We start from the raw sequence: 72,089 nt of genomic DNA on the forward strand, positions 1-72,089 counted from the left end.
TCGAGATGGTAATGGTAATTTTTCAGTTGGCAAGCAGAATTGGAACATGAAATTAAAGGATGCTACCTCAGCTGCTCAAGCAGCGGCTGAGTTTACAGAACATGCAGGCCTAGCTGCCAGAGCTATTGTAGAACTTTCAAGGCAATATTGTGTTGATGATGGTGGTTCATGCCACTTAGGTTTCAATGATGAAAGGTTGGAACATGGGCAATCATTTCCTGGAGATGGTAATGGTAATTTTTTTGTTGGCAGGCAGAATTGGAACATGAAATTGATGATGCTACCTCTAAAGCTCAAGCAACGACTGAGTTTGCAGAACATGCAAGCCTAGCTTCCAGAGCTGTTGTAGAACTTTCAATGCAATATTGTGTTGATGATGGTGGTTAATGCCACTTAGGTTTCAAGGATGAAAGGTTGGAACGTGGGCAATCATTTCCTGGACATGGTAAATTTTCTATTGGCAGGCAGAATTAGAACATGAAATTTAAGGATGCTACCTCTGCTGCTCAAGCAGCGCCTGAGTTTGCAGAACATGGTGGCCTAGCTGCCAGATTTGTTGTAGAACTTTAAAGGCAATATTGTGTTGATGATGGTAGTTCATGCCACTTAAGTTTCAAGGATGAAAGGATGGAACATGGCAATCATTTCCTGGAGATAGTAATAGTAATTTTTCTGTTGGCATGTAGAATTGGAACATGAAATTTAAGGATGCTACCTCTGCTTCTCAAGCAGCGGCTGATTTTGCAGAACATGCAGGCCTAGCTGCCAGAACTGTTGTAGAACTTTCAAGGCAATATTGTGTTGATGATGGTGGTTCATGCCACTTAGGTTTCAAGGATGAAAGGTTGGAACATGGGCAATCATTTCCTGGAGATGGTAATGGTAATTGTTTCTTTTGGCAGGCATAATTGGAACATGAAATTTAAGGATGCTACCTCTGCTGCTCAAGTAGAGGCTGACTTTGCATAACATTCAAGCTTAGCTGCCAGATCTGTTGTAGAACTTTAAAGGCAATAATGTGTTGATGATGGTGGTTCATGCCACTTTTTGAAGAATGAAAAGTTGGGCAATCATTTCCTCCAGATGGTAATGGTAATTTTTCAGTTGGCAAGCAGAATTGGAACATGAAATTAAAGGATGCTACCTCAGCTGCTCAAGCAGCGGCTGAGTTTACAGAACATGCAGGCCTAGCTGCCAGAGCTATTGTAGATCTTTCAAGGCAATATTGTGTTGATGATGGTGGTTCATGCTACTTAGGTTTCAAAGATGAAAGGCTAGAACATGGGCAATCATTTCCTGGAGATGGTAATGGTAATTTTTCTGTTGCCAGGCAGAATTGAAACATGAAATTTAAGGATGCTACCTCTGCTGCTCAAGCAACGACTGAGTTTGCAGAACATGCAAGCCTAGCTGCCAGAGCTGTTGTAGAACTTTCAATGCAATATTGTGTTGATGATGGTGGTTAATGCCACTTAGGTTTCAAGGATGAAAGGTTGGAACGTGGGCAATCATTTCCTGGACATGGTAAATTTTCTATTGGCAGGCAGAATTAGAACATGAAATTTAAGGATGCTACCTCTGCTGCTCAAGCAGCGCCTGAGTTTGCAGAACATGGTGGCCTAGCTGCCAGATTTGTTGTAGAACTTTAAAGGCAATATTGTGTTGATGATGGTAGTTCATGCCACTTAAGTTTCAAGGATGAAAGGATGGAACATGGCAATCATTTCCTGGAGATAGTAATAGTAATTTTTCTGTTGGCATGTAGAATTGGAACATGAAATTTAAGGATGCTACCTCTGCTGCTCAAGCAGCGGCTGATTTTGCAGAACATGCAGGCCTAGCTGCCAGAACTGTTGTAGAACTTTCAAGGCAATATTGTGTTGATGATGGTGGTTCATGCCACTTAGGTTTCAAGGATGAAAGGTTGGAACATGGGCAATCATTTCCTGGAGATGGTAATGGTAATTGTTTCTTTTGGCAGGCATAATTGGAACATGAAATTTAAGGATGCTACCTCTGCTGCTCAAGTAGAGGCTGACTTTGCATAACATTCAAGCTTAGCTGCCAGATCTGTTGTAGAACTTTAAAGGCAATAATGTGTTGATGATGGTGGTTCATGCCACTTTTTGAAGAATGAAAAGTTGGGCAATCATTTCCTCGAGATGGTAATGGTAATTTTTCAGTTGGCAAGCAGAATTGGAACATGAAATTAAAGGATGCTACCTCAGCTGCTCAAGCAGCGGCTGAGTTTACAGAACATGCAGGCCTAGCTGCCAGAGCTATTGTAGAACTTTCAAGGCAATATTGTGTTGATGATGGTGGTTCATGCCACTTAGGTTTCAATGATGAAAGGTTGGAACATGGGCAATCATTTCCTGGAGATGGTAATGGTAATTTTTTTGTTGGCAGGCAGAATTGGAACATGAAATTGATGATGCTACCTCTAAAGCTCAAGCAACGACTGAGTTTGCAGAACATGCAAGCCTAGCTTCCAGAGCTGTTGTAGAACTTTCAATGCAATATTGTGTTGATGATGGTGGTTAATGCCACTTAGGTTTCAAGGATGAAAGGTTGGAACGTGGGCAATCATTTCCTGGACATGGTAAATTTTCTATTGGCAGGCAGAATTAGAACATGAAATTTAAGGATGCTACCTCTGCTGCTCAAGCAGCGGCTGATTTTGCAGAACATGCAGGCCTAGCTGCCAGAACTGTTGTAGAACTTTCAAGGCAATATTGTGTTGATGATGGTGGTTCATGCCACTTAGGTTTCAAGGATGAAAGGTTGGAACATGGGCAATCATTTCCTGAAGATGGTAATGGTAATTGTTTCTTTTGGCAGGCATAATTGGAAAATGAAATTTAAGGATGCTACCTCTGCTGCTCAAGTAGAGGCTGACTTTGCATAACATTCAAGCTTAGCTGCCAGATCTGTTGTAGAACTTTAAAGGCAATATTGTGTTGATGATGGTGGTTCATGCCACTTAAGTTTGAAGGATGAAAGGTTGGGCAATCATTTCCTGGAGATGGTAATTTCTCTGTTGGCAAGAAGAATTGGAACATGAAATTTAAGGATGGTACCTCTGCTGCTAAAGCATCGGCTGAGTTTGCAGAACATGCAACCCTAGCTGCCAGAGCTGTTGTAGATCTTTCAAGGCAATATTATGTTGATGATGGTGGTTCATGCCACTTAGGTTTCAAAGTTGAAAGACTAGAACATGGGCAATACTTTCTAGAGATGGTAATGGTAATTTTTCTGTTGCAAGGTAGAATTGAAACATGAAATTTAAGGATGCTACCTCTGCTGCTCAAGCAGCGGCTGAGTTTACAGAACATGCAGGCCTAACTGCCAGAACTGTTGTAGAACTTTCAAGGCAATATTGTGTTGATGATGGTGGTTCATGCCACTTAGGTTTCAAGGATGAAAGGTTTGAACATGGGCAATCATTTCCTGGAGATGGTAATGGTAATTGTTTCTTTTGGCAGGCATAATTGGAATATGAAATTTAAGGATGCAACCTCTGCTGCTGAAGTAGAGGCTGACTCTGCATAACATTCAAGCTTAGCTGCTGCTCAAGTAGAGGATGACTTTGCATAAGTAGAGGATGACTTTGCATAACATTCAAACTTAGCATCCATATCTGTTGTAGAACTTTAAAGGCAATATTGTGTTGATGATGGTGGTTCATGCCACTTAAGTTTGAAGGATGAAAGGTTGGGCAATCATTTCCTGGAGATGGTAGTTTTTCTTTTGGCAAGAAGAATTGGAACATGAAATTTAAGGATGGTACCTCTGCTGCTCAAGCAGCGGCTGAGTTTGCAGAACATGCAAGCCTAGCTGCCAGAGTTGTTGTAGATATTTCAAGGCAATTTTGTGTTGATAATGGTGGTTCATGCCACTTAGGTTTCAAAGATGAAAGGCTAGAACATGGGCAATCATTTCTTGGAGATGGTAATGGTAATTTTTCTGTTGCCAGGCAGAATTGAAACATGAAATTTAAGGATGCTACCTCTGCTGCTCAAGCAGCGGCTGAGTTTACAGAACATGCAGGCCTAGCGGCCAGAACAGTTGTAGAACTTTCAAGGCAATATTGTGTTGATGATGGTGGTTCATGCCTCTTAGGTTTCAAGGATGAAAGGTTTGAACATGGGCTATCATTTCCTGGAGATGGTAATGGTAATTGTTTCTTTTGGCAGGCATAATTGGTATATGAAATTTAAGGATGCTACCTCTGCTGCTGAAGTAGAGGCTGACTTTGCATTACATTCAAGCTTAGCTGCTAGATCTGTTGTAGAACTTTAGAGGAAATATTGTGTTGATGATGGTGGTTCATGCCACTTAAGTTTGAAGGATGAAAGGTTGGGCAATCATTTCCTGGATATGGTAATTTTTCTGTTGGCAAGAAGAATTGGAACATGAAATTTAAGGATGGTACCTCTGCTGCTCAAGCAGCGGCTGAGTTTGCAGAAAGTGCAAGCCTAGCTGCCAGAGCTGTTGTAGATCTTTCAAGGCAATATTGTCTTGATGATGGTGGTTCATGCCACTTAGGTTTCAGAGATGAAAGGCTAGAACATGGGCAATCATTTCCTGGAGATGGTAATGGTAATTTTTCTGTTGCCAGGCAGAATTGATACATGAAATTTAAGTATGCTACCTCTGCTGCTCAAGCAGCGGCTGAGTTTACAGAACATGCAGGCCTAGCTGCCAGAACTGTTGTAGAACTTTCAAGGCAATATTGTGTTGAAGATGGTGGTTCATGCCACTTAGGTTTCAAGGATGAAAGGTTTGAACATGGGCAATCATTTCCTGGAGATGGTAATGGTAATTGTTTCTTTTGGTAGGCATAATTGGAATATGAAATTTAAGGATGCTACCTCTGCTGCTGAAGTAGAGGCTGACTTTGCATAACATTCAAGCTTAGCTGCTAGATCTGTTGTAGAACTTTAAAGCCAATATTGTGTTGATGATGGTGGTTCATGCCACTTAAGTTTGAAGGATGGAAGGTTGGGCAATCATTTCCCTAAGATGGTAATTTTTCTGTTGGCAAGAAGAATTGGAACATAAAATTTAAGGATGGTACCTCTGCTGCTCAAGTAGCGGCTGAGCTTGCAGAACATGCAAGCCTAGCTGCCAGAGCTGTTGTAGATCTTTCAAGGCAATATTGTGTTGATGATGGTGGTTCATGCGACTTAGGTTTCAAAGATCAAAGGCTAGAACATGGGCAATCATTTCCTGGAGATGGTAATGGTAATTTTTCTGTTGCCAGGCAGAATTGAAACATGAAATTTAAGGATGCTACCTCTGCTGCTCAAGCAACGACTGAGTTTGCAGAACATGCAAGCCTAGCTGCCAGAGCTGTTGTAGAACTTTCAAGGAAATATTGTGTTGATGATGGTGGTTCATGCCACTTAGGTTTCAAGGATGAAAGATTGGAACATGGGCAATCATTTCCTGGAGATGGTAATGGTAATTTTTTTGTTGGCAGGCAGAATTGATACATGAAATTTAAGTATGCTACCTCTGCTGCTCAAGCAGGGGCTGAGTTTACAGAACATGCAGGCCTAGCTGCCAGAACTGTTGTAGAACTTTCAAGGCAATATTGTGTTGATGATGGTGGTTCATGCCACTTAGGTTTCAAGGATGAAAGATTGGAACATGGGCAATCATTTCCTAGAGATGGTAATGGTAATTTTTTTGTTGGCAGGTAGAATTGGAACATGAAATTTAAGGACGCTACCTCTGCTGCTCAAGCAGCAGCTGAGTTTGCAGAACATGCAAGCCTAGCTTCCAGAGCTGTTGTAGAACTTTCAAGGCAATATTATGTTGATGATGGTAGTTCATGCCACTTAGGTTTTAAGGATGAAAGGTTGGAACATGGGCAATCATTTCCTGGAGATGGTAATAGTAATTTTTCTGTTGGTAGGTAGAATTGGAACATGAAATTTAAGGATGGTACCTCTGCTGCTCAAGCAGCGGCTGAGTTTGCAGAACATGCAAGCCTAGCTGCCAGAGCTGTTGTAGATCTTTCAAGGCAATATTGTGTTGATGATGGTGGTTCATGCTACTTAGGTTTCAAAGATGAAAGGCTAGAACATGGGCAATCATTTCCTGGAGATGGTAATGGTAATTTTTCTGTTGCCAGGCAGAATTGAAACATGAAATTTAAGGATGCTACCTCTGCTGCTCAAGCAACGACTGAGTTTGCAGAACATGCAAGCCTAGCTGCCAGAGCTGTTGTAGAACTTTCAAGGAAATATTGTGTTGATGATGGTGGTTCATGCCACTTAGGTTTCAAGGATGAAAGATTGGAACATGGGCAATCATTTCCTGGAGATGGTAATGGTAATTTTTTTGTTGGCAGGTAGAATTGGAACATGAAATTTAAGGACGCTACCTCTGCTGCTCAAGCAGCAGCTGAGTTTGCAGAACATGCAAGCCTAGCTTCCAGAGCTGTTGTAGAACTTTCAAGGCAATATTATGTTGATGATGGTAGTTCATGCCACTTAGGTTTTAAGGATGAAAGGTTGGAACATGGGAAATCATTTCCTGGAGATGGTAATAGTAATTTTTCTGTTGATAGGTAGAATTGGAACATGAAATTTAAGGATGCTACCTCTGCTGCTCAAGCAGCGGCTGATTTTGTAGAACATGCAGGCCTAGCTGCCAGAACTGTTGCAGAACTTTCAAGGCAATATTGTGTTGATGATGGTGGTTCATGCCACTTTGGTTTCAAGGATGAAAGGTTGGAACATGAGCAATCATTTCCTGGAGATGGTAATGGTAATTGTTTCTTTTGGCAGGCATAATTGGAACATGAAATTTAAGGATGCTACCTCTACTGCTCAAGTAGAGGCTGACTTTGCATAACATTCAAGCTTAGCTGCCAGATCTATTGTAGATCTTTAAAGGCAATATTGTGTTGATGATGGTGGTTCATGCCACTTAATTTTCAAGGATGAAAGGTTGGGCAATCATTTCCTGTAGATGGTAATTTTTCTGATGGCAAGAAGAATTGGAACATGAAATTTAAGGATGGTACCTCTGCTGCTCAAGCAACGGCTGAGTTTGCAGAACATGCAAGCCTAGCTTCTAGAGCTATTGTAGATCTTTCAAGGCAATATTGTGTTGATGATAGTGGTTCATGCCAGTTAGGTTTCAAAGATGAAAGGCTAGAACATGGGCAATCATTTCCTGGGGATGGTAATGGTAATTTTTCTGTTGCCAGGCAGAATTGAAACATCAAATTTAAGGATGCTACCTCTGCTGCTCAAGAAGCGGATGAGTTTGCAGAACATGCAAGCCTAGCTGCCAGAGCTGTTGTAGAACTTTCAAGGCAATATAGTGTTGATGATGGTGGTTCATGCCTCTTAGGTTTCAATGATGAAAAATTTGAACATGGGCAGTCATTTCCTCGAGATGGTAATGGTAATTTTTCAGTTGGCATGGAGAATTGGAACATGAAATTAAAAGATGCTACCTCAACTGCTCAAGCAGCGGCTGAGTTTACAGAACATGCAACTTTCAACGCAATATTGTGTTGATGATGGTGGTTCATGCCACTTAGGTTTCAAGGATGAAAGGTTGGAACACGGGCAATCATTTCTTGGAGATGGTAACAGTAATTTTTCGGTTGGCAGGTAGAATTGGAACATGAAATTTAAGGATGCTACCTCTGCTGCTCAAGCAGCGGATGATTTTGCAGAACATGCAGGCCTAGCTGCCAGAACTGTTGTAGAACTTTCAAGGCAATATTGTGTTGATGATGGTGGTTCATGCCACTTAGGTTTCAAGGATGAAAGGTAGGAACATGGGCAATCATTTCCTGGAGATGGTAATGGTAATTGTTTCTTTTGGCAGGCATAATTGGAATATGAAATTTAAGGATGCTACCTCTACTGCTCAAGTAGAGGCTGACTTTGCATAACATTCAAGCTTAGCTGCCAGATCTGTTGTATAACTTTAAAGGCAATATTGTGTTGATGATGGTGGTTCATGCCACTTAAGTTTCAAGGATGAAAGGTTGGGCAATAATTTCCCGGAGATGGTAATTTTTCTATTGGCAAGAAGAATTGGAACATAAAATTTAAGGATGGTACCTCTGTTGCTCAAGCAGCGGCTGAGTTTGCAGAACATGCAAGCCTAGCTGCCAGAGCTGTTGTAGATATTTCAAGGCAATATTGTGTTGATGATGGTGGTTCATGCCACTTAGGTTTCAAAGATGAAAGGCTAGAACATGAGCAATCATTTCCTGGAGATGGTAATGGTAATTTTTCTATTTCCAAGCAAAATTGAAACATGAAATTTAAGGATGCTACCTCTGCTGCTCAAGCAGCGGCTCAGTTTGCAAAACATGCAAGCCTAGCTGCCAGAGCTGTTGTAGAACTTTCAATGCAATATTGTGTTGATGATGGTGGTTCATGCCACTTAGGTTTCAAGGATGAAAGGCTGGAACATGGGCAATTATTTCCTCGAGATGGTAATGGTAATTTTTCAGTTGGCAGGAAGAATTGGAACATGAAATTAAAGGATGCTACCTCAGCTGCTCAAGCAGCGGCTGAGTTTACAGAACATGCAGGCCTAGTTGCCAGAGCTGTTGTAGAACTTTGAAGGCAATATTGTGTTGATGATGGTGGTTCATGCCACTTAGGTTTCAAGGATGAAAGGGTGGAACATGGGCAATCATTTCCAGGAGATGGTAATGGTAATTTTTCTGTTGGCAGGCAGAATTGGAACATGAAATCTATGATGCTACATCTGCTGCTCAAGCAACGACTGAGTTTGCAGAATATGCAAGCCTTGTCGCCAGAGCTGTTGTAGAACTTTCAATGCACTATTGTGTTGATGATGGTGGTTCATGCCACTTAGGTTTCAAGGATGAAAGGTTGAAACATGGGCAATCATTTCCTGGAGATGGTAATGGTAATTATTCTTTTGGCAGGCAGATTTGGAACAGGAAATTTAAGGATGCTACCTCTGCTACTCAAGCAGCGCCTGAGTTTGCAGAACATGCAAGCCTAGCTGCCAGAGCTATTATAGAACTTTCAAGGCAATATTGTGTTGATGATGGTGGTTCATGCCACTTAGGTTTCAAGGATGAAAGGTAGGAACATGGGCAATCATTTCCTGGAGATGGTAATGGTAATTTTTCACTTAGCAGGCAGAATTGGAACATGAAATAAAAGGATGCTACCTCTGCTTCTCAAGCAGCGGCTGAGTTTACAGAACATGCAGGCCTAGCTACCAGAACTGTTATAGAACTTTCAAGGCAATATTGTGTTGATGGTGGTGGTTCATGCCACTTAGGTTTCAAGGATGAAAGGTTGGAACATGGACAATCAGTTCCTGGATATGGTAATGGTAATTGTTTTTTTTGGCAGGCATAATTGGAACATGAAATTTAAGAATGGTACCTCTGCTGCTCAAGTAGAGGCTGACTTTGCATAATATTCAAGCTTAGCTGCCAGATCTGTTGTACAACTTTAAAGGCAATATTGTGTTGATGATGGTGGTTCATGCCACTTAAGTTTCAAGGATGAAAGGTTGGGCAATCATTTCCTGGAGATGGTAATTTTTCTGTTGGCAAGAAGAATTGGAACATGAAATTTAAGGATGGTACCTCTGCTGCTCAAGCAGCGGTTGAGTTTGCAGATCATGCAAGCCTAGATGCCAGAGCTATTGTAGATCTTTCAAGGAAATATTGTGTTGATGATGGTGGTTCATGCCACTTTGGTTTCAAAGATGAAAGGCTACAACATGGGCAATCATTTCCTGGAGATGGTAATGGGAATCGTTTCATTTGGCAGGCATAATTGGAACAGGAAATTTAAGGATGCTACCTCTGCTGCTCAAGTAGAGGCTGACTTTGAATAACATTTAAGCTTAGCTGCCAGATCTTTGTAGAACTTTAAAGGTAATATTGTGTTGATGATGGAGGTTCATGCCACTTAAGTTTCAAGGATGAAAGGTTGGGCAATCATTTCCTGGAGATGGTAATTTTTCTGTTGGCAAGAAGAATTGGAACATGAAATTTAAGGATGGTACCACTGCTGCTCAAGCAGCGGCTGAGTTTGTAGAACATGCAAGCCTAGCTACCAGAGCTGTTGTAGATCTTTCAAGGCAATATTATGTTGATGATGATGGTTCATGCCACTTAGGTTACAAAGATGAAAGGCTAGAACATGGGCAATCATTTCCTGGAGATGGTAATGGTAATTTTTCTGTTGCCAGGCATAATTAAAACATAAAATTTAAGGATACTACCTCTGCTGCTCGAGCAGCAGCTGAGTTTGCAAAACATTCAAGCTTAGCTACCAGATCTGTTGTAGAACTTTAAAGGCATTATTGTGTTGATGATGGTGGTTCATGCGACTTAGGTTTCAATGATGAAATGTTGGAACATGGGCAATCATTTCCTCGAGATGGTAATGGTAATTTTTCAGTTGGCAGGCAGAATTGGAACATGAATTTAAAGGATGTTACCTCTGCTGCTCAAGCAGCGGCTGAGTTTACAGAACATGCAGGCCTAGCTGCCAGAGCTGTTGTAGAACTTTCAACGCAATAATGTGTTGATGTTGGTGGTTCATGCCACTTAGGTTTCATGGATGAAAGGTTGGAACATGGGCAATCATTTCCTGGAGATGGTAATGGTAATTATTTCTTTTGGCAGGCATAATTGGAACATGAAACTTAAGGATGCTACCTCTACTGCTCAAGTAGAGGCTGACTTTGCATAATATTCAAGCGTAGCTGCCAGATCTGCTATAGAACTTTAAAGGCAATATTGTGTTGATGATGGTGGTTCATGCCACTTAAGTTTCAAGGATGAAAGGTTGGGTAATCATTTCCTGGAGATGGTAATTTTTCTGTTGGCAAGAAGAATTGGAACATGAAATTTAAGGATGGTACCTCTGCTGCTCAAGGAGCGGTTGTGTTTGCAGAACAAGCAAGACTAGCTGCCAGAGCTGTTGTAGATCTTTCAAGGCATAATTGTGTTGATGATGGTGGTTCATGCCACTTAGGTTTCAAAGATGAAAGACTAGAACATGGGCAATCAATTCCTGGATATGGTAATGGTAATTTTTCTGTTGCCAGGCAAAATTGGAACATAAAATTTAAGGATGCTACCTCTGTTGCTCAAGCAGCGGCTGAGATTGCAGAACATGCAAGCCTAACTGCCAGAGCTGTTGTAGAACTTTCAAGGTAATATTGTGTTGATGATGGTGGTTCATGCCTCTTAGATTTCAAGAATGAAAGGTTGGAACATGGGCAATCATTTCCTGGAGATGGTAATGGTAATTTTTTAGTTGGAAGGCAGAATTGGAACATGAAATTCAAGGATGCTACCTCTGCTGCTAAAGCAGCGGCTGAGTTTACAGAACATGCAGGCCTAGCTGCCAGAGCTGTTGTAGAACTTTCAAGACAATATTGTGTTGATGATGGTGGTTCATGCCACTTAGATTTCAAGGATGAAAGTTTGGAACATGGGCAATCATTTCATGGATATGGTAATTTTTCTGTTGACAGGCAGAATTGGAACATGAAATTTAAGGATGCTACCTCAGCTGCTCAAGAGGCGGCTGAGATTGCAGAACATGCAAGCCTAGCAGCCAGAGCTGTTGTAGAAATTTAAAGGCAATAGTGTGTTGATGATGGTGGTTCATGCCACTTAGGTTTCAAGGATGAAAGGTTGGAACATGGGCAATCATTTCCTGGAGATGGTAATTTTTCTGTTGACAAGCAGAATTGGAACATGAAATTTAAGGATGCTACCTCTGCTGCTCAAGAAGCGGTTGAGTTTGCAGAACATGCAAGCCTAGCTGCCAGAGCTGTTGTAGAAATTTAAAGGCAATAGTGTGTTGATGATGGTGGTTCATGCCACTTAGGTTTCAAGGATGAAAGGTTGGAACATAGGCAATCATTTCCTGGAGATGGTAATGGTAATTTTTCTGTTGGCAGGCACAATTGGAACATGAAATTTAAGGATGCTACCTCTGCTGCTCAAGCAGCGGCTGAGTTTACAGAACATGCAGGCCTAGCTCCCAGAGCTGTTGTAGAACTTTCAAGACAATATTGTGCTGATGATGGTGGTTCATGCCACTTAGATTTCAAGGATGAAAGGTTGGAACATGGGCAATCATTTCATAGATATGGTAATTTTTCTGTTGACAGGCAGAATTGGAACATGAAATTTAAGGATGCTACCTCTGCTGCTCCAGAAGCGGCTGAGATTGCAGAACATGCAAGCCTAGCTGCCAGAGCTGTTGTAGAAATTTAAAGGCAATAGTGTGTTGATGATGGTGGTTCATGCCACTTAGGTTTCAAGGATGAAAGGTTGGAACATGGGCAATCATTTCCTGGAGATGGTAATGGTAATGTTTCTGTTGGCAGGCAGAATTGGAACTTGAAATTTAAGGATGCTACCTCTGCTGCTCAAGCAGCGCCTGAGTTTGCAGAACATGCAATCCTAGATGCCAGAGCTATTATAGAACTTTCAAGGCAATATTGTGTTAATGATGGAGGTTCATGCCACTTAGGTTTCAAGGATGAAAGGTTGGAACATGGGCAATCATTTCCTGGAGATGGTAATGGTAATTTTTCACTTAGCAGGTAGAAATGGAACATTAAATTAAAGGATGCTACCTCTGCTGCTCAAGCAGCGACTGAGTTTCCAGAATATGCAGGCCTAGCTGCCAGAACTATTATAGAACTTTCAAAGCAATATTGTGTTGATGATGGTGGTTCATGCCACTTAGGTTTCAAGGATGAAAGGTTGGAACATGGTCAATCATTTTCTGGAGATGGTAATGGTAATTGTTTCTTTTGGCAGGCATAATTGGAACATGAAATTTAAGGATGGTACCTCTGCTGCTCAAGGAGCGGTTGAGTTTGCAGAACAAGCAAGACTAGCTGCCAGAGCTGTTGTAGATCTTTCAAGGCATAATTGTGTTGATGATGGTGGTTCATGCCACTTAGGTTTCAAAGATGAAAGACTAGAACATGGGCAATCATTTCCTGGATATGGTAATGGTAATTTTTCTGTTGCCAGGCAAAATTGGAACATAAAATTTAAGGATGCTACCGCTGTTGCTCAAGCAGCGGCTGAGATTGCAGAACATGCAAGCCTAACTGCCAGAGCTGTTGTAGAACTTTCAAGGTAATATTGTGTTGATGATGGTGGTTCATGCCACTTAGATTTCAAGAATGAAAGGTTGGAACATAGGCAATCATTTCCTGGAGATGGTAATGGTAATTTTTTAGTTGGAAGGCAGAATTGGAACATGAAATTCAAGGATGCTACCTCTGCTGCCAAAGCAGCGGCTGAGTTTACAGAACATGCAGGCCTAGCTGCCAGAGCTGTTGTAGAACTTTCAAGACAATATTGTGTTGATGATGGTGGGTCATGCCACTTAGATTTCAAGGATGAAAGTTTGGAACATGGGCAATCATTTCATGGATATGGTAATTTTTCTGTTGACAGGAAGAATTGGAACATGAAATTTAAGGATGCTACCTCAGCTGCTCAAGAAGCGGCTGAGATTGCAGAACATGCAAGCCTAGCAGCCAGAGCTGTTGTAGAAATTTAAAGGCAATAGTGTGTTGATGATGGTGGTTCATGCCACTTAGGTTTCAAGGATGAAAGGTTGGAACATGGGCAATCATTTCCTGGAGATGGTAATTTTTCTGTTGACAAGCAGAATTGGAACATGAAATTTAAGGATGCTACCTCTGCTGCTCAAGAAGCGGTTGAGTTTGCAGAACATGCAAGCCTAGCTGCCAGAGCTGTTGTAGAAATTTAAAGGCAATAGTGTGTTGATGATGGTGGTTCATGCCACTTAGGTTTCAAGGATGAAAGGTTGGAACATGGGCAATCATTTCCTGGAGATGGTAATGGTAATTTTTCTGTTGGCAGGCACAATTGGAACATGAAATTTAAGGATGCTACATCTGCTGCTCAAGCAGCGGCTGAGTTTACAGAACATGCAGGCCTAGCTGCCAGAGCTGTTGTAGAACTTTCAAGACAATATTGTGCTGATGATGGTGGTTCATGCCACTTAGATTTCAAGGATGAAAGGTTGGAACATGGGCAATCATTTCATAGATATGGTAATTTTTCTGTTGACAGGCAGAATTGGAACATGAAATTTAAGGATGCTACCTCTGCTGCTCAAGAAGCGGCTGAGATTGCAGAACATGCAAGCCTAGCTGCCAGAGCTGTTGTAGAAATTTAAAGGCAATAGTGTGTTGATGATGGTGGTTGATGCCACTTAGGTTTCAAGGATGAAAGGTTGGAACATGGGCAATCATTTCCTGGAGATGGTAATTTTTTTGTTGACAGGCAGAATTGGAATATGACATTTAAGGATGCTACCTCTGCTGCTCAAGAAGCGGCTGAGTTTGCAGAACATGCAAGCCTAGCTGCCAGAGCTGTTTTAGAAATTTAAAGGCAATAGTGTGTTGATGATGGTGGTTCATGCCACTTAGGTTTCAAGGATGAAAGGTTGGAACATGGGCAATCATTTCCTGGAGATGGTAATGGTAATTTTTCTGTTGGCAGGCAGAATTAGAACTTGAAATTTAAGGATGCTACCTCTGCTGCTCAAGCAGCGCCTGAGTTTGCAGAACATGCAATCCTAGATGCCAGAGCTATTATAGAACTTTCAAGGCAATATTGTGTTAATGATGGTGGTTCATGCCAGTTAGGTTTCAAGGATGAAAGGTTGGAACATGGGCAATCATTTCCTGGAGATGGTAATGGTAATGTTTCACTTAGCAGGTAGAAATGGAACATTAAATTAAAGGATGCTACCTCTGCTACTCAAGCAGCGACTGAGTTTACAGAATATGCAGGCCTAGCTGCCAGAACTATTATAGAACTTTCAAAGCAATATTGTGTTGATGATGGTGGTTCATGCCACTTAGGTTTCAAGGATGAAAGGTTGGAACATGGTCAATCATTTTCTGGAGATGGTAATGGTAATTGTTTCTTTTGGCAGGCATAATTGGAACATGAAATTTAAGGATGGTACCTCTGCTGCTCAAGTAGAGGCTGACTTTGCATAACATTCTAGCTTAGCTGCCAGATCTGTTGTAGAACTTTAAAGGCAATATTGTGTTGATGATGGTGGTTCATGCCACTTAGATTTCAAGGACGAAAGGTTGGAACATGGGCAATCATTTCATGGATATGGTAATTTTTCTATTGACAGGCAGAATTGGAAATGAAATTTAAGGATGCTACCTCTGCTGCTCAAGCAGCGGCTGAGATTGCAGAACATGCAAGCTTAACTGCCAGAGCTGTTGTAGAACTTTCAAGGTAATATTGTGTTGATGATGGTGGTTCATTCCACTTAGATTTCAATGATGAAAGGTTGGAACATGGGCAATCATTTCCTGGAGATGGTAATGGTAATTTTTCAATTGGAAGGCAGAATTGGAACATGAAATTAAAGGATGCTACCTCTGCTGCTCAAGCAGCGGCTGAGTTTACAGAACATGCAGGCCTAGCTACCAGAGCTGTTGTAGAACTTTCAAGACAATATTGTGTTGATGATGGTGGTTTATGCCACTTAGATTTCAAGGATAAAGGTTGGAACATGGGCAATCATTTCATGGATATGGTAATTTTTCTGTTCACAGGCAGAATTGGAACATGAAATTTAAGGATGCTACCTCTGCTGCTCAGGAAGGGGCTGAGTTTGCAGAACATGCAAGCCTAGCTGCCAGAGCTGTTGTAGAAATTTAAAGGCAATAGTGTGTTGATGATGGTGGTTCATGCCACTTAGGTTTCAAGGATGAAAGGTTGGAACATGGGCAATCATTTCCTGGAGATGGTAATGGTAATTTTTCTGTTGGCAGGCAGAATTGGTGCATGAAATATAAGGATGCTACCTCTGCTGCTCCAGCAGCGCCTGAGTTTGTAGAACATGCAAGCCTAGCTGCCAGAGCTATTATAGAACTTTCAAGGCAATATTGTGTTGATGATAGTGGTTCATGCCACTTAGGTTTCAAGGATGAAAGGTTGGAACATGGTCAATCATTTCCTGGAGATGGTAATGGTAATTTTTCACTTAGCAGGCAGAATTGGAACATGAAATTAAAGGATGCTACCTCTGCTTCTCAAGCAGCGGCTGAGTTTACAGAACATGCAGGCCTAGCTGCCAGAACTGTTGTAGAACTTTCAAAGCAATATTGTGTTGATGATGGTGGTTCATGCCACTTAGGTTTCAAGGATGAAAGGTTGGAACATGGGCAATCATTTTCTGAAGATGGTAATGGTTATTGTTTCTTTTGGCAGGCATAATTGGAACATGAAATTTAAGGATGGTACCTCTGCTGCTAAAGTAGAGGCTGACTTTGCATAACATTCTAGCTTAGCTGCCAGATCTGTTGTAGAACTTTAAAGGCAATATTGTGTTGATGATGGTGGTTCATGCCACTTAAGTTTCAAGGATGAAAGGTTGGGCAATCATTTCCTGGATATGGTAATTTTTCTGTTGGCAAGAAGAATTGGAACATGAAATTAAAGGATGCTACCTCTGCTGCTCAAGCAGCGGCTGAGTTTACAGAACATGCAGGCCTAGCTTCCACAACTGTCATAGAACTTTCAAGGCAATATTGTGTTGATGATGGTGGTTCATGCCACTTAGGTTTCAAGGATGAAAGGTTGGAACATGGGCAATCATTTCCTGGAGATAGTAATGGTAATTTTTCTATTGGCAGGCAGAATTGGAATATGAAATTTATGATGCTACCTCTGCTGCTCAAGCAGCGGTTGAGTTTACAGAACATGCAGGCCTAGATTCCAGAGCTGTTGTAGAACTTTCAAGACAATATTGTGTTGATGATGGTGGTTCATGCCATTTAGATTTCATGGATGAAAGGTTGGAACATGGGCAATCATTTCATGGATATGGTAATTTTTCTGTTGACAGGCAGAATTGGAACATGAAATTTAAGGATGCTACCTTTGCTGCTCAAGAAGCGGCTGAGTTTGCAGAACATACAAGCCTAGCTGCCAGAGCTGTTGTAGAAATTTAAAGGCAATAGTATGTTGATGATGGTGGTTCATGCCACTTAGGTTTCAAGGATAAAAGGTTGGAACATGGGCAATCATTTCCTGGAGATGGTAATTTTTTTGTTGACAGGCAGAATTGGAACATGAAATTTAAGGATGCTACCTTTGCTGCTCAAGAAGCGGCTGAGTTTGCAGAACATGCAAGCCTAGCTGCCACTTAGGTTTCAATGATGAAAGGTTGGAACATGGGCAATCATTTCCTGGAGATGGTAATGGTAATTTTTCTGTTGGCAGGCAGAATTGGAACATGAAATTTATGATGCTACATCTGCTGCTCAAGCAACGACTGAGTTTGCAGAACATGCAAGCCTTGTTGCCAGAGCTGTTGTAGAACTTTCAATGCAATATTGTGTTGATGATGGTGGTTCATGCCACTTAGGTTTCAAGGATGAAAGGTTGGAACATGGGCAATCATTTTCTGGAGGTGGTAATGGTAATTTTTAACTTAGCAGGCAGAAATGGAACATGAAATTAAAGAATGCTACCTCTACTGCTCAAGCAGCGGCTGAGTTTACAGAATATGCAGGCCTAGCTTCTACAACTGTCGTAGAACTTTCAAGGCAATATTGTGTTGATGATGGTGGTTCATGCCACTTAGGTTTCAAGGATGAAAGGTTGGAACATGGGCAATCATTTCCTGGAGATAGTAATGGTAATTTTGCTGTTGGCAGGCAGAATTGGAACATGAAATTTATAATGCTACCTCTGCTGCTCAAGCAGCGCCTGAGTTTGCAGAACATGAAAGCCTAGCTGCCAGAGCTATTATAGAACTTTCAAGGCAATATTGTGTTGATGATGGTGGTTCACGCCACTTAGATTTCAAGGATGAAAGGTTGGAACATGGGCAATCATTTCATGGATATGGTAATTTTTCTGTTGACAGGCAGAATTGGAACATGAAATTTAAGGATGCTACCTTTGCTGCTCAAGAAGCGGCTGAGTTTGCAGAACATGCAAGCCTAGCTGCCAGAGCTGTTGTAGAAATTTAAAGCCAATAGTGTGTTTATGATGGTGGTTCATGCCACTTAGGTTTCAAGGATGAAAGGTTGGAACATGGGCAATCATTTCCTGGAGATGGTAATGGTAATTTGTCTGTTGGCAGGCAGAATTGGAACATGAAATTTATGATTCTACATCTGCTGCTCAAGCAACGACTAAGTTTGCAGAACATGCAAGCCTTTTTGCCAGAGCTGTTGTAGAACTTTCAATGCAATATTGTGTTGATGATGGTGGTTCATGCCACTTAGGTTTCAAGGATGACAGGTTGGAACATGGGCAATCATTTCCTGGAGATGGTAATGGTAATTTTTAACTTAGCAGGCAGAAATGGAACATGAAATTAAAGGATGCTACCTCTGCTTCTCAAGCAGCGGCTGAGTTTACATAACATGCAAGCCTACCTGCCAGAACTATTGTAGAACTTTCAAAGCAATATTGTGTTGATGATGGTGGTTCATGCCACTTAGGTTTCAAGGATGAAAGGTTGGAACATGGACAATCATTTCCTGGAGATGGTAATGGTAATTTTTAACTTAGCAGGCAGAAATGGAACATGAAATTAAAGGATGCTACCTCTGCTTCACAAGCAGCGGCTGAGTTTACAGAACATGCAGGCCTAGCTGCCAGAACTGTTGTAGAACTTTCAAAGCAATATTTTGTTGATGATGGTGGTTCATGCCACTTAGGTTTCAAGGATGAAAGGTTGGAACATGGGCAATCATTTTCTGAAGATTGTAATGGTAATTGTTTCTTTTGGCAGGCATAATTGGAGCATGAAATTTAAGGATGCTACCTCTGCTGCTCAAGCAGCGCCTGAGTTTGCAGAACATGAAAGCCTAGCTGCCAGAGCTATTATAGAACTTTCAAGGCAATATTGTGTTGATGATGGTGGTTCATGCCACTTAGGTTTCAAGGATGAAAGGTTGGAACATGGTCAATCATTTCCTGGAGATGGTAATGGTAATTTTTCACTTAGCAGGCAGAATTGGAACATGAAATTAAAGGATGCTACCTCTGCTTCTCAAGCAGCGGCTGAGTTTACAGAACATGCAGGCCTAGCTGCCAGAACTATTGTAGAACTTTCAAAGCAATATTGTGTTAATGATGGTGGTTCATGCCACTTAGGTTTCAAGGATGAAAGGTTGGAACATGGGCAATCATTTTCTGAAGATGGTAATGGTAATTGTTTCTTTTGGAAGGCATAATTGGAACATGAAATTTAAGGATGGTACCTCTGCTGCTCAAGTAGAGGCTGACTTTGCATAACATTCTAGCTTAGCTGCCAGATCTGTTGTAGAACTTTAAAGGCAATATTGTGTTGATGATGGTGGTTCATGCCACTTAAGTTTCAAGGATGAAAGGTTGGGCAATCATTTCCTGGATATGGTAATTTTTCTGTTGGCAAGAAGAATTGGAACATGAAATTAAAGGATGCTACCTCTGCTGCTCAAGCAGCGGCTGAGTTTACAGAATATGCAGGCCTAGCTTCTACAACTGTCGTAGAACTTTCAAGGCAATATTGTGTTGATGATGGTGGTTCATGCCACTTAGGTTTCAAGGATGAAAGGTTGGAACATGGGCAATCATTTCCTGGAGATAGTAATGGTAATTTTACTGTTGGCAGGCAGAATTGGAACATGAAATTTATGATGCTACCTCTGCTGCTCAAGCAGCGCCTGAGTTTGCAGAACATGAAAGCCTAGCTGCCAGAGCTATTATAGAACTTTTAAGGCAATATTGTGTTGATGATGGTGGTTCATGCCACTTAGGTTTCAAGGATGAAAGGTTGGAACATGGGCAATCATTTTCTGGAGGTGGTAATGGTAATTTTTAACTTAGCAGGCAGAAATGGAACATGAAATTAAAGAATGCTACCTCTACTGCTCAAGCAGCGGCTGAGTTTACAGAATATGCAGGCCTAGCTTCTACAACTGTCGTAGAACTTTCAAGGCAATATTGTGTTGATGATGGTGGTTCATGCCACTTAGGTTTCAAGGATGAAAGGTTGGAACATGGGCAATCATTTCCTGGAGATAGTAATGGTAATTTTGCTGTTGGCAGGCAGAATTGGAACATGAAATTTATAATGCTACCTCTGCTGCTCAAGCAGCGCCTGAGTTTGCAGAACATGAAAGCCTAGCTGCCAGAGCTATTATAGAACTTTCAAGGCAATATTGTGTTGATGATGGTGGTTCACGCCACTTAGATTTCAAGGATGAAAGGTTGGAACATGGGCAATCATTTCATGGATATGGTAATTTTTCTGTTGACAGGCAGAATTGGAACATGAAATTTAAGGATGCTACCTTTGCTGCTCAAGAAGCGGCTGAGTTTGCAGAACATGCAAGCCTAGCTGCCAGAGCTGTTGTAGAAATTTAAAGCCAATAGTGTGTTTATGATGGTGGTTCATGCCACTTAGGTTTCAAGGATGAAAGGTTGGAACATGGGCAATCATTTCCTGGAGATGGTAATGGTAATTTGTCTGTTGGCAGGCAGAATTGGAACATGAAATTTATGATTCTACATCTGCTGCTCAAGCAACGACTAAGTTTGCAGAACATGCAAGCCTTTTTGCCAGAGCTGTTGTAGAACTTTCAATGCAATATTGTGTTGATGATGGTGGTTCATGCCACTTAGGTTTCAAGGATGACAGGTTGGAACATGGGCAATCATTTCCTGGAGATGGTAATGGTAATTTTTAACTTAGCAGGCAGAAATGGAACATGAAATTAAAGGATGCTACCTCTGCTTCTCAAGCAGCGGCTGAGTTTACATAACATGCAAGCCTAGCTGCCAGAACTATTGTAGAACTTTCAAAGCAATATTGTGTTGATGATGGTGGTTCATGCCACTTAGGTTTCAAGGATGAAAGGTTGGAACATGGACAATCATTTCCTGGAGATGGTAATGGTAATTTTTAACTTAGCAGGCAGAAATGGAACATGAAATTAAAGGATGCTACCTCTGCTTCACAAGCAGCGGCTGAGTTTACAGAACATGCAGGCCTAGCTGCCAGAACTGTTGTAGAACTTTCAAAGCAATATTTTGTTGATGATGGTGGTTCATGCCACTTAGGTTTCAAGGATGAAAGGTTGGAACATGGGCAATCATTTTCTGAAGATTGTAATGGTAATTGTTTCTTTTGGCAGGCATAATTGGAGCATGAAATTTAAGGATGCTACCTCTGCTGCTCAAGCAGCGCCTGAGTTTGCAGAACATGAAAGCCTAGCTGCCAGAGCTATTATAGAACTTTCAAGGCAATATTGTGTTGATGATGGTGGTTCATGCCACTTAGGTTTCAAGGATGAAAGGTTGGAACATGGTCAATCATTTCCTGGAGATGGTAATGGTAATTTTTCACTTAGCAGGCAGAATTGGAACATGAAATTAAAGGATGCTACCTCTGCTTCTCAAGCAGCGGCTGAGTTTACAGAACATGCAGGCCTAGCTGCCAGAACTATTGTAGAACTTTCAAAGCAATATTGTGTTAATGATGGTGGTTCATGCCACTTAGGTTTCAAGGATGAAAGGTTGGAACATGGGCAATCATTTTCTGAAGATGGTAATGGTAATTGTTTCTTTTGGAAGGCATAATTGGAACATGAAATTTAAGGATGGTACCTCTGCTGCTCAAGTAGAGGCTGACTTTGCATAACATTCTAGCTTAGCTGCCAGATCTGTTGTAGAACTTTAAAGGCAATATTGTGTTGATGATGGTGGTTCATGCCACTTAAGTTTCAAGGATGAAAGGTTGGGCAATCATTTCCTGGATATGGTAATTTTTCTGTTGGCAAGAAGAATTGGAACATGAAATTAAAGGATGCTACCTCTGCTGCTCAAGCAGCGGCTGAGTTTACAGAATATGCAGGCCTAGCTTCTACAACTGTCGTAGAACTTTCAAGGCAATATTGTGTTGATGATGGTGGTTCATGCCACTTAGGTTTCAAGGATGAAAGGTTGGAACATGGGCAATCATTTCCTGGAGATAGTAATGGTAATTTTACTGTTGGCAGGCAGAATTGGAACATGAAATTTATGATGCTACCTCTGCTGCTCAAGCAGCGCCTGAGTTTGCAGAACATGAAAGCCTAGCTGCCAGAGCTATTATAGAACTTTCAAGGCAATATTGTGTTGATGATGGTGGTTCATGCCACTTAGGTTTCAAGGATGAAAGGTTGGAACATGGTCAATCATTTCCTGGAGATGGTAATGGTAATTTTTCACTTAGCAGGCAGAATTGGAACATGAAATTTAAGGATGGTACCTCTGCTGCTCAAGCATCGGCTGAGTTTACAGAACATGCAGGCCTAGCTGCCAGAACTGTTGTAGAACTTTCAAAGCAATATTGTGTTAATGATGGTGGTTCATGCCACTTAGGTTTCAAGGATGAAAGGTTGGAACATGGGCAATCATTTTCTGAAGATGGTAATGGTAATTGTTTCTTTTGGAAGGCATAATTGGAACATGAAATTTAAGGATGGTACCTCTGCTGCTCAAGTAGAGGCTGACTTTGCATAACATTCTAGCTTAGCTGCCAGATCTGTTGTAGAACTTTAAAGGCAATATTGTGTTGATGATGGTGGTTCATGCCACTTAAGTTTCAAGGATGAAAGGTTGGGCAATCATTTCCTGGATATGGTAATTTTTCTGTTGGAAAGAAGAATTGGAACATGAAATTAAAGGATGCTACCTCTGCTGCTCAAGCAGCGGCTGAGTTTACAGAATATGCAGGCCTAGCTTCTACAACTGTCGTAGAACTTTCAAGGCAATATTGTGTTGATGATGGTGGTTCATGCCACTTAGGTTTCAAGGATGAAAGGTTGGAACATGGGCAATCATTTCCTGGAGATAGTAATGGTAATTTTTCTGTTGGCAGGCAGAATTGGAACATGAAATTTATGATGCTACCTCTGCTGCTCAAGCAGCGGTTGAGTTTACAGAACATGCAGGCCTAGCTTCAAGAGCTGTTGTAGAACTTTCAAGACAATATTGTGTTGATGATGGTGGTTCATGCCACTTAGATTTCAAGGATGAAAGGTTGGAACATGGGCAATCATTTCATGGATATGGTAATTTTTCTGTTGGCAGGCAGAATTGGAACATGAAATTTAAGGATGCTACCTTTGCTGCTCAAGAAGCGGCTGAGTTTGCAGAACATGCAAGCCTAGTTGCCAGAGCTGTTGTAGAAATTTAAAGTCAATAGTGTGTTGATGATGGTGGTTCATGCCACTTAGGTTTCAAGGATGAAAGGTTGGAACATGGGCAATCATTTCCTGGAGATGGTAATGGTAATTTGTCTGTTGGCAGGCAGAATTGGAACATGAAATTTATGATGCTACATCTGCTGCTCAAGCAACGACTGAGTTTGCAGAACATGCAAGCCTTGTTGCCAGAGCTGTTGTAGAACTTTCAATGCAATATTGTGTTGATGATGGTGGTTCATGCCACTTAGGTTTCAAGGATGAAAGGTTGGAACATGGGCAATCATTTCCTGGAGATGGTAATGGTAATTTTTAACTTAGCAGGCAGAAATGGAACATGAAATTAAAGGATGCTACCTCTGCTTCTCAAGCAGCGACTGAGTTTACAGAACATGCAGGCCTAGCTGCCAGAACTGTTGTAGAACTTTCAAAGCAATATTATGTTGATGGTGGTGGTTCATGCCACTTAGGTTTCAAGGATGAAAGGTTGGAACATGGACAATCATTTCCTGGAGATGGTAATGGTAATTTTTAACTTAGCAGGCAGAAATGGAACATGAAATTAAAGGATGCTACCTCTGCTTCTCAAGCAGCGGCTGAGTTTACAGAACATGCAGGCCTAGCTGCCAGAACTGCTGTAGAACTTTCAAAGCAATATTTTGTTGATGATGGTGGTTCATGCCACTTAGGTTTCAAGGATGAAAGGTTGGAACATGGGCAATCATTTTCTGAAGATGGTAATGGTAATTGTTTCTTTTGGCAGGCATAATTGGAACATGAAATTTAAGGATGGTACCTCTGCTGCTCAAGTAGAGGCTGACTTTGCATAACATTCTAGCTTAGCTGCCAAATCTGTTGTAGAACTTTAAAGGCAATATTGTGTTGATGATGGTGGTTCATGCCACTTAAGTTTCAAGGATGAAAGGTTGGGCAATCATTTTCTGAAGATGGTAATGGTAATTGTTTCTTTTGGCAGGCATAACTGGAGCATGAAATTTAAGGATGCTACCTCTGCTGCTCAAGCAGCGCCTGAGTTTGCAGAACATGAAAGCCTAGCTGCCAGAGCTATTATAGAACTTTCATGGCAATATTGTGTTGATGATGGTGGTTCATGCCACTTAGGTTTCAAGGATGAAAGGTTGGAACATGGTCAATCATTTCCTGGAAATGGTAATGGTAATTTTTCACTTAGCAGGCAGAATTGGAACATGAAATTAAAGGATGCTACCTCTGCTTCTCAAGCAGCGGCTGAGTTTACAGAACATGCAGGCCTAGCTGCCAGAACTGTTGTAGAACTTTCAAAGCAATATTGTGTTGATGATGGTGGTTCATGCCACTTAGGTTTCAAGGATGAAAGGTTGGAACATGGGCAATCATTTTCTGAAGATGGTAATGGTAATTGTTTCTTTTGGCAGGCATAATTGGAACATGAAATTTAAGGATGGTACCTCTGCTACTCAAGTAGAGGCTGACTTTACATTACATTCTAGCTTAGCTGCCAGATCTGTTGTAGAACTTTAAAGGCAATATTGTGTTGATGATGGTGGTTCATGCCACTTAAGTTTCAAGGATGAAAGGTTGGGCAATCATTTCCTGGATATGGTAATTTTCTGTTGGCAAGAAGAATTGGAACATGAAATTAAAGGATGCTACCTCTGCTGCTCAAGTAGCGGCTGAGTTTACAGAATATGCAGGCCTAGCTTCTACAACTGTCGTTGAACTTTCAAGGCAATACTGTGTTGATGATGGTGGTTCATGCCACTTAGGTTTCAAGGATGAAAGGTTGGAACATGGGCAATCATTTCCTGGAGATAGTAATGGTAATTTTTCTGTTGGCAGGCAGAATTGGAACATGAAATTTATGATGCTACCTCTGCTGCTCAAGCAGCGGTTGAGTTTACAGAACATGCAGGCCTAGCTTCCAGAGTTGTTGTAGAACTTTCAAGACAATATTGTGTTGATGATGGTGGTTCATGCCACTTAGATTTCAAGGATGAAAGGTTGGAACATGGGCAATCATTTCATGGATATGATAATTTTTCTGTTGACAGGCATAATTGGAACATGAAATTTAAGGATGCTACCTTTGCTGCTCAAGAAGCGGCTGAGTTTGCAGAACATGCAAGCCTAGCTACCAGAGCTGTTGTAGAAATTTAAAAGCAATAGTGTGTTGATGATGGTGGTTCATGCTACTTAGGTTTCAAGGATGAAAGGTTGGAACATGGGCAATCATTTCCTGGAGATGGTAATGGTAATTTTTCTGTTGGCAGGCAGAATTGGAACATGAAATTTATGATGCTACATCTGCTGCTCAAGCAACGACTGAGTTTGCAGAACATGCAAGCCTTGTTGCCAGAGCTGTTGTAGAACTTTCAATGCAATATTGTGTTGATGATGGTGGTTCATGCCACTTAGGTTTCAAGGATAAAAGGTTGGAACATGGGCAATCATTTCCTGGAGATGGTAATGGTAATTTTTAACTTAGCAGGCAGAAATGGAACATGAAATTTAAGGATGCTACCTCTGCTGCTCAAGCAGCGCCCGAGTTTGCAGAACATGCAAGCCTAGCTGCCAGAGCTATTATAGAACTTTCAAGGCAATATTCTGTTGATGATGGTGGTTCATGCCACTTAGGTTTCAAGGATGAATGGTTGGAACATGGTCAATCATTTCCTGGAGATGGTAATGGTAATTTTTCACTTAGCAGGCAGAATTGGAACATGAAATTAAAGGATTCTACCTCTGCTTCTCAAGCAGCGGCTGAGTTTACAGAACATGCAGGCCTAGCTACCAGAACTGTTGTAGAACTTTCAAAGCAATATTGTGTTGATGATGGTGGTTCATGCCACTTAGCTTTCAAGGATGAAAGGTTGGAACATGGGCAATCATTTTCTGAAGATGGTAATGGTAATTGTTTCTTTTGGCAGGCATAATTGGAACATGAAATTTAAGGATGGCACCTCTGCTGCTCAAGTAGAGGCTGACTTTGCATAACATTCTAGCTTAGCTGCCAGATCTGTTGTAGAACTTTAAAGGCAATATTGTGTTGATGATGGTGGTTCATGCCACTTAAGTTTCAAGGATGAAAGGTTGGGCAATCATTTCCTGGATATGGTAATTTTTCTCTTGGCAAGAAGAATTGGAACATGATATTAAAGGATGCTACCTCTGCTGCTCAAGCAGCGGCTGAGTTTACAGAACATGTAGGCCTAGCTTCCACAACTGTCGTAGAACTTTCAAGGCAATATTGTGTTGATGATGGTGGTTCATGCCACTTAGGTTTCAAGGATGAAAGGTAGGAACATGGGCAATCATTTCCTGGAGATAATAATGGTAATTTTTCTGTTGGCAGGCAGAATTGGAACATGAAATTTATGATGCTACCTCTGCTGCTCAAGCAGCGGTTGAGTTTATAGAACATGCAGGCCAAGCTTCCAGAGCTGTTGTAGAACTTTCAAGACAATATTGTGTTGATGATGGTGGTTCATGCCACTTAGATTTCAAGGATGAAAGGTTGGAACATGGGCAATCATTTCATGGATATGGTAATTTTTCTGTTGACAGGCAGAATTGGAACATGAAATTTAAGGATGCTACCTTTGCTGCTCAAGAAGCGGCTGAGTTTGCAGAACATGCAAGCCTAGCTGCCAGAGCTGTTGAAGAAATTTAAAGGCAATAGTGTGTTGATGATGGTGGTTCAAGCCACTTAGGTTTCAAGGATGAAAGGTTGGAACATGGGCAATCATTTCCTGGAGATGGTAATGGTAAGTTTTCTGTTGGCAGGCAGAATTGGAACATGAAATTTAAGGATGCTACCTCTGCTGCTCAAGCAACTCCTGAGTTTGCAGAACATGCAAGCCTAGCTGCCAGATCTATTATCGAACTTTCAAGGCAATATTGTGTTGATGATGGTGGTTCATGCCACTTAGGTTTCAAGTATGAAAGGTTGGAACATGGGCAATCATTTCCTGGAGATGGTAATGGTAATTTTTAACTTAGCAGGTAGAAATGGAACATGAAATTAAAATATGCTACCTCTGCTTCTCAAGCAGCGGCTGAGTTTCCATAACATGCAGGCCTAGCTACCAGAACTGTTGTAGAATTTTCAAAGAATTATTGTGTTGATGATGGTGGTTCATGACACTTAGGTTTCAAGGATGAAAGGTTGGAACATGGGCAATCATTTTCTGGAGATGGTAATGGTAATTGTTTCTTTTGGCAGGCATAATTGGAACATGAAATTTAAGGATGGTAACTCTCCTGCTCAAGTAGAGGCTGACTTTGCATAACATTCTAGCTTAGCTGCCAGATCTGTTGTAGAACTTTAAAGGCAATATTGTGTTGATGATGGTGGTTCATGCTAATTATGTTTCAAGGATGAAAGGTGGGGCAATCATTTCCTGGATATGGTAATTTTTCTGTTGGCAAGAAGAATTGGAACATGAAATTAAAGGATGCTACCTCTGCTGCTCAAGCAGCGGCTGAGTTTATAGAACATGCAGCCCTAGCTTCCACAACTGTTGTAGAACTTTCAAGGCAATATTGTGTTGATGATGGTGGTTCATGCCACTTAGGTTTCAAGGATGAAAGGTTGGAACATGGGCAATCATTTCCTGTAGATGGTAATGGTAATTTGTCTGTTGGCAGGCAGAATTGGAACATGAAATTTATGATGCTACATCTGCTGCTCAAGCAACGACTGAGTTTGCAGAACATGCAAGCCTTGTTGCCAGAGCTGTTGTAGAACTTTTAATGCAATATTGTGTTGATGATGGTGGTTCATGCCACTTAGGTTTCAAGGATGAAAGGTTGGAACATGGGCAATAATTTCCTAGAGATGGTAATGGTAATTTTTAACTTAGCAGGCAGAAATGGAACATGAAATTAAAGGATGCTACCTCTGCTGCTCAAGCAGCGCCCGAGTTTGCAGAACATGCAAGCCTAGCTGCCAGAGCTATTATAGAACTTTCAAGGCAATATTCTGTTGATGATGGTGGTTCATGCCACTTAGGTTTCAAGGATGAAAGGTTGGAACATGGTCAATCATTTTCTGGAGATGGTAATGGTAATTTTTCACTTAGCAGGCAGAATTGGAACATGAAATTAAAGGATTCTACCTCTGCTTCTCAAGCAGCGGCTGAGTTTACAGAACATGCAGGCCTAGCTGCCAGAACTGTTGTAGAACTTTCAAAGCAATATTGTGTTGATGATGGTGGTTCATGCCACTTAGCTTTCAAGGATGAAAGGTTGGAACATGGGCAATCATTTTCTGAAGATGGTAATGGTAATTGTTTCTTTTGGCAGGCATAATTGGAACATGAAATTTAAGGATGGCACCTCTGCTGCTCAAGTAGAGGCTGACTTTGCATAACATTCTAGCTTAGCTGCCAGATCTGTTGTAGAACTTTAAAGGCAATATTGTGTTGATGATGGTGGTTCATGCCACTTAAGTTTCAAGGATGAAAGGTTGGGCAATCATTTCCTGGATATGGTAATTTTTCTCTTGGCAAGAAGAATTGGAACATGAAATTAAAGGATGCTACCTCTGCTACTCAAGCAGCGGCTGAGTTTACAGAACATGTAGGCCTAGCTTCCACAACTGTCGTAGAACTTTCAAGGCAATATTGTGTTGATGATGGTGGTTCATGCCACTTAGGTTTCAAGGATGAAAGGTTGGAACATGGGCAATCATTTCCTGGAGATAGTAATGGTAATTTTTCTGTTGGCAGGCAGAATTGGAACATGAAATTTATGATGCTACCTCTGCTGCTCAAGCAGCGGTTGAGTTTACAGAACATGCAGGCCTAGCTTCCAGAGCTGTTGTAGAACTTTCAAGACAATATTGTGTTGATGATGGTGGTTCATGCCACTTAGATTTCAAGGATGAAAGGTTGGAACATGGGAAATCATTTCATGGATATGGTAATTTTTCTGTTGACAGGCAGAATTGGAACATGAAATTTAAGGATGCTACCTTTGCTGCTCAAGAAGCGGCTGAGTTTGCAGAACATGCAAGCCTTGCTGCCAGAGCTGTTGTAGAAATTTAAAGGCAATAGTGTGTTGATGATGGTGGTTCAAGCCACTTAGGTTTCAAGGATGAAAGGTTGGAACATGGGCAATCATTTCCTGGAGATGGTAATGGTAAGTTTTCTATTGGCAGGCAGAATTGGAACATGAAATTTAAGGATGCTACCTCTGCTGCTCAAGCAGCGCATGAGTTTGCAGAACATGCAAGCCTAGCTGCCAGAGCTATTATCGAACTTTCAAGGCAATATTGTGTTGATGATGGTAGTTCATGCCACTTAGGTTTCAAGGATGAAAGGTTGGAACATGGGCAATCATTTCCTGGAGATGGTAATGGTAATTTTTAACTTAGCAGGTAGAAATGGAACATGAAATTAAAATATGCTACCTCTGCTTCTCAAGCAGCGGCTGAGTTTCCATAACATGCAGGCCTAGCTGCCAGAACTGTTGTAGAATTTTCAAAGAATTATTGTGTTGATGATGGTGGTTCATGACACTTAGGTTTCAAGGATGAAAGGTTGGAACATGGGCAATCATTTTCTGGAGATAGTAATGGTAATTGTTTCTTTTGGCAGGCATAATTGGAACATGAAATTTAAGGATGGTAACTCTCCTGCTCAAGTAGAGGCTGACTTTGCATAACATTCTAGCTTAGCTGCCAGATCTGTTGTAGAACCTTAAAGGCAATATTGTGTTGATGATGGTGGTTCATGCTAATTATGTTTCAAGGATGAAAGGTGGGGCAATCATTTCCTGGATATGGTAATTTTTCTGTTGGCAAGAAGAATTGGAACATGAAATTAAAGGATGCTACCTCTGCTGCTTAAGCAGCGGCTGAGTTTACAGAACATGCAGGCCTAGCTTCCACAACTGTTGTAGAACTTTCAAGGCTATATTGTGTTGATGATGGTGGTTCATGCCACTTAGGTTTCAAGGATGAAAGGTTGGAACATGGGCAATCATTTCCTGGAGATAGTAATGGTAATTTTTCTGTTGGTAGGCAGAATTGGAACATGAAATTTATGATCCTACCTCTGCTGCTCAAGCAACGACTGAATTTACAAAACATGCAGGCCTAGCTGCCAGAGCTATTGTAGAACTTTGAAGGCAATATTGTGTTGATGATGGTTGTTCATGCCACTTAGGTTTCAAGGATAAAAGGTTGGAACACGGCCAATCATTTCATGGATATGGAAATTTTTCTATTGATAGGCAGAATTGGAACATTAAATTTAAGGATGCTACCTCTGCTACTCAAGAAGCGGCTGAGTTTGCAGAACATGCAAGCCTAGCTGCCAGAGCTGTTGTAGAAATTTAAATGCAATAGTGTGTTGATGATGGTGGTTCATGCCACTTAGGTTTCAAGGATGAAAGGTTGGAACATGGGCAATCATTTCCTGGAGATGGTAATGGTAAGTTTTCTGTTGGCAGGCAGAATTGGAACATGAAATTTAAGGATGCTACCTCTGTTGCTCAAGCAGCGCCTGAGTTTGCAGAACATGCAAGCCTAGCTGGCAGAGCTATTATAGAACTTTCAATGCAATATTGTGTTGATGATGGTGGTTCATGCCACTTAGGTTTCAAATATGAAAGGTTGGAACATGGGCAATCATTTCCTGGAGATGGTAATGGTAATTTTTAACTTAGCAGGGAGAAATGGAACATGAAATTAAAGGATACTACCTCTGCTTCTCAAGCAACGGCTGAGTTTCCAGAACATGCAGGCCTAGCTGCCAGAACTGTTGTAGAACTTTTAAAGCAATATTGTGTTGATGATGGTGGTTCATGCCACTTAGGTTTCAAGGATGAAAGGTTGGAATATGGGCAATCATTTTCTGGAGATGGTAATGGTAATTGTTTCTTTTGGCAGGCATAATTGGAACATGAAATTTAAGGATGGTAACTCTCCTGCTCAAGTAGAGGCTGACTTTGCATAACATTCTAGCTTAGTTTCCAGATCTGTTGTAGAACTTTAAAGGCAATATTGTGTTGATGATGGTGGTTCATGCCAATTATGTTTCAAGGATGAAAGGTTGGGCAATCATTTCCTGGATATGGTAATTTTTCTGTTGGCAAGAAGAATTGGAACATGAAATTAAAGGTTGCTACCTCTGCTGCTCAAGCAGCGGCTGAGTTTACAGAACATGCAGGCCTAGCTTCCACAACTGTTGTAGAACTTTCAAGGCAATATTGTGTTGATGATGGTGGTTCATGCCACTTAGGTTTCAAGGATGAAAGGTTGGAACATGGGCAATCATTTCCTGGAGATAGTAATGGTAATTTTTCTGTTGGCAGGCAGAATTGGAACATGAAATTTATGATGCTACCTCTGCTGCTCAAGCAACGACTGAGTTTACAAAACATGCAGGCCTAGCTGCCAGAGCTATTGTAGAACTTTGAAGGCAATATTGTGTTGATGATGGTTGTTCATGCCACTTAGGTTTCAAGGATGAAAGTTGGAACATGGCCAATCATTTCATGGATATGGAAATTTTTCTGTTGATAGGCAGAATTGAAACATGAAATTTAAGGATGCTACCTCTGCTGCTCAAGAAGCGGCTGAGTTTGCAGAACATGCAAGCCTAGCTGCCAGAGCTGTTGTAGAAATTTAAAGGCAATAGTGTGTTGATGATGGTGGTTCATGCCACTTAGGTTTCAAGGATGAAAGGTTGGAACATGGGCAATCATTTCCTGGAGATAGTAATGGTAATTTTTCTGTTGGCCGGCAGAATTGGAACGTGAAATTTATGATGCTACCTCTACTGCTCAAGCAATGACGGAGTTTACAAAACATGCAGGCCTAGCTGCCAGAGCTATTGTAGAACTTTGAAGGCAATATTGTGTTGATGATGGTTGTTCATGCCACTTAGGTTTCAAGGATGAAAGGTTGGAACATGGCCAATCATTTCATGGATATGGAAATTTTTCTGTTGATAGGCAGAATTGAAACATGAAATTTAAGGATGCTACCTCTGCTGCTCAAGAAGCGGCTGAGTTTGCAGAACATGCAAGCCTAACTGCCAGAGCTGTTGTAGAAATTTAAAGGCAATAGTGTGTTGATGATGGTGGTTCTTGCCACTTAGGTTTCAAGGATGAAAGGTTGGAACATGGGCAATCATTTCCTGGAGATGGTAATGGTAATTTTTCTGTTGGCAGGCAGAATTGGAACATGAAATTTAAGGATGCTACCTCTGTTGCTCAAGCAGCGCCTGAGTTTGCAGAACATGCAAGCCTAGCTGCCAGAGCTATTATAGAACTTTCAAGGCAATATTGTGTTGATGATGGTGGTTCATGCCACTTAGGTTTCAAGGATGAAAGGTTGGAACATGGGCAATCATTTCCTGGAGATGGTAATGGTAATTTTTCACTTACCAGGCAGAATTGGAACACGAAATTAAAGGATGCTACCTCTGCTTCTCAAGCAGCGGCTGAGTTTACAGAACATGCTGGCCTAGCTTCCAGAACTGTTGTAGAACTTTCAATGCAATATTGTGTTGATGATGGTAGTTCATGCCACTTAAGTTTCAAGGATGAAAGGTTGGAACAAGGGCAATCATTTCCTGGAGATGGTAACGGTAATTGTTTCTTTTGGCAGGCATAATTGGAACATGAAATTTAAGTATGGTACCTCTACTGCTCAGGTAGAGGCTGACTTTGCATAATTTTCAAGTTTAGCTGCCAGATCTGTTGTAGAACTTTAAAGGCAATATTGTGTTGATGATGGTGGTTCATGCCACTTAAGTTTCAAGGATGAAAGGTTGAGTAATCATTTCCTGGAGATGGTAATTTTTCTGTTGGAAAGAAGAATTGGAACAAGAAATTTAAGGATGGTACCTCTGCTGCTCAAGCAGCGGCTGAGGTTGCAGAATATGCAAGCCTAGCTGCCAGAGCTGTTGTAGATCTTTCAAGGCAATATTGTGTTGATGATGGTGGTTCATGCCACTTAGGTTACAAAGATGAAAGGCTAGAACATGGGCAATCATTTCCTGGAGATGGTAATGGTAATTGTTCTGTTACCAGGCAGAATTGAAACATGAAATTTAAGGATGCTACCTCTACTGCTCAAGCAGCGGCTAAGTTTGCATAACATGCAAGCCTAGCTGTAAGAGTTGTTGTCGAACTTTCAAGGCAATATTGTGTTGATGATGGTGGTTCATGACACTTAGGTTTCAATGATGAAAGGTTGGAACATGGGCAATCATTTCCTGGGGATGGTAATGGTAAATTTTCCGTTGGCAGGCAGAATTGGAACATGAAATTCAAGGATGCTACCTCAGCTGCTCAAGGAGTGGCTGAGTTTACAGAACATGCAGGCCTAGCTTCCACAGCTGTTGTAGAACTTTCAAGGCAATATTGTGTTGATGATGGTGGTTCATGCCACTTAGGTTTCAAGGATGAAAGGTTGGAACATGGGCAATCATTTCCTGGAGATGGTAATGGTAATTGTTTATTTTGGCAGGCATAATTGGAACATGAAATTTAAGGATGCTACCTCTGCTGCTCAAGTAGAGGCTGACTTTGCATAACTTTCAAGCCTAGCTACCAGATCTTTGTAGATCTTTAAAGGAAATATTGTGTTGATGATGGTGGTTCATGCCACTTAAGTTTCAAGGATGAAAGGTTGGGCAATCGTTTCCTGGAGATGGAAATTTTTCTGTTGGCAAGAAGAATTGGAACATGAAATTTAAGGATGGTACCTCTGCTGCTCAAGCAGCAGCTGAGTTTGCAGAACATGCAAGCCTAGTTGCCAGAGCTGTTGTAGATCTTTCAAGGCAATATTGTGTTGATGATGGTGGTTCATGCCACTTAGGTTTCAAAGATGAAAGGCTAGAACATGGGCAATCATTTCCTGGAGATGGTAATGATAAGTTTTCTTTTGCCAAGCAGAATTGAAACATGAAATTTAAGGATGCTACCTGCTGCTCAAGCAGCGGCTGAGTTTGCAGAACATGCAAGCCTAGCTGTCAGAGTTGTTGTAGAACTTTCAAGGAAATATTGTGTTAATGGTGGTGGTTCATGCCACTTAGGTTTCAATGATGAAAGGTTGGAATACGTGCAATCATTTCCTCGAGATGGTAATGGTAATTTTTCATTTGGCAGGCAGAATTGGAACATGAAATTAAAGGATGCTACCTCAGCTGCTCAAGCAGTGGCTGAGTTTACACAACATGGAGGCCTAGCTGCCAGAGCTATTATAGAACTTTCAAGGCAATATTGTGTTGATGATGGTGGTTCATGCCACTTAGGTTTCAAGGATGAATGGTTGGAAAATGGGCAATCATTTCCTGGAGATGGTAATTGTAATTTTTCTTTTGGCAGGCAGAATTGGAACATGAAATTTAAGGATGCTTCCTCTGCTGCTCAAGCAGCGCCTGAGTTTGCAGAACATGCAAGCCTAGCTTCCAAAGCTATTATAGAACTTTCAAGGCAATATTGTGTTGATGATGGTGGTTCATGCCACTTAGGTTTCAAGGATGAAAGGTTGGAACATGGGCAATCATTTCCTGGAGATGGTAATGGTAATTTTTCACTTAGCAGGCAGAATTGGAACATGAAATTAAAGGATGCTACCTCTGCCTCTCAAGTAGTGGCTGAGTTTACAGAACATGCAGGCCTAGCTGCCAGAACTGTTGTAGAACTTTCAATGCAATATTGTGTTGATGATGGTGGTTCATGCCACTTAGGTTTCAAGGATGAAAGGTTGGAACATGGACAATCATTTCCTGGAGATGGTAATGGTAATTGTTTCTTTTGGCAGGCATAATTGGAACATGAAATTTAAGGATGGTACCTCTACTGCTCAGGTAGAGGCTGACTTTGCATAATATTCAAGCTTAGCTGCTAGATCTGTTGTAGAACTTTAAAGGCAATATTGTGTTGATGATGGTGGTTCATGCCACTTAAGTTTCAAGGATGAAAGGTTGGGCAATCTTTTCCTAGAGATGGTAACTTTTTTGTTGGCAAGAAGAATTGGAACATGAAATTTAAGGATGGTACCTCTGCTGCTCAAGCAGCGGCTGAGGTTGCAGAACATGCAAGCCTAGCTGCCAGAGCTGTTGTAGATCTTTCAAGGCAATATTGTGTTGATGATGGTGGTTCATGCCACTTAGGTTACAAAGATGAAAGGCTAGAACATGGGCAATCATTTCCTGGAGATGGTAGTGGTAATTTTTCTGTTACCAGGCAGAATTGAAACATGAAATTTAAGGATGCTACCTCTACTGCTCAAGCAGCGGCTGAGTTTGCATAACATGCAAGCCTAGCTGTCAGAGCACTGGCTGAGTTTACAGAACATGCAGGCCTAGCTTCCACAGCTGTTGTAGAACTTTCAAGGAAATATTGTATTGATGATGGTGGTTCATGCCACTTAGGTTTGAAGGATGAAAGGTTGGAACCTGGGCAATCATTTCCTGGAGATGGTAATGGTAATTGTTTATTTTGGGAGGCATAATTGGAACATGAAATTTAAGGATGCTACCTCTACCGCTCAAGTAGAGGCTGACTTTGCATAACTTTCAAGCTTAGCTGCTAGATCTTTGTAGAACTTTAAAGGCAATATTGTGTTGATGATGGTGGTTCATGCTACTTAAGTTTCAAGGATGAAAGGTTGGGCAATCGTTTCCTGGAGATGGTAATTTTTCTGTTGGCAAGAAGAATTGGAACATGAAATTTAAGGATGGTACCTCTGCTGCTCAAGCAGCAGCTGAGTTTGCAGAACATGTAAGCCTAGCTGCCAGAGCTGTTGTAGATCTTTCAAGGAAATATTGTGTTGATGATGGTGGTTCATGCCACTTAGGTTTCAAAGATGAAAGGCTAGAACATGGGCAATCATTTCCTGGAGATGGTAATGGTAATTTTTCTGTTGCCAAGCAGAATTGAAACATGAAATTTAAGGATGCTACCTCTGCTGCTCAAGCAGTGGCTGAGTTTGCAGAACATGCAAGCCTAGCGGTCAGAGTTGTTGCAGAACTTTCAAGGCAATATTGTGTTAATGGTAGTGGTTCATGCCACTTAGGTTTCAATGATGAAAGGTTGGAACATGTGCAATCATTTCCTCGAGATGGTAATGGTAATTTTTCATTTGGCAGGCAGAATTGGAACATGAAATTCAAGGATGCTACCTCAGCTGCTCAAGCAGTGGCTGAGTTTACACAACATGGAGGCCTAGATGCCAGAGCTATTATAGAACTTTCAAGGCAATATTGTGTTGATGATGGTGGTTCATGCCACTTAGGTTTCAAGGATGAAAGGTTGGAACATGGGCAATCATTTCCTGGAGATGGCAATGGTAATTTTTCAATTGGCAGGCATAATTGGAACATGAAATTAAAGGATGCTACCTCTGCTGCTCAAGCAGCAGCGGCTGAGTTTACAGAACATGCAGGCCTAGCTGCCAGAGCTATTGTAGAACTTTCAAGGCAATATTGTGTTGATGATGGTGGTTCATGCCACTTAGCTTTCAAGGATGAAAGGTTGGAAGTTGGGCAATCATTTCTTGGATATGGTAATTTTTCTATTGACTAGAAGAATTGGAACATGAAATTTAAGGATGGTACCTCTGCTGCTCAAGCAGCGGCTGAGTTTGCAGAACATGCAAGCCTAGCTGCCAGAGCTGTTGTAGATCTTTCAAGGCAATATTGTGTTGATGATGGTGGTTCATGCCACTTAGGTTTCAAAGATGAAAGGCTAGAACATGGGCAATCATTTCCTGGAGATGGTAATGGTAATTTTTCTGTTGCCAGGCAGAATTCAAACATGAAATTTAAGGATGCTACCTCTGCTGCTCAAGCAGCGGCTGAGTTTCAGAACATGCAAGCCTAGCAGTCAGAGTTGTTGTAGAACTTTCAAGGCAATATTGTGTTGATGATGGTGGTTCATGCCACTTAGGTTTCAAGGATGAAAGGTTGGAACATGGGCAATAATTTCCTGGAGATGGCAATGGTAATTTTTTAGTTGGCAGGCAGAATTGGAACATGAAATTAAAGGATGCTACCTCTACTGCTCAAGCAGCGGCTGAGTTTACAGAACATGCAGGCCTAGCTTCCACAACTGTTGTAGAACTTTCAAGGCAATATTGTGTTGATGATGGTGGTTCATGCCACTTAGGTTTCAAGGATTAAAGGTTGGAACATGGGCAATCATTTCCTGGAGATGGTAATGGTAATTGTTTCTTTTGGCAGGCATAATTGGAACATATACTTTAAGGATGCTACCTCTGCTGCTCAAGCAACGGCTGGGTTTACAGAACATGCAGGCCTAGCTTCCACAGCTGTTGTAGAATGTTCAAGGCAATATTGGGTTGACGATCGTGGTTCATGCCACTTAGGTTTCAAGGATGAAAGGTTGGATCATGGGCATTCATTTCCTGGAGATGGTAATGGTAATTGTTTCTTTTGGCAAGCATAATTGGAAAAAGAATTTAAAGGATGCTACCTCTGCTGCTCAAGTAGAGGCTGACTTTGCATAACATTCAAGCTTAGCTGCCAGATCGGTTGTAGAACTTTAAAGGCAATATTTTGTTGATGATGGTGGTTCATGCCACTTAGGTTTCAAGGATGAAAGGTTGGAACATGGGCAATCATTTCCTGGAGATGGTAATGGTAATTTTTCACTTAGCAGGCAGAATTGGAACATGAAATTAAAGGATGCTACCTCTGCCTCTCAAGTAGTGGCTGAGTTTACAGAACATGCAGGCCTAGCTGCCAGAACTGTTGTAGAACTTTCAATGCAATATTGTGTTGATGATGGTGGTTCATGCCACTTAGGTTTCAAGGATGAAAGGTTGGAACATGGACAATCATTTCCTGGAGATGGTAATGGTAATTGTTTCTTTTGGCAGGCATAATTGGAACATGAAATTTAAGGATGGTACCTCTACTGCTCAGGTAGAGGCTGACTTTGCATAATATTCAAGCTTAGCTGCTAGATCTGTTGTAGAACTTTAAAGGCAATATTGTGTTGATGATGGTGGTTCATGCCACTTAAGTTTCAAGGATGAAAGGTTGGGCAATCTTTTCCTAGAGATGGTAACTTTTTTGTTGGCAAGAAGAATTGGAACATGAAATTTAAGGATGGTACCTCTGCTGCTCAAGCAGCGGCTGAGGTTGCAGAACATGCAAGCCTAGTTGCCAGAGCTGTTGTAGATCTTTCAAGGCAATATTGTGTTGATGATGGTGGTTCATGCCACTTAGGTTACAAAGATGAAAGGCTAGAACATGGGCAATCATTTCCTGGAGATGGTAGTGGTAATTTTTCTGTTACCAGGCAGAATTGAAACATGAAATTTAAGGATGCTACCTCTACTGCTCAAGCAGCGGCTGAGTTTGCATAACATGCAAGCCTAGCTGTCAGAGCAGTGGCTGAGTTTACAGAACATGCAGGCCTAGCTTCCACAGCTGTTGTAGAACTTTCAAGGAAATATTGTATTGATGATGGTGGTTCATGCCACTTAGGTTTGAAGGATGAAAGGTTGGAACCTGGGCAATCATTTCCTGGAGATGGTAATGGTAATTGTTTATTTTGGGAGGCATAATTGAAACTTGAAATTTAAGGATGCTACCTCTACCGCTCAAGTAGAGGCTGACTTTGCATAACTTTCAAGCTTAGCTGCTAGATCTTTGTAGAACTTTAAAGGCAATATTGTGTTGATGATGGTGGTTCATGCTACTTAAGTTTCAAGGATGAAAGGTTGGGCAATCGTTTCCTGGAGATGGTAATTTTTCTGTTGGCAAGAAGAATTGGAACATGAAATTTAAGGATGGTACCTCTGCTGCTCAAGCAGCAGCTGAGTTTGCAGAACATGTAAGCCTAGCTGCCAGAGCTGTTGTAGATCTTTCAAGGAAATATTGTGTTGATGATGGTGGTTCATGCCACTTAGGTTTCAAAGATGAAAGGCTAGAACAAGGGCAATCATTTCCTGGAGATGGTAATGGTAATTTTTCTGTTGCCAAGCAGAATTGAAACATGAAATTTAAGGATGCTACCTCTGCTGCTCAAGCAGTGGCTGAGTTTGCAGAACATGCAAGCCTAGCTGTCAGAGTTGTTGCAGAACTTTCAAGGCAATATTGTGTTAATGGTAGTGGTTCATGCCACTTAGGTTTCAATGATGAAAGGTTGGAACATGTGCAATCATTTCCTCGAGATGGTAATGGTAATTTTTCATTTGGCAGGCAGAATTGGAACATGAAATTCAAGGATGCTACCTCAGCTGCTCAAGCAGTGGCTGAGTTTACACAACATGGAGGCCTAGATGCCAGAGCTATTATAGAACTTTCAAGGCAATATTGTGTTGATGATGGTGGTTCATGCCACTTAGGTTTCAAGGATGAAAGGTTGGAACATGGGCAATCATTTCCTGGAGATGGCAATGGTAATTTTTCAATTGGCAAGCATAATTGGAACATGAAATTAAAGGATGCTACCTCTGCTGCTCAAGCAGCGGCTGAGTTTACAGAACATGCAGGCCTAGCTGCCAGAGCTATTGTAGAACTTTCAAGGCAATATTGTGTTGATGATGGTGGTTCATGCCACTTAGCTTTCAAGGATGAAAGGTTGGAAGTTGGGCAATCATTTCTTGGATATGGTAATTTTTCTATTGACTAGAAGAATTGGAACATGAAATTTAAGGATGGTACCTCTGCTGCTCAAGCAGCGGCTGAGTTTGCAGAACATGCAAGCCTAGCTGCCAGAGCTGTTGTAGATCTTTCAAGGCAATATTGTGTTGATGATGGTGGTTCATGCCACTTAGGTTTCAAAGATGAAAGGCTAGAACATGGGCAATCATTTCCTGGAGATGGTAATGGTAATTTTTCTGTTGCCAGGCAGAATTGAAACATGAAATTTAAGGATGCTACCTCTGCTGCTCAAGCAGCGGCTGAGTTTGCAGAACATGCAAGCCTAGCAGTCAGAGTTGTTGTAGAACTTTCAAGGCAATATTGTGTTGATGATGGTGGTTCATGCCACTTAGGTTTCAAGGATGAAAGGTTGGAACATGGGCAATAATTTCCTGGAGATGGCAATGGTAATTTTTTAGTTGGCAGGCAGAATTGGAACATGAAATTAAAGGATGCTACCTCTACTGCTCAAGCAGCGGCTGAGTTTACAGAACATGCAGGCCTAGCTTCCACAACTGTTGTAGAACTTTCAAGGCAATATTGTGTTGATGATGGTGGTTCATGCCACTTAGGTTTCAAGGATTAAAGGTTGGAACATGGGCAATCATTTCCTGGAGATGGTAATGGTAATTGTTTCTTTTGGCAGGCATAATTGGAACATATACTTTAAGGATGCTACCTCTGCTGCTCAAGCAACGGCTGGGTTTACAGAACATGCAGGCCTAGCTTCCACAGCTGTTGTAGAATGTTCAAGGCAATATTGGGTTGACGATCGTGGTTCATGCCACTTAGGTTTCAAGGATGAAAGGTTGGATCATGGGCATTCATTTCCTGGAGATGGTAATGGTAATTGTTTCTTTTGGCAAGCATAATTGGAAAAAGAAATTAAAGGATGCTACCTCTGCTGCTCAAGTAGAGGCTGACTTTGCATAACATTCAAGCTTAGCTGCCAGATCGGTTGTAGAACTTTAAAGGCAATATTTTGTTGATGATGGTGGTTCATGCCACTTAGGTTTCAATGATGAAAGGTTGGAACATGTGCAATCATTTCCTCGAGATGGTAATGGTTATTTTTTATTTGGCAGGCAGAATTGGAATATGAAATTAAAGGATGCTACCTCAGCTGCTCAAGCAGTGGCTGAGTTTACACAACATCGAGGCCTAGCAGCCAGAGCTATTATAGAACTTTCAAGGCAATATTGTGTTGATGATATTGGTTCATGCCACTTAGGTTTCAAGGATGAAAGGTTGGAACATGGGCAATCATTTCCTGGAGATGGTAATGGTAATTTTTCAGTTGGCAGGCATAATTGGAACATGGAATTAAAGGATGCTACCTCAGCTGCTCAAGCAGCGGCTGAGTTTACAGAACATGCAGGCCTAGCTGCCAGAGCTATTGTAGAACTTTCAAGGCAATATTGTGTTGATGATGGTAGTTCATGCCACTTAGGTTTCAAGGATGAAAGGTTGTAACTTGGGCAATCATTTCTTGGATATGGTAATTTTTCTGTTGACTAGAAGAATTGGAACATGAAATTTAAGGATGGTACCTCTGCTGCTCAAGCAGCGGCTGAGTTTGCAGAATATGCAAGCCTAGCTGCCAGAGTTGTTGTAGATCTTTCAAGGCAATATTGTGTTGATGATGGTGGTTCATGCCACTTAGGTTTCAAAGATGAAAGGCTAGAACATGGGCAATCATTTCCTGGATATGGTAATGGTAATTTTTCTGTTGCCAGGCAGAATTGAAACATGAAATTTAAGGATGCTACCTCTGCTGCTCAAGAAGCAGCTGAGTTTGCAGAACATGCAAGCCTAGCTGTCAGAGTTGTTGTAGAACTTTCAAGGCAATATTGTGTTGATGATGGTGCTTCATGCCACTTAGGTTTCAATGATGAAAGGTTGGAACATGGGCAATCATTTCCTCGAGATGGCAATGGTAATTTTTTAGTTGGCAGGCAGAATTGGAACATGAAATTAAAGGATGCTACCTCTACTTCTCAAGCAGCGGCTGAGTTTACAGAACATGCAGGCCTAGCTTCCACAACTGTTGTAGAACTTTCAAGGCAATATTGTGTTGATGATGGTGGTTCATGCCACTTAGGTTTCAAGGATTAAAGGTTGGAACATGGGCAATCATTTCCTGGAGATGGTAATGGTAATTATTTCTTTTGGCAGGCATAATTGGAACATGAACTTTGAGGATGCTACCTCTGCTGCTCAAGCAGCGGCTGAGTTTACAGAACATGCAGGCCTAGCTTCCACAGCTGTTGTAGAATGTTCAAGGCAATATTGGGTTGATGATGGTGGTTCATGCCACTTAGGTTTCAAGGATGAAAGGTTGGAACATGGGCATTCATTTCCTGGAGATGGTAATGGTAATTGTTTCTTTTGGCAAGCATAATTGGAAAAAGAAATTAAAGGATGCTACCTCTGCTGCTCAAGTAGAGGCTGACATTGCATAACATTCAAGCTTAGCTGCCAGATCGGTTGTAGAACTTTAAAGGCAATATTGTGTTGATGATGGCGGTTCATGCCACTTAGGTTTCAATGATGAAAGGTTGGAACATGTGCAATCATTTCCTCGAGATGGTAATGGTTATTTTTCATTTGGCAGGCAGAATTGGAACATGAAATTAAAGGATGCTACCTCAGCTGCTCAAGCAGTGGCTGAGTTTACACAACATCGAGGCCTAGCTGCCAGAGCTATTATAGAACTTTCAAGGCAATATTGTGTTGATGATATTGGTTCATGCCACTTAGGTTTCAAGGATGAAAGGTTGGAACATGGGCAATCATTTCCTGGAGATGGTAATGGTAATTTTTCAGTTGGCAGGCATAATTGGAACATGGAATTAAAGGATGCTACCTCAGCTGCTCAAGCAGCGGCTGAGTTTACAGAACATGCAGGCCTAGCTGCCAGAGCTATTGTAGAACTTTCAAGGCAATATTGTGTTGATGATGGTAGTTCATGCCACTTAGGTTTCAAGGATGAAAGGTTGTAACTTGGGCAATCATTTCTTGGATATGGTAATTTTTCTGTTGACTAGAAGAATTGGAACATGAAATTTAAGGATGGTACCTCTGCTGCTCAAGCAGCGGCTGAGTTTGCAGAATATGCAAGCCTAGCTGCCAGAGTTGTTGTAGATCTTTCAAGGCAATATTGTGTTGATGATGGTGGTTCATGCCACTTAGGTTTCAAAGATGAAAGGCTAGAACATGGGCAATCATTTCCTGGATATGGTAATGGTAATTTTTCTGTTGCCAGGCAGAATTGAAACATGAAATTTAAGGATGCTACCTCTGCTGCTCAAGAAGCGGCTGAGTTTGCAGAACATGCAAGCCTAGCTGTCAGAGTTGTTGTAGAACTTTCAAGGCAATATTGTGTTGATGATGGTGCTTCATGCCACTTAGGTTTCAATGATGAAAGGTTGGAACATGGGCAATCATTTCCTCGAGATGGTAATGGTAATTATTCAGTTGGCAGGCAGAATTGGTACATGAAATTAAAGGATGCTACCTCAGCTGCTCAAGCAGTGGCTGAGTTTACAGAACATGCAGGCCTAGCTGCCAGAGCTGTTGTAGAACTTTCAAGGCAATATTGTGTTGATGATGGTGGTTCATGCCACATAGGTTTCAAGGATGAAAGGTTGGAACATGGGCAATCATTTCCTGGAGATGGTAATGGTAATTATTTCTTTTGGCAGGCATAATTGGAACATGAACTTTGAGGATGCTACCTCTGCTGCTCAAGCAGCGGCTGAGTTTACAGAACATGCAGGCCTAGCTTCCACAGCTGTTGTAGAATGTTCAAGGCAATATTGGGTTGATGATGGTGGTTCATGCCACTTAGGTTTCAAGGATGAAAGGTTGGAACATGGGCATTCATTTCCTGGAGATGGTAATGGTAATTGTTTCTTTTGGCAAGCATAATTGGAAAAAGAAATTAAAGGATGCTACCTCTGCTGCTCAAGTAGAGGCTGACTTTGCATAACATTCAAGCTTAGCTGCCAGATCGGTTGTAGAACTTTAAAGGCAATATTGTGTTGATGATGGCGGTTCATGCCACTTAGGTTTCAATGATGAAAGGTTGGAACATGTGCAATCATTTCCTCGAGATGGTAATGGTTATTTTTCATTTGGCAGGCAGAATTGGAACATGAAATTAAAGGATGCTACCTCAGCTGCTCAAGCAGTGGCTGAGTTTACACAACATCGAGGCCTAGCTGCCAGAGCTATTATAGAACTTTCAAGGCAATATTGTGTTGATGATAGTGGTTCATGCCACTTAGGTTTCAAGGATGAAAGGTTGGAACATGGGCAATCATTTCCTGGAGATGGCAATGGTAATTTTTCAGTTGGCAGGAATAATTGGAACATGAAATTAAAGGATGCTACCTCTGCTGCTCAAGCAACGGCTGAGTTTACAGAACATACAGGCCTAGCTGCCAGAGCTATTGTAGAACTTTCAAGGCAATATTGTGTTGATGATGGTGATTCATGCCACTTAGGTTTCAAGGATGAAAGGTTGTAACTTGGGCAATCATTTCTTGGATATGGTAATTTTTCTGTTGACTAGAAGAATTGGAACATGAAATTTAAGGATGGTACCTCTGCTGCTCAAGCAGCGGCTGAGTTTGCAAAACATGCAAGCCTAGCTGCCAGAGCTGTTGTAGATCTTTCAAGGCAATATTGTGTTGATGATGGTGGTTCATGCCACTTAGGTTTCAAAGATGAAAGGCTAGAACATGGGCAATCATTTCCTGGAGATGGTAATGATAATTTTTCTGTTGCCAGGCAGAATTGAAACATGAAATTTAAGGATGCTACCTCTGCTGCTCAAGCAGGGGCTGAGTTTGCAGAACATGCAAGCCTAGCAGTCAGAGTTGTTGTAGAACTTTCAAGGCAATATTGTGTTGATGATGGTGGTTCATGCCACTTAGGTTTCAAGGATGAAAGGTTGGAACATGGGCAATAATTTCCTGGAGATGGCAATGGTAATTTTTTAGTTGGCAGGCAGAATTGGAACATGAAATTAAAGGATGCTACCTCTACTTCTCAAGCAGCGGCTGAGTTTACAGAACATGCAGGCCTAGCTTCCACAACTGTTGTAGAACTTTCAAGGCAATATTGTGTTGATGATGGTGGTTCATGCCACTTAGGTTTCAAGGATTAAAGGTTGGAACATGGGCAATCATTTCCTGGAGATGGTAATGGTAATTATTTCTTTTGGCAGGCATAATTGGAACATGAACTTTGAGGATGCTACCTCTGCTGCTCAAGCAGCGGCTGAGTTTACAGAACATGCAGGCCTAGCTTCCACAGCTGTTGTAGAATGTTCAAGGCAATATTGGGTTGATGATGGTGGTTCATGCCACTTAGGTTTCAAGGATGAAAGGTTGGAACATGGGCATTCATTTCCTGGAGATGGTAATGGTAATTGTTTCTTTTGGCAAGCATAATTGGAAAAAGAAATTAAAGGATGCTACCTCTGCTGCTCAAGTAGAGGCTGACTTTGCATAACATTCAAGCTTAGCTGCCAGATCGGTTGTAGAACTTTAAAGGCAATATTGTGTTGATGATGGCGGTTCATGCCACTTAGGTTTCAATGATGAAAGGTTGGAACATGTGCAATCATTTCCTCGAGATGGTAATGGTTATTTTTCATTTGGCAGGCAGAATTGGAACATGAAATTAAAGGATGCTACCTCAGCTGCTCAAGCAGTGGCTGAGTTTACACAACATCGAGGCCTAGCTGCCAGAGCTATTATAGAACTTTCAAGGCAATATTGTGTTGATGATAGTGGTTCATGCCACTTAGGTTTCAAAGATGAAAGGCTAGAACATGGGCAATCATTTCCTGGAGATGGTAATGATAATTTTTCTGTTGCCAGGCAGAATTGAAACATGAAATTTAAGGATGCTACCTCTGCTGCTCAAGCAGGGGCTGAGTTTGCAGAACATGCTAGCCTAGCAGTCAGAGTTGTTGTAGAACTTTCAAGGCAATATTGTGTTGATGATGGTGGTTCATGCCACTTAGGTTTCAAGGATGAAAGGTTGGAACATGGGCAATAATTTCCTGGAGATGGCAATGGTAATTTTTTAGTTGGCAGGCAGAATTGGAACATGAAATTAAAGGATGCTACCTCTACTTCTCAAGCAGCGGCTGAGTTTACAGAACATGCAGGCCTAGCTTCCACAACTGTTGTAGAACTTTCAAGGCAATATTGTGTTGATGATGGTGGTTCATGCCACTTAGGTTTCAAGGATTAAAGGTTGGAACATGGGCAATCATTTCCTGGAGATGGTAATGGTAATTATTTCTTTTGGCAGGCATAATTGGAACATGAACTTTGAGGATGCTACCTCTGCTGCTCAAGCAGCGGCTGAGTTTACAGAACATGCAGGCCTAGCTTCCACAGCTGTTGTAGAATGTTCAAGGCAATATTGGGTTGATGATGGTGGTTCATGCCACTTAGGTTTCAAGGATGAAAGGTTGGAACATGGGCATTCATTTCCTGGAGATGGTAATGGTAATTGTTTCTTTTGGCAAGCATAATTGGAAAAAGAAATTAAAGGATGCTACCTCTGCTGCTCAAGTAGAGGCTGACTTTGCATAACATTCAAGCTTAGCTGCCAGATCGGTTGTAGAACTTTAAAGGCAATATTGTGTTGATGATGGCGGTTCATGCCACTTAGGTTTCAATGATGAAAGGTTGGAACATGTGCAATCATTTCCTCGAGATGGTAATGGTTATTTTTCATTTGGCAGGCAGAATTGGAACATGAAATTAAAGGATGCTACCTCAGCTGCTCAAGCAGTGGCTGAGTTTACACAACATCGAGGCCTAGCTGCCAGAGCTATTATAGAACTTTCAAGGCAATATTGTGTTGATGATAGTGGTTCATGCCACTTAGGTTTCAAGGATGAAAGGTTGGAACATGGGCAATCATTTCCTGGAGATGGCAATGGTAATTTTTCAGTTGGCAGGAATAATTGGAACATGAAATTAAAGGATGCTACCTCTGCTGCTCAAGCAACGGCTGAGTTTACAGAACATACAGGCCTAGCTGCCAGAGCTATTGTAGAACTTTCAAGGCAATATTGTGTTGATGATGGTGATTCATGCCACTTAGGTTTCAAGGATGAAAGGTTGTAACTTGGGCAATCATTTCTTGGATATGGTAATTTTTCTGTTGACTAGAAGAATTGGAACATGAAATTTAAGGATGGTACCTCTACTGCTCAAGCAGCGGCTGAGTTTGCAGAACATGCAAGCCTAGCTGCCAGAGCTGTTGTAGATCTTTCAAGGCAATATTGTGTTGATGATGGTGGTTCATGCCACTTAGGTTTCAAAGATGAAAGGCTAGAACATGGGCAATCATTTCCTGGATATGGTAATGGTAATTTTTCTGTTGCCAGGCAGAATTGAAACATGAAATTTAAGGATGCTACCTCTGCTGCTCAAGAAGCGGCTGAGTTTGCAGAACATGCAAGCCTAGCTGTCAGAGTTGTTGTAGAACTTTCAAGGCAATATTGTGTTGATGATGGTGCTTCATGCCACTTAGGTTTCAATGATGAAAGGTTGGAACATGGGCAATCATTTCCTCGAGATGGTAATGGTAATTATTCAGTTGGCAGGCAGAATTGGTACATGAAATTAAAGGATGCTACCTCTGCTGCTCAAGCAGCGGCTGAGTTTACAGAACATGCAGGCCTAGCTTCCACAACTGTTGTAGAACTTTCAAGGCAATATTGTGTTGATGATGGTGGTTCATGCCATTTAGGTTTCAAGGATTAAAGGTTGGAACATGGGCAATCATTTCCTGGAGATGGTAATGGTAATTGTTTCTTTTGGCAGGCATAATTGGAACATATACTTTAAGGATGCTACCTCTGCTGCTCAAGCAACGGCTGGGTTTACAGAACATGCAGGCCTAGCTTCCACAGCTGTTGTAGAATGTTCAAGGCAATATTGGGTTGACGATGGTGGTTCATGCCACTTAGGTTTCAAGGATGAAAGGTTGGATCATGGGCATTCATTTCCTGGAGATGGTAATGGTAATTGTTTCTTTTGGCAAGCATAATTGGAAAAAGAAATTAAAGGATGCTACCTCTGCTGCTCAAGTAGAGGCTGACTTTGCATAACATTCAAGCTTAGCTGCCAGATCGGTTGTAGAACTTTAAAGGCAATATTGTGTTGATGATGGTGGTTCATGCCACTTAGGTTTCAATGATGAAAGGTTGGAACATGTGCAATCATTTCCTCGAGATGGTAATGGTTATTTTTCATTTGGCAGGCAGAATTGGAACATGAAATTAAAGGATGCTACCTCAGCTGCTCAAGCAGTGGCTGAGTTTACACAACATCGAGGCCTAGCTGCCAGAGCTATTATAGAACTTTCAAGGCAATATTGTGTTGATGATAGTGGTTCATGCCACTTAGGTTTCAAGGATGAAAGGTTGGAACATGGGCAATCATTTCCTGGAGATGGCAATGGTAATTTTTCAGTTGGCAGGCATAATTGGAACATGAAATTAAAGGATGCTACCTCTGCTGCTCAAGCAGCGGCTGAGTTTACAGAACATGCAGGCCTAGCTGCCAGAGCTATTGTAGAACTTTCAAGGCAATATTGTGTTGATGATGGTGGTTCATGCCACTTAGGTTTCAAGGATGAAAGGTTGTAACTTGGGCAATCATTTCTTGGATATGGTAATTTTTCTGTTGACTAGAAGAATTGGAACATGAAATTTAAGGATGGTACCTCTGCTGCTCAAGCAGCGGCTGAGTTTGCAGAACATGCAAGCCTAGCTGCCAGAGCTGTTGTAGATCTTTCAAGGCAATATTGTGTTGATGATGGTGGTTCATGCCACTTAGGTTTCAAAGATGAAAGGCTAGAACATGGGCAATCATTTCCTGGATATGGTAATGGTAATTTTTCTGTTGCCAGGCAGAATTGAAACATGAAATTTAAGGATGCTACCTCTGCTGCTCAAGAAGCGGCTGAGTTTGCAGAACATGCAAGCCTAGCTGTCAGAGTTGTTGTAGAACTTTCAAGGCAATATTGTGTTGATGATGGTGCTTCATGCCACTTAGGTTTCAATGATGAAAGGTTGGAACATGGGCAATCATTTCCTCGAGATGGTAATGGTAATTATTCAGTTGGCAGGCAGAATTGGTACATGAAATTAAAGGATGCTACCTCTGCTGCTCAAGCAGCGGCTGAGTTTACAGAACATGCAGGCCTAGCTTCCACAACTGTTGTAGAACTTTCAAGGCAATATTGTGTTGATGATGGTGGTTCATGCCACTTAGGTTTCAAGGATTAAAGGTTGGAACATGGGCAATCATTTCCTGGAGATGGTAATGGTAATTGTTTCTTTTGGCAGGCATAATTGGAACATATACTTTAAGGATGCTACCTCTGCTGCTCAAGCAACGGCTGGGTTTACAGAACATGCAGGCCTAGCTTCCACAGCTGTTGTAGAATGTTCAAGGCAATGTTGGGTTGATGATGGTGGTTCATGCCACTTAGGTTTCAAGGATGAAAGGTTGGATCATGGGCATTCATTTCCTGGAGATGGTAATGGTAATTGTTTATTTTGGCAAGCATAATTGGAAAAAGAAATTAAAGGATGCTACCTCTGCTGCTCAAATTGAGGCTGACTTTGCATAACATTCAAGCTTAGCTGCCAGATCGGTTGTAGAACTTTAAAGGCAATATTGTGTTGATGATGGTGGTTCATGCCACTTAGGTTTCAATGATGAAAGGTTGGAACATGTGCAATCATTTCCTCGAGATGGTAATGGTTATTTTTCATTTGGCAGGCAGAATTGGAACATGAAATTAAAGGATGCTACCTCAGCTGCTCAAGCAGTGGCTGAGTTTACACAACATCGAGGCCTAGCTGCCAGAGCTATTATAGAACTTTCAAGGCAATATTGTGTTGATGATAGTGGTTCATGCCACTTAGGTTTCAAGGATGAAAGGTTGGAACATGGGCAATCATTTCCTGGAGATGGCAATGGTAATTTTTCAGTTGGCAGGCATAATTGGAACATGAAATTAAAGGATGCTACCTCTGCTGCTCAAGCAGCGGCTGAGTTTACAGAACATGCAGGCCTAGCTGCCAGAGCTATTGTAGAACTTTCAAGGCAATATTGTGTTGATGATGGTGGTTCATGCCACTTAGCTTTCAAGGATGAAAGGTTGTAACTTGGGTAATCATTTCTTGGATATGGTAATTTTTCTGTTGACTAGAAGAATTGGAACATGAAATTTAAGGATGGTACCTCTGCTACTCAAGCAGCGGCTGAGTTTGCAGAACATGCAAGCCTAGCTGCCAGAGCTGTTGTAGATCTTTCAAGGCAATATTGTGTTGATGATGGTGGTTCATGCCACTTAGGTTTCAACGATGAAAGGCTAGAACATGGGCAATCATTTCCTGGAGATGGTAATGGTAATTTTTCTGTTGCCAGGCAGAATTGAAACATGAAATTTAAGGATGCTACCTCTGCTGCTCAAGAAGCGGCTGAGTTTGCAGAACATGCAAGCCTAGCTGTCAGAGTTGTTGTAGAACTTTAAAGGCAATATTGTGTTGATGATGGTGCTTCATGCCACTTAGGTTTCAATGATGAAAGGTTGGAACATGGGCAATCATTTCCTCGAGATGGTAATGGTAATTATTCAGTTGGCAGGCAGAATTTGTACATGAAATTAAAGGATGCTACCTCAGCTACTCAAGCAGTGGCTGAGTTTACAGAATATGTAGGCCTAGCTGCCAGAGCTGTTGTAGAACTTTCAAGGCAATATTGTGTTGATGATGGTGGTTCATGCCACATAGGTTTCAAGGATGAAAGGTTGGAACATGGGCAATCATTTCCTGGAGATGGTAATGGTAATTATTTCTTTTGGCAGGCATAATTGGAACATGAACTTTGAGGATGCTACCTCTGCTGCTCAAGCAGCGGCTGAGTTTACAGAACATGCAGGCCTAGCTTCCAAAGCTGTTGTAGAATGTTCAAGGCAATATTGGGTTGATGATGGTGGTTCATGCCACTTAGGTTTCAAGGATGAAAGGTTGGAACATGGGCATTCATTTCCTGGAGATGGTAATGGTAATTGTTTCTTCTGGCAAGCATAATTGGAACATGAAATTAAAGGATGCTACCTCTGCTGCTCAAGTAGAGGCTGACTTTGCATAACATTCAAGCTTAGCTGCCAGATCGGTTGTAGAACTTTAAAGGCAATATTGTGTTGATGATGGTGGTTCATGCCACTTAAGTTTCAAGGATGAAAGGTTGGGCAATCATTTCCTGGAGATGGTAATTTTTCTGTTGGCAAGAAGAACTGGAACATGAAATTTAAGGATAGTACCTATGCTGCTCAAGCAGCGGTTGAGTTTGCAGAACATTCAAGCCTAGCTGCCAGAGCTGTTGTAGATCTTTCAAGGCAATATTGTGTTGATGATAGTGGTTCATGCCACTTAGGTTTCAAAGATGAAAGGCTACAACATGGGCAATCATTTCCTGGAGATGGTAATGGTAATTGTTTCTTTTGGCCGGCATAATTGGAACATGAAATTTAAGGATGCTACCTCTGCTGCTCAAGCAGCAGCTGAGTTTGCATAACATTCAAGCTTAGCTGCCAGATCTTTGTAGAACTTTAAAGGCAATATTGTGTTGATGATGGTGGTTCATGCCACTTAAGTTTCAAGGATGAAAGGTTGGGCAATCATTTACTGGAGATGGTAATTTTTCTGTTGGCAAGAAGAATTGGAATATGAAATTTAAGGATGGTACCTCTGCTGCTCAAGCAGCGGCTGAGTTTGCAGAACATGGAAGCCTAGCTGCCTGAGCTGTTGTAGATCTTTCAAGGCAATATTGTGTTGATGATGGTGGTTCATGCCACTTAGGTTTCAAATATTAAAAGCTAGAACATGGGCAATCATTTCCTGGAGATGGTAATGGTAATTTTTCTCTAGCCAGGCAGAATTGAAACATGAAATTGAAGGATGCTACCTCTGTTGCTCAAGCAGCGGCTGAGTTTGCAGAACATGCAAGCCTAGCTGTCAGTGTTGTTGTAGAACTTTCAAGGCAATATTGTGTTGATGATGGTGGTTCATGCTACTTATGTTTCAATGATGAAAGATTGGAACCTGGGAAATCATTTCCTCGAGATGGTAACGGTAATTTTTCAGTTGGCAGGAAGAATTGGAACATGAAATTAAAGGATTCTACCTCAGCTGCTCAAGCAGTGGCTGAGTTTACAGAACATGCAGGCCTAGTTGCCACAACTGTTGTAGAACTTTCAAGGCAATATTGTGTTGATGATAGTGGTTCATGCCACTTAGGTTTCAAGAATGAAAGGTTGGAACATGGGCAATCATATCATGGATATGGTAATTTTTCTGTTGGCAGGCAAAATTGGAACATGAAATTTAAGGATGCTACCTCTACTGCTCAAGCAGCGGCTAAGTTTGCAGAACATGCAAGCCTAGCTGCCAGAGCTGTTGTAGAAATTTAAAGGCAATAGTGTGTTGATGATGGTGGTTCATGCCACTTAGGTTTCAAGGATGAAAAGTTGGAACACGGGCAATCATTTCCTGGAGATGGTAATGGTAATTTTTCTGTTAGCAGGCATAATTGGAACATGAAATTTAAGGATGCTACCTCTGCTGCTCAATCAGCGGCTGAGTTTGCAGAACATGCAAGCCTAGCTGCCAGAGCTATTATAGAACTTTCAAAGCAATATTGTGTTGATGATGGTTGTTCATGCCACTTAGGTTTCAAGGATGAAAGGTTGGAACATGGGCAATCATTTCCTGGAGATGGCAATGGTAATTTTTCAGTTGGCAGGCAGAATTGAAACATGAAATTAAAGGATGCTACCTCTGCTACTCAAGCAGTGGCTGAGTTTACAGAACATGCAGGCCTAGCTTCCACAGCTGTTGTAGAACTTTCAAGGCAATATTGTGTTGATGATGGTGGTTCATGCCACTTAGGTTTCTGTTACAACCCAAATTTGCATACCATAGATCACGCCGTAAGTTAGTCGACGTAAATCCAAGAAGATATTATCTTTGAGATGATAAGAAGTTAATCCTATTGGTTTTAAATGATACAAGGGTGTATAAGAGTGGTTAACAAGTATTAGAAGTTAAACGAATCAAGGATGTTGTAACCCATATTTTCGGGTAACACTAGAGGTGATTAACTGTCCCAAGAGGTCTTGTTTTAATGTATTTGAATCATATAATATCCGTATCATAAGGCTTGAAGTCAAGCGAGTTATGAAATAAAAGTCGATAAAAGTTGTCGCAACCTAGGTTTATAATTTTACTTAAACATTATGTCAAATGTTACTGCATTTTTCTCCCAATGTTCTTGGAATTATTGGGTGATCTACCTATCGAATTGAATATCTATGAGTTTAGTTTCCAACGCATTAAACCGTTCGTCGATACGATCTCGGAATAGAGAGATATTCGCATTTTCGTGAGAGTGCGCCAAGCTGCTCTCTATGGGGCCCACAAAGGCGGTTTAACACATATGGACATATATAAGATACCTCAACCCCGTTTTAAGTCATTATTTTTCAGTATATTCAGACCTTATAACCCTAAAAACAGTCTCTCTAGGTTCTCTCATGATCCAAGACCCAAACAAAGGACAAACAACACAAATCAAATGTCGGGAATCCCATGGCGCTAGTAAGTTTCTTGTTCCTCTTGTTGTTGCTGATTTTTGTGTTGTTCCAGCTCGTGTGGGAGGTTGTTTTAAGTGATTTATGTTCTTTAAATAAATACACCTTCAAGTTTTTAATATCAACCCTAGGTGATTTCAAGTCTTCTAAAGTAATTCTAGTGCCGAAAAACCCGAATTAATTGCTAGTTTTGCTTCCTTGTTCTTGTAGCAGAATTGAAGGGATATTTCGTGGAAAATTAAGGTCAAACTGGAGTTGTTCTTTCTGTTTAAAGTTAAGGAACCTCTTACTCTATATATATTTAAGATTATCCAAGTTGTGGCTAAGTCGTTGATGCTAGAACTTGTGAAATATATATCGAAAGGCTTGGTAGTAATGTTGTTAGTTGGTGGACTATTTTGGAGGCTCAATATGATTATTAATGATGTTGTTTGGGCTGTTTGGTGATTGTATTGACTTGTGGGAAGTCATATAAATAGGGGAGGTGCTGTCCGTTTCATCGTAAAATAGGTTGCGGTCGATACATAATAGTTACGACGCTTAAACGATAATGATAGTGTCATTTCTCTTATTGTAGACTAAGGAGTCGTGACATTTGCATAGCTTGAGGTTGGGCAGTATATACAAGGTATGTGAGGCTATCCCCTTCATTCTTTTGCACGACTCCGATTGTACATAATGTAATGAACGAACTCCCAAAGATACTCTACTCTTAGAAGCTAGCAGTACTTACATTGCTGCCCTTCTTATGAAACGATTGATATTGATGTTACTTCTCTTATTCTTATATTATCAATGTTGTTGGTAGTTCCTGATTCTTATAAGATTCTTGATGAATAGTTAATCCTAATAACGTGTACGAAGGATACCGACCTTACGTCACTCCGAAAGGTTCAAAATGTGATTCCAATGAGTCCAGCATGCATCATATATATATATGTATCTATTTTACTCTACCGAGCCGCACTATAGTCAGCCGGGTATGGCACCTATTGTGCAACCACTGATCAGTTGGGTTTTACCGAGCTCCACATGGCCGGGTACGATTCTTCCGAGCCCTATGATGGCCGGGTACGTTTTACCGAGCCTATTATGGCCGGGTACGATATGATGATGATGCCCACAAAGGCGTATGTTTAAAAGTTTATGTATATATATATGTATGTATCATGTATTTCATGTCAGTAGCCCTCAGAGGTACCCAGATGTCACAGGTTGTATATTCCCTATCACTGTTTACATTATTGTTCTTACTTATGCTATTCTGCCTTACATACTCAGTACTTTATTCGTACTGACGTCCTTTTTATTTGTGGACGCTGCATGTCGTGCTGCAGGTCCTGATAGACGGGTAGACGCAGCTCCCCCATCACAGTAGGCTATCCGGTTCAGCGTTATTGGCAAGATCCTTTCTCCGGACTTGCCGTGGTCTTGGTATGCATTTTTGTTATAGACATTATGGGTATGTCGGGGCCCTGTTCCGGCAATGTTGTAGCACTTATGTTCTTTTAGAGGCTCATAGACAGGTGTCGACTCATGTATGGTTTGGAATGCCTTGTCGGCTGATTTTTGTTGTATAGTCTTTCATGGCACCATGGTAGCTCGTACCTTATATATAGTTTCTTGACAGTCTTGTCGTCCCATGTTACGTATGTTCATGACATTATCTTTCATTGTTGGATGTTCATGATCCATGTCTACCATTTATATTGGTCTTGTCGGCCCTTAAAGATAATAAGGAAGGTTAGATAAAATGTACGTTGTTGCTCGGCAAGTATGGCCCGGGTGCTAGTCATGACCCTCCAGTTGGGTCGTGACAAACTTGGTATCAGAACAAGTCTGTCCTAGGGGTTGTCTATGAGCCGTGTCTAGTAGAGTTTTGATTATGGATGTGTAGCGCGCCGCATTTATAATTAGGAGGCTACATGACATTGAGGGTTGTTACCTTCTTCCTAAATCTAGATTGTGCGTAGAGTTGAGTCGTAAGTGTTCATATCTAATGTTCACATTGTTTTCTTTCAGCTATGCCTTCGACTAGGAAGCAAGCGATTAGTAAACGACTTGATACAGCTGTGGGAGAGGGTAACATTCAGGTGCCTCCAGCCAGAGCAGGCCAAAGTGAGGCTCAGAGTGAGATGCCGTCTCATACCTCTCCGTCTCCTCCAGAGGATATTAGGAGGCACCCAGTACATCCAGTTCCCCCGTCTGGCACTACAGACCACGATATGCGCAGTGCGGTGCAGTTGTTGACTAGCTTGGTAGCTGCTCAGGCTCAGAGGCAGAATACCGGTGTTGCTGATAAACCGGTTAGTGCGAGAGTTCGTGATTTTATTAATCTAGACCCTCCAGTGTTTACCGGATCAGATCCCAAGGAGGACCCACAAACATTTATTGATCAGGTTCATCGTACATTGCGGGTTATGCATGCTAGTGATACGGAGGCAGTAGAGTTGGCTTCTTATCGGTTACGGGATTTAGCGGTTTTCTGGTATGATAGTTGGGAGAGATCTAGGGGTCCGAACGCTCCTCTAGCCGTGTGGAAGGAATTTTCTGAGGCCTTTCTTCGTCACTACTTGCCAGTTGAGATACGACGAGCAAGAGCTGATAAGTTCTTGAACCTTCGACAGGGTAATATGAGTGTACGAGAGTATAGTATACAATTTGATTCTTTAGCAAGGTATGCTCCCCATATGGTGGCCGAAATGAGTGATAGGGTGCATCTGTTCGTGAACGGGTTGGGACCACATCTGATAAATGAGTGCACAACAGCCTCCTTGGTAGAGGGCATGGATATTTCCCGTATTCAGGCTTATGCCTAGACCCTAGAGGATCGTAAACGCCAGCAAAGGGCAGATAGGGAGCAGGATAGGGGCCAGCATAAGAGGGCGAGATTTGCAGGGTATTCTGATGAGTTCAGAGGCAGTATCAGGCCCCAATCTTTGAGGAGTTCGGCGCCACCTGTAGCTAGTGCTCCTCCACAGTTTCAGAGGCCTCGGTATGATCGATTTACCTATTCTGGTTCAGGTCAGAGTTCGAGGGCATCAGGTTCACAATTTCATAGAGATACTAGTCAGACGAGACCCCCAACACCTCATTGTGATCAGTGCGGCAAGGCCCACTTTGGACTGTGTCGTCGAGGTTTCGATGCGTGCTATTCGTGCGGACAGCCTGGCCATATGATGCGGGATTGTCCTAACATAGGAGGTGGTGGTATGGCTCGACCGACTGGATCTGTGTCTGGTTCTTCCTCATCAGTTCGACCTCCAGCACAAGGTTTTCAACAGTCGACAGGTCGTGGTAGAGGTAGAGGTTCAGTGCCGAGTTCGAGTGGTGCTCAAAATTGAACCTATGCTCTAGTAGGTCGACAAGATCTTGAATCGTCTCCGGATGTTGTTACAGGTATATTGTCTGTGTTTTCTTATGATGTATATGCGCTAATTGATCCAGGATCTACCTTATCATATGTTACACCCTTTGTGGCTAATAAGTTTGGCATTGAACCTGAATTGATAAGTAAACCACTTGCGGTATCCACTCCGATAGGAGATTCTGTGATTGCTAGAAGGGTATATAAAGGTTGCACTGTGATGATTTGTAGTCGTCAAACCTCGGCAAATTTATTTGAGTTAGAAATGGTTGATTTCGATGTGATAATGGGAATGGACTGGTTGGCCTCATGCTATGCAAATGTTGACTGTCGTACGAAGATGGTTAGGTTTCAGTTTCCTTGTGAACCCGCCATTGAATGGAAGGGGAACATTGCTACGCCGAAAGGTAGGTTTATTTCCTATCTTAAGGCAAGGAAGATGATCTCAAAAGGTTACATTTATCATCTTGTTCGCGTTAGGGATGCGGAGGCGAAGCCGCCTACTCTACAATTAATCCCCGTGGTCAATGAATTTCCAGATGTTTTCCCAGATGAACTCCCAGGCCTTCCTCCTGAAAGGGAGATTGAGTTTAGCATTGATGCGTTGCCTGACACTCAACCGATCTCTATCCCTCCATACAGGATGGCCCCGGAAGAGTTGCGAGAGTTGAAGGCACAGTTGAAGGACTTGCTGGATAAGGGTTTCATTAGGCCTAGTACTTCACCTTGGGGTGCACCGGTCTTGTTCGTGCGGAAGAAAGATGGGTCGTTAAGGATGTGTATCGATTATCGACAGTTGAATAAGTTCACAATAAAGAACAAATATCCACTTCCAAGGATTGATGACTTGTTTGACCAACTCCAGGGTGCCAAGTATTTCTCCAAGATTGACTTGCGTTTAGGGTATCATCAAGTAAGGGTTAAGGATAAGGATATTCCAAAGACTGCCTTCCGGACAAGATATGGGCACTTTGAGTTCTTGGTGATGTCGTTCGGGCTAACAAATGCCCCAGCAGCTTTTATAGATCTCATGAATAGTGTATTCAGGCCCTATCTTGATGTGTTCGTGATCGTATTCATTGATGACATTTTGGTGTATTCTCGTTCGGAGGCGGAACATGCGGGCCACTTGCGGATAGTATTACAGACCCTTCAGGATCATAAGTTATATGCTAAGCTCTCTAAATGTGAATTCTGGCTGAACTCAGTAGCATTCCTTGGCCATGTGATATCTGATGAGGGTATTAGTGTCGACACTCAGAAGATCGATGCAGTGAAGAATTGGCCGAGACCTACAACACCATCAGAAGTCCGCAGCTTCCTGGGGCTAGCAGGATATTATAGGCGGTTTGTAGAAGGGTTTTCCTCTATATCAGCACCATTGACTAAGTTAACACAGAAAGCTACCAAGTTCCAGTGGTCTGATGCTTGTGAACATAGTTTTCAAGAGCTAAAGAATCGATTGACATCTGCGCCAGTGCTCACTCTCCCAGAAGGAACAGAAGGTTATGTGGTATATTGTGATGCCTCAGGTATAGGTTTGGGGTGCGTATTGATGCAACGTGGGAAGGTGATTGCTTATGCATCAAGACAATTGAAGAAGCATGAAAAGAATTACCCGACTCATGATTTGGAATTGGCTGCAGTAATATATGCTTTGAAGATATGGCGGCACTACTTATACGGCATCCATGTTGACATCTACACAGATCACAAGAGTTTACAATACATCTTCAAGCAGAAGGAGTTGAATTTGAGGCAGCGTAGGTGGCTTGAATTACTGAAAGACTATGACGTCGAGATATTGTACCATCCCGGTAAAGCCAATGTTGTGGCAGACGCTCTCAACCGTAAGTCAATGGGAAGCTTAATACATATTGAGGCAAGTAGACAAGGGTTGACCAAAGAGCTTCACCAGCTGGCCAATATGAGAATCAGATTGTTGGACTCTGATGACGGAGGTGTTATTGTACAGAATACAGCAGAATCATCTTTTGTAGCCGAGGTAAAAGCACGGCAATATGAAGATCCTACCTTAGTAAGATTGAGAGAGGGAATTCAGCAGTGTAAGATTACAACTTTCAAGATCGGAGGAGATGGGACACTGAGATACCAGGGCCGATTATGTGTGCCTAGTGTGGCAGGGTTGCGAGAGAAGATTATGATTGAGATTCAACAGTCCCGATATTCTATCCATCCTGGCTCGACAAAGATGTATCATGACGTTAAGGAGCAGTATTGGTGGGATAACATGAAGAAGTCTATTGCAGAATTTGTAGCCCAGTGTCCTAATTGTCAACAAGTAAAGATCGAGCATCAGAAACCCAGTGGATTGATTCAGAATATAGAGATTCTGACCTGGAAATGGGAGGTGATTAATATGGACTTCATTATTGGATTACCTCGCTCTTATCATAAGTTTGACTCCATTTGGGTGATAGTTGATCGACTTACAAAATCTGCCCATTTTCTACCAGTTAAGACAACTTACACGGCTGAAGATTATGCGAAGTTGTATATCAAGGAGATTGTTAGGCTTCATGGTGTGCCGGTATCTATTATATCAGACCGAGGAGCTCAATTTACGGCTAACTTTTGGAGGTCTTTTCAGAAGGGTTTAGGCACACAAGTAAATCTCAGCACTGCATTCCATCCACAGACTGATGGACAGGCTGAACGTACCATCCAGACGCTGGAAGATATGCTACGAGCATGTGTTCTAGATTTCAAGGGGAATTGGGATGACCATCTGACACTTATAGAATTTGCCTACAATAATAGCTACCATTCCAGTATTAAAATGGCCCCGTATAAGGCACTGTACGGGAGGAGATGTAGATCAGCAGTTGGATGGTTCGAAGTCGGTGAGACAGAATTATATGGGCCAGATTTGATTCACCAAGCCATTGAGAAGGTGAAAGTGATACAAGAGCGGCTGAGGACGGCACAAATCAGGCGAAAATCATATTCCGATGTCCGACGTCGTGATCTGGAATTTGAGGTTAGTGGTTGGGTTTTCCTGAAGATCTCGCCGATGAAGGGTGTTATGCGTTTTGGGAAGAACGGTAAGTTGAGTCCGCGGTATATTGGGCCGTACAAAATTCTTCGACGAATTGGACAGGTTGCTTACGAGTTAGAATTGCCATCTGAATTGGAATTTGTCCACTCGGTATTCCATGTATCTATGTTGAGGAAATGTATTGGAGACCCTTCTCGGGTCGTCCCTATCAAAGATGTACAAGTTACAAAGGATCTATCATATGATGAAGTGCCAGTGGCTATATTAGATCGACAAGTCCGCAAGCTGAGAACAAAGGATGTAGCTTCCGTGAAAGTATTATGGAGGAACAAGAATATAGAAGAAATGACATGGGAAGCAGAAGAGGAGATGAAGTCTAAATACCCTTACCTATTCCAGAGTGAAAATAACGAGGATGCCGGGGGAAAGAAGGACCCATTATAAGGTGAAACGGCTCTATGAGGTAAGCAATAGCTTCTGAATACTCTTTTTTTTTAATACAAAATGGTGATATGCAGATAATGTACATATCCATAATGCTTTGTATAGTCTTGTATGGCCATAGGTTGGGTTTAACTGCTTGCAAGTTTGGCTAGTGTCCATTTTATAGGGAAAATCAGCCGGAAATCTCCGTCGGAATCCACGATGAGTTAGACACCCCATAAACCCTTACATTCGAGGACGAATGTTCCTAAGGGGGAGAGGATGTTACAAACCAAATTCGCATACCATAGATCACGCCGTAAGTTAGTTGACGTAAATCCAAGAAGAGATTATCTTTGAGATGATAAGAAGTTAATCCTATTGGTTTTAAATGATACAAGGGTGTATGAGAGTGGTTAACAAGTATTAGAAGTTAAACGAATCAAGGATGTTGTAACCCGTATTTTCGGGTAACACTAGAGGTGATTAACTGTCCCAAGAGGTCTTGTTGTAATGTATTTGAATCATATAATATCCGTATCATAAGTCTTGAAGTCAAGCGAGTTATGAAATAAAAGTCGATAAAAGTTGTCGCAACTTAGGTATATAATTTTACTTAAACATTATGTCAAATGTTACTGCATTTTTCTCCCAATGTTCTTGGAATTATGGGGTGATCTACCTATAAAATTTAATATCTATGAGTCTAGTTTCCAACGCATTAAACCGTTCGTCGATACGATCTCGGAATAGAGAGATATTTGCGTTTTCGTGAGAGTGCGCCAAGCTGCTCTCTATGGGGCCCACAAAGGCGGTTTAAGACATATGGACATATATAGGATACATCAACCCCGGTTTAAGTCATTATGTTTTCAGTATATTCAGACCTTATAACCCTAAAAACAGTCTCTCAAGGTTCTCTCATGATCCAAGACCCAAACAAAGGGTAAACAACACAAATCAAATGTCGGGAATCCCGTGGCGCTAGTAAGTTTCTTGTTCCTCTTGTTGTTGCTGATTTTTGTGTTGTTCCAGCTCGTGTGGGAAGTTGTTTTAAGTGCTTTATGTTCTGTAAATACACCTTCAAGTTTTTAATATCAACCCTAGGTGATTTCAAGCCTTCTAAAGTAATTCTAGTGCCGAAAAACCCGAATTAATTGCTAGTTTCGCTTCCTTGTTCTTGTGGCAGAATTGAAGGGATATTTCGTGGAAAATTAAGGTCAAATTGGAGTTGTTCTTTCTGTTTAAAGTTAAGAAACCTCTTACTCTATATATATTTAAGATTATCCAAGTTGTGGCTAAGTTGTTGATGCTAGAACTTGTGAAATATATATCGAAAGGCTTGGTAGTAATGTTGTTAGTTGGTGGACTGTTTTGGAGGCTCAATATGATTATTAATGATGTTGTTTGGGCTGTTTGGTGATTTTATTTACTTGTGGGAAGTCATATAAATAAGGGAGGTGCTGTCCGTTTCATCGTAAAATAGGTTGCGGTCGATACATAATAGTTACGACGCTTAAACGATAATGATAGTGTCATTTCTCTTGTTGTAGACTAAGGAGTCGTGACATTTGCATAGCTTGAGGTTGGGCAGTATATACAAGGTATGTGAGGCTATCCCCTTCATTCTTTTGCACGACTCCGATTGTACATAATGTAATGAACGAACTCCCAAAGATACTCTACTCTTAGAAGCTAGCAGTACTTACATTGCTGCCCTTCTTATGAAACGATTGATATTGATGTTACTTCTTTTATTCTTATATTATCAATGTTGTTGGTAGTTCCTGATTATTATAAGATTCTTGATGAAGAGTTAATCCTAATAACGTGTACGAAGGATACCGACCTTACTTCACTCCGAAAGGTTCAAAATGTGATTCCAATGAGTCCAGCATGCATCATATATATGTATCTATTTTACTCTACCGAGCCACGCTATAGTCGGCCGGGTATGGCACGTATTGTGCAACCACTGAACAGTTGGGTTTTACCGAGCTCCACGTGGTCGGGTATGATTCTACCGAGCCCTATGATGGCCGGGTACGTTTTACTAAGCCTATTACGGCCGGGTACGACATGATGATGATGCCCACAAAGGCGTATGTTTAAAAGTTTATGTATATATATATGTATGTATCATGTATTTCATGTCAGTAGCCCTCAAAGGTACCCAGATGTCACAGGTTGTATATTCCCTATCACTGTTTACATTATTGTTCTTACTTATGCTTTCCTGCCTTACATACTCAGTACTTTATTTGTACTGACGTCCTTTTTATTTGTAGATGCTGCATGTCGTGCTGCAGGTCCTGATAGACGGGTAGATGCAGCTCCCCCATCACAGTAGGCTATCCGGTTCAGCGTTATTGGCAAGATCCTTTCTCCGGACTTGCCGTGGTCTTGGTATGCATTTTTGTTATAGACATTATGGGTATGTCGGGGCCCTGTTCCGGCAATGTTGTAGCACTTATGTTCTTTTAGAGGCTCATAGACAGGTGTCGACTCATGTATGGTTTGGAATGCCTTGTCGGCTGATTTTTGTTGTATAGTCTTTCATGGCACCATGGTAGCTCGTACCTTATATATAGTTTCTTGACAGTCTTGTCGTCCCATGTTACGTATGTTCATGACATTATCTTTCATTGTTGGATGTTCATGATCCATGTCTACCATTTATATTGGTCTTGTCGGCCCTTAAAGATAATAAGGAAGGTTAGATAAAATGTACGTTGGTGCTCGGCAAGTATGGCCCGGGTGCTAGTCATGACCCTCCAGTTGGGTCGTGACAGTTTCAAGGATGAAAGGTTGGAACATGGGCAATCATTTCCTGGAGATGGTAATGGTAATTGTTTCTTTTGGCAGGCATAATTGGAACATGAAATTTAAGGATGCTACCTCTGCTGCTCAAGTAGAGGCTGACTTTGCATAACATTCAAGCTTAGCTGCCAGATCTGTTGTAGAACTTTGAAGGCAATATTGTGTTGATGATGGTGGTTCATGCCACTTAAGTTTCAAGGATGAAAGGTTGGGCAATCATTTCTTGGAGATGGTAATTTTTCTGTTGGCAAGAAGAATAGGAACATGAAATTTAAGGATGGTACCTCTGCTGCTCAAGCAGCGGTTGAGTTTGCAAAACATGCAAGCCTAGCTGCCAGAGCTGTTGTAGATCTTTCAAGGCAATATTGTGTTGATGATGGTGGTTCATGCCACTTAGGTTTCAAAGATGAAAGGCTAGAACATGGGCAATCATTTTCTAGAGATGGTAATGGTAATTTTTCTGTTGCAAGGCAGAATTGGAACATGAAATTTAAGGATGCTACCTCTGCTGCTCAAGCAGCGGCTGAGTTTACAGAACAAGCAGGCCTAGCTGCCAGAGCTGTTGTAGAAATTTCAAGAAATATTGTGTTGATGATGGTGGTTCATACCACTTAGGTTTCAAGGATGAAAGGTTGGAACATGGGCAATCATTTCCCGGAGATGGTAATGGTAATTTTTCTATTGGCAGGAAGAATTGGAACATGAAATTTATTATGCTACCTCTGCTGCTCAAGCAACGACTGAGTTTACAGAACATGCAGGCCTAGCTGCCAGAGCTGTTATAGAACTTTGAAGGCAATATTGTGTTGATGATGGTGGTTCATGCCACTTAGGTTTCAAGGATGAAAGGTTAGAACATGGGCAATCATATCATGGATATGGTAATTTTTCTGTTGGCAGGCAAAATTGGAACATGAAATTTAAGGATGCTACCTCTACTGCTCAAGCAGCGGCTAAGTTTGCAGAACATGCAAGCCTAACTGCCAGAGCTGTTGTAGAAATTTAAAGGAAATAGTGTGTTGATGATGGTGGTTCATGCCACTTAGTTTTCAAGGATGAAAAGTTGCAACACGGGCAATCATTTCCTGGAGATGGTAATGGTAATTTTTCTGTTAGCAGGCATAATTGGAACATGAAATTTAAGGATGCTACCTCTGCTGCTCAATCAGCGGCTGAGTTTGCAGAACATGCAAGCCTAGCTGCCAGAGCTATTATAGAACTTTCAAAGCAATATTGTGTTAATGATGGTTGTTCATGCCACTTAGGTTTCAAGGATGAAAGGTTGGAACATGGGCAATCATTTCCTGGAGATGGTAATGGTAATTGTTTCTTTTGGCAGTCATAATTGGAACATGAAATTTAAGGATGCTACCTCTGCTGCTCAAGTATAGGCTGACTTTACATAACATTCAAGCTTAGCTGCCAGATCTGTTGTAGAACTTTAAAGGCAATATTGTGTTGATGATGGTGGTTCATGCCACTTAGGTCTCAATGATGAAAGGTTGGAACATGGACAATCATTTCCTCGAGATGGTAATGGTAATTATTCAGTTGGCAGGCAGAATTGGAACATGAAATTAAAGGATGCTACCTCTGCTTCTCAAGCAGCGGCTGAGTTTACATAACATGCTGGCCTAGCTGCCAGAACTGTTGTAGAACTTTCAAGGCAATATTGTGTTGATGATGGTGGTTCATGCCACTTAAGTTTCAAGGATGAAAGGTTGGGCAATCATTTCTTGGAGATGGTAATTTTTCTGTTGGCAATAAGAATAGGAACATGAAATTTAAGGATGGTACCTCTGCTGCTCAAGCAGCGGTTGAGTTTGCAAAACATGCAAGCCTAGCTGCCAGAGCTGTTGTAGATCTTTCAAGGCAATATTGTGTTGATGATGGTGGTTCATGCCACTTAGGTTTCAAAGATGAAAGGCTAGAACATGGGCAATCATTTTCTAGAGATGGTAATGGTAATTTTTCTGTTGCAAGGCAGAATTGGAACATGAAATTTAAGGATGCTACCTCTGCTGCTCAAGCAGCGGCTGAGTTTACAGAACAAGCAGGCCTAGCTGCCAGATCTGTTGTAGAAATTTCAAGACAATATTGTGTTGATGATGGTGGTTCATACCACTTAGGTTTCAAGGATGAAAGGTTGGAACATGGGCAATCATTTCCTGGAGATGGTAATGGTAATTTTTCTTTTGGCAGGAAGAATTGGAACATGAAATTTATGATGCTACCTCTGCTGCTCAAGCAACGACTGAGTTTACAGAACATGCAGGCGTAGCTGCCAGAGCTGTTATAGAACTTTGAAGGCAATATTGTCTTGATGATGGTGGTTCATGCCACTTAGGTTTCAAGGATGAAAGGTTAGAACATGGGCAATCATATCATGGATATGGTAATTTTTCTGTTGGCAGGCAAAATTGGAACATGAAATTTAAGGATGCTACCTCTACTGCTCAAGCAGCGGCTAAGTTTGCAGAACATGCAAGCCTAGCTGCCAGAGCTGTTGTAGAAATTTAAAGGCAATAGTGTGTTGATGATAGTGGTTCATGCCACTTAGTTTTCAAGGATGAAAAGTTGCAACTCGGGCAATCATTTCCTGGAGATGGTAATGGTAATTTTTCTGTTAGCAGGCATAATTGGAACATGAAATTTAAGGATGCTACCTCTGCTGCTCAATCAGCGGCTGAGTTTGCAGAACATGCAAGCCTAGCTGCCAGAGCTATTATAGAACTTTCAAAGCAATATTGTGTTAATGATGGTTGTTCATGCCACTTAGGTTTCAAGGATGAAAGGTTGGAACATGGGCAATCATTTCCTGGAGATGGTAATAGTAATTGTTTCTTTTGGCAGGCATAATTGGAACATGAAATTTAAGGATGCTACCTCTGCTGCTCAAGTATAGGCTGACTTTACATAACATTCAAGCTTAGCTGCCAGATCTGTTGTAGAACTTTAAAGGCAATATTGTGTTGATGATGGTGGTTCATGCCACTTAGTTCTCAATGATGAAAGGTTGGAACATGGGCAATCATTTCCTCGAGATGGTAATGGTAATTATTCAGTTGGCAGGCAGAATTGGAACATGAAATTAAAGGATGCTACCTCTACTTCTCAAGCAGTGGCTGTGTTTACAGAACATGCTGGCCTAGCTGCAAGAACTGTTGTAGAGCTTTCAAGGCAATATTGTGTTGATGATTGTGGTTCATGCCACTTAGGTTTCAAGGATGAAAGGTTGGAATATGGGAAATCATTTCCTAGAGATGGTAATGGTAATTTTTCTGTTGGCAGGCAGAATTGGAACATGAAATTTAAGGATGCTACCTCTGTTGCTCAAGCAGCGCTTGATTTTACAGAACAAGCATAGAACTTTCAATGCAATATTGCGTTGATGATTTTGGTTCATGCCACTTAGGTTTCAAGGATGAAAGGTTGGAACATGGGCAATCATTTCCTGTTGATGGTGATGGTAATGTTTCTGTTGGTAGGCAGAATTGGATCATGAAATTTAAGGATGCTACCTCTGCTGCTCAAGCAACGACTGAGTTTACAGAGCATGCATGCCTAGCTTCCAGAGCTGTTGAAGAACTTTAAAGGCAATATTGTGTTGATGATGGTGGTTCATGCCACTTACGTTTCAAGGATTAAAGGTTGGAACATGGGAAATCATTTCCGGGAGATGGTAATGGTAATTTTTTTCTGTTGGCAGGCAGAATTGGAACAATAAATTTAAGGATGCTACCTCTGCTGCTCAAGCAACGGCTGAGTTTGCAGAACATGCAAGCGTAGCTGCCAGAGCTGTTGTAGAACTTACAAGGCAATATTGTGTTGGTGATGGTGGTTCATGCCACTTAGGTTTCAAGGATGAAAGGTTGGAACATGGGAAATCATTTCCTGGAGATGGTAATGGTAATTTTTCTATTGGCAGGAAGAATTGGAACATGAAATTTATGATGCTACCTCTACTGCTCAAGCACCGACTGAGTTTACAGAACATGCAGGCCTAGCTGCTAGAGCTGTTGTAGAACTTTGAAGGCAATATTGTGTTGATGATGGTGGTTCATGCCACTTAAGTTTCAAGGATGAAAGGTTGGAACATGGGCAATCATATGATGGATATGGTAATTGTTTTGTTGTCAGGCACAATTGGAACATGAAATTTAAGGATGTTACCTCTGCTGCTAAAGAAGCGGCTGAGTTTGCAGAGCATGCCAGCCTAGCTGCCAGAGCTGTTCTAGAAATTTAAAGGCAATAGTGTGTTGATGATGGTGGTTCATGCCACTTAGGTTTCAAGGATGAAAGGTTGGAACATAGGCAATCATTTCTTGGTGATGGTAATGGTAATTTTTCTGTTGGCAGGCAGAATTGGAACATGAAATTTAAGGATGCTACCTTTGCTGCGCAAGCAGCGCCTGAGTTTGCAGAACATGCAAGCCTAGCTGCCAGAGCTATTATAGATCTTCCAAGGCAATATTGTGTTTATGATGGTGGTTCATGCCACTTAAGTTTCAAGGATGAAAGGTTGGAACATGGGCAATCATTTCCTGGAGATGGTAATGGTAATTGTTTCTTTTGGCAGGCATAATTGGAACATGAAATTTAAGGATTCTACCTCAGCTGCTCAAGCAGTGGCTGAGATTACAGAACATGCAGGCCTAGCTTCCACAGCTGTTGTAGAACTTTAAAGGCAATATTGTGTTGATGATGGTGGTTCATACCACTTAGGTTTCAATGATGAAAGGTTGGAACATGGGCAATCATTTCCTCGAGATGGTAATGGTAATTTTTCAGTTGGTAGGCAGAATTGGAACATGAAATTAAAGGATGCTACCTCTGCTTCTCAAGCAGCGGCTGAGTTTACAGAACATGCTGGCCTAGCTGCAAGAACTGTTGTAGAGCTTTCAAGGCAATATTGTGTTGATGATGGTTGTTCATGCCACTTAGGTTTCAAGGATGAAAGGTTGGAATATGGGAAATCATTTCCTAGAGATGGTAATGGTAATTTTTCTGTTGGCAGGCAGAATTGGAACATGAAATTTAAGGATGCTACCTCTGTTGCTCAAGCAGCGCTTGATTTTACAGAACAAGCATAGAACTTTCAATGCAATATTGCGTTGATGATTTTGGTTCATGCCACTTAGGTTTCAAGGATGAAAGGTTGGAACATGGGCAATCATTTCCTGTTGATGCTGATGGTAATGTTTCTGTTGGCAGGCAGAATTGGATCATGAAATTTAAGGATGCTACCTCTGCTGCTCAAGCAACGACTGAGTTTACAGAGCATGCATGCCTAGCTTCCAGAGCTGTTGAAGAACTTTAAAGGCAATATTGTGTTGATGATGGTGGTTCATGCCACTTACGTTTCAAGGATTAAAGGTTGGAACATGGGAAATCATTTCCGGGAGATGGTAATGGTAATTTTTTTCTGTTGGCAGGCAGAATTGGAACAATAAATTTAAGGATGCTACCTCTGCTGCTCAAGCAACGGCTGAGTTTGCAGAACATGCAAGCCTAGCTGCCAGAGCTGTTGTAGAACTTACAAGGAAATATTGTGTTGGTGATGGTGGTTCATGCCACATAGGTTTCAAGGATGAAAGTCAGGAACATGGGCAATAATTTCCTGGAGATGGTAATGGTAATTTTTCTGTTGGCAGGCAGAATTAGAACATGATATTTAAGGATGTACCTCTGCTGCTCAAGCAACGGCTGAGTTTGCAGAGAATGCAAGCCTAGCTTGCAGAGCTATTGAAGAACTTTAAAGGTAATATTGTGTTGATGATGGTGGTTCATGCCACTTAGGTTTCAAGGATGAAAGGCAGGAACATGGGCAATCATTTCCTGGAGATGGTAATGGTAATTTGTTTCTGTTGGCAGGCATAATTGGAACAATAAATTTAAGGATGCTACCTCTGCTGCTCAAGCAATGGCTGAGTTTGCATAACATGCAAGCCTAGCTGCCAGAGCTGTTGTAGAACTTTCAAGGAAATATTGTGTTGATGATGGTGGTTCATGCCACTTAGTTTTCAAGGTTGAAAGGTTGGAACATGGGCAATCATTTCCTGGAGATGGAAATGGTAATTTTTCTATTGGCCGGCAGAATTGGAACATGAAATTTAAAGATGCTACCTCTACTGTTCAAGTAGCGGCTGAGTTTGCAGAGCATGCAAGCCTAGCTTCCAGAGCTGTTGTAGAACTTACAAGGCAATATTATGTAGGTGATGGTGGTTCATGCCACTTAGGTTTCAAGGATGAAAGCCAGGAACATGGGCAATCATTTCTTGGAGATGGTAATGGTAATTTTTCTGTTGGCAGGCAGAATTGGAACATGAAATTTAAGGATGCTACCTCTGCTGCTCAAGCAACGGCTGAGTTTGCAGAGCATGCAAGCCTAGCTTCCAGAGCTGTTGAAGAACTTTAAAAGCAATATTGTGTTGATGATGGTGGTTCATGCCACTTAGGTTTCAAGGATGAAAGGTTGCAACATGGGCAATCATTTCCTGGAGATGGTAATGGTAATTTTTCAACTGGCAAGCAGAATTGGAACATGAAATTTAAGGATGCTACCTCTGCTGCTCAAGCATCGACTGAGTTTGCAGAACATGCAAGCCTAGCTGCCAGAGCTATTATAGAACTTTTAAGGCAATATTGTGTTGATGATGGTAGTTCATGCCACTTAGGTTTCAAGGATGAATGGTTGGAACATGGGCAATCATTTCCTGGAGATGGTAATGGTAATGTTTCTATTGGCAGGCAGAATTGGAACATGAAATTTAAGGATTCTACCTCAGCTGCTCAAGCAGTGGCTGAGATTACAGAACATGCAGGCCTAGCTTCCACAGCTGTTGTAGAACTTTAAAGGCAATATTGTGTTGATGATGGTGGTTCATACCACTTAGGTTTCAATGATGAAAGGTTGGAACATGGGCAATCATTTCCTCGAGATGGTAATGGTAATTTTTCAGTTGGTAGGCAGAATTGGAACATGAAATTAAAGGATGCTACCTCTGCTTCTCAAGCAGCGGCTGAGTTTACAGAACATGCTGGCCTAGCTGCAAGAACTGTTGTAGAGCTTTCAAGGCAATATTGTGTTGATGATGGTTGTTCATGCCACTTAGGTTTCAAGGATGAAAGGTTGGAATATGGGAAATCATTTCCTAGAGATGGTAATGGTAATTTTTCTGTTGGCAGGCAGAATTGGAACATGAAATTTAAGGATGCTACCTCTGTTGCTCAAGCAGCGCTTGATTTTACAGAACAAGCATAGAACTTTCAATGCAATATTGCGTTGATGATTTTGGTTCATGCCACTTAGGTTTCAAGGATGAAAGGTTGGAACATGGGCAATCATTTCCTGTTGATGGTGATGGTAATGTTTCTGTTGGCAGGCAGAATTGGATCATGAAATTTAAGGATGCTACCTCTGCTGCTCAAGCAACGACTGAGTTTACAGAGCATGCATGCCTAGCTTCCAGAGCTGTTGAAGAACTTTAAAGGCAATATTGTGTTGATGATGGTGGTTCATGCCACTTACGTTTCAAGGATTAAAGGTTGGAACATGGGAAATCATTTCCGGGAGATGGTAATGGTAATTTTTTTCTGTTGGCAGGCAGAATTGGAACAATAAATTTAAGGATGCTACCTCTGCTGCTCAAGCAACGGCTGAGTTTGCAGAACATGCAAGCCTAGCTGCCAGAGCTGTTGTAGAACTTACAAGGCAATATTGTGTTGGTGATGGTGGTTCATGCCACATAGGTTTCAAGGATGAAAGTCAGGAACATGGGCAATAATTTCCTGGAGATGGTAATGGTAATTTTTCTGTTGGCAGGCAGAATTAGAACATGATATTTAAGGATGTACCTCTGCTGCTCAAGCAACGGCTGAGTTTGCAGAGAATGCAAGCCTAGCTTGCAGAGCTATTGAAGAACTTTAAAGGTAATATTGTGTTGATGATGGTGGTTCATGCCATTTAGGTTTCAAGGATGAAAGGCAGGAACATGGGCAATCATTTCCTGGAGATGGTAATGGTAATTTGTTTCTGTTGGCAGGCATAATTGGAACAATAAATTTAAGGATGCTACCTCTGCTGCTCAAGCAATGGCTGAGTTTGCATAACATGCAAGCCTAGCTGCCAGAGCTGTTGTAGAACTTTCAAGGAAATATTGTGTTGATGATGGTGGTTCATGCCACTTAGTTTTCAAGGTTGAAAGGTTGGAACATGGGCAATCATTTCCTGGAGATGGAAATGGTAATTTTTCTATTGGCCGGCAGAATTGGAACATGAAATTTAAAGATGCTACCTCTACTGTTCAAGTAGCGGCTGAGTTTGCAGAGCATGCAAGCCTAGCTTCCAGAGCTGTTGTAGAACTTACAAGGCAATATTATGTAGGTGATGGTGGTTCATGCCACTTAGGTTTCAAGGATGAAAGCCAGGAACATGGGCAATCATTTCTTGGAGATGGTAATGGTAATTTTTCTGTTGGCAGGCAGAATTGGAACATGAAATTTAAGGATGCTACCTCTGCTGCTCAAGCAACGGCTGAGTTTGCAGAGCATGCAAGCCTAGCTTCCAGAGCTGTTGAAGAACTTTAAAAGCAATATTGTGTTGATGATGGTGGTTCATGCCACTTAGGTTTCAAGGATGAAAGGTTGCAACATGGGCAATCATTTCCTGGAGATGGTAATGGTAATTTTTCAACTGGCAAGCAGAATTGGAACATGAAATTTAAGGATGCTACCTCTGCTGCTCAAGCATCGACTGAGTTTGCAGAACATGCAAGCCTAGCTGCCAGAGCTATTATAGAACTTTTAAGGCAATATTGTGTTGATGATGGTAGTTCATGCCACT

Source organism: Nicotiana tomentosiformis, unplaced genomic scaffold (genome assembly GCF_000390325.3).
Source record: "Nicotiana tomentosiformis unplaced genomic scaffold, ASM39032v3 Un00001, whole genome shotgun sequence".
NCBI classification, from domain to species: domain Eukaryota; kingdom Viridiplantae; phylum Streptophyta; class Magnoliopsida; order Solanales; family Solanaceae; genus Nicotiana; species Nicotiana tomentosiformis.